This window comes from Danio aesculapii, chromosome 8 (genome assembly GCF_903798145.1).
Source record: "Danio aesculapii chromosome 8, fDanAes4.1, whole genome shotgun sequence".
NCBI classification, from domain to species: Eukaryota; Metazoa; Chordata; class Actinopteri; order Cypriniformes; family Danionidae; genus Danio; species Danio aesculapii.
In genome coordinates this window covers 39,897,112-39,969,200 of record NC_079442.1, presented here as the reverse complement: position 1 = coordinate 39,969,200, position 72,089 = coordinate 39,897,112, and the positions used below count along the sequence as shown (strand labels likewise).

The following is a 72,089-nucleotide window of genomic DNA, read 5'->3' as shown; positions in this document are numbered from 1 at the left end:
AGAGTGCGGAGATGTTACGGAGGACCAATTTTTATTTTTTTGTTCCAACTTCTAAGTGGCCTATACGTTTCTTATGAATAAATTATGTTAAAACATGTATAAACGACTCATTCTTGAAAAAAGGCATAAGAGCGGTGTGCATCTGGACATTTAAATAATGTCTGGCTGTAAACGGGTTTAGGCTTTTAAAAATCAGTCAATCAAAATGTACTTGTCAGGCTCGGGCCAAATTCAGTCAGGCCTAACCTTTAAGGCCCAATTACAGCTATACCCCCCGCTGCTGGAATCAGCTTTCAGAAATGATGAGATGTGCTCCAACGTAAGGCACGTTCAAATCAATGCTTAAAATCCATCTGTTTAACTGAGCATTTACCGAATGAGCAATGTGCTACGTCCCACAGATCGCACTATTATATCTTTCTTTTCTTTCTCATTCTTTTAAAACCTGTTTAATACATTTTAATCTGTTTTTAATCATTTTTATTTCTTGTTTTTATTTTCTTGTACGTGTGTCTTTTATTCCTGTTTATGTAGAGCACATTACCACTGTGCATGAAATGTGCTATATAAATAAACTTGAAATTTAAAATAAAATAAAATTTTTAGCCAAAAAAACAGCTTATGCTGTTTGACGTTGCAAAATAGTATTTTCTCATTATATTACTTTTTAATGTCACAGACACTTAACTGTAGAGCAAACAGTTTCAGCATTTACTGCCGTTTGTTATTCATACTCATTACCCCCACAGGAGAACGAATCGAAGATCCAGAATTGACGAATAAGGTGAATAGGAATGGATTTCATACAGGACTGTTATATGAACTAGATACCAGACCTGATAACCACGATCTAATTGTTCCCCTACACCATTTTCCAGGTTGCACTTGCACCATCTCTAGGAACTGTGAAGTGACCTATGCTGACAGTACCATTAAGGATGAGTTCCTGTGTTTTTACATCCAATGCTTTGCCCTTTTTTATAGGGCAAATTCTCTACATTTACAAACCATCAGCGTCATCAACGAATGACGTATGTGAGCTATAAACACTTATTTTAGGTGTACCATAGTGTTTCAGGCAATGCTAAAATGATGAAGTTTGGAAGCGAGAGTTATGAAATAATTGCTTGGTATATAAATTGTTCATTTTTGAAAAAATAGAGCCTTTGGGAACTGAGATTTTCAAATTTTTAAGGCCCAATCCCAATTCTACCCCTTCCCCCTCGTTTTGCACGTTCACGTGAAGGGATAGGGTGTCCCAATTCTCTTTAGCTTGAAGGCGTAGGGCTGAGGGGAAGGGCTAGATAGGCCTTGAAACTGAGATTTTTCAGGACCACACTCCAAACCTAGGGGTACGAAAATTTCCCAGAATACACCATCTACAACAGCAGCATGGCTGCACACAGAAAGAGATGCACAAATTAGTATTTTTTCGTCATTATTAAGAATTTTTACAACATACAAGCATATGTTTAATATATTCATAACCGCGTTCGTGTTTGACCGTCATGCTTTAAAAAAATATATATATATTTTTAAAAACCTGCTAAATTTCGCTATCGATAATACATAATAATAACTCCTGTATAGTAGTCCCACAACATACTTTCACATGTCACTCGATGACACTTGAATACCACGTCAGAAAAACCTAGTGGCTGTGAATGAGTTTTTTTTTTACAGTGTCTGCTATAAAGTTAATGTTGTTTTCGTGTGTTCACATAGATGAATGGCCATGGTGTAAATACACTTTTACGATCTTATTGCCACATTATATTGTTATGATAACAATATGATATCGTTACCTTCAGTGATTTCCTGAAGATAAATACCAAAAAATAAAGCAATTGAAATAACTACAGCAGTCTCGATTAATCTCATATAAAGTAAGAGATAGTGATGACATTTGATGACGTGTGCAGGTGCAGTAGTCCTGTCCCATTTTCTAGAGGTAAAAATTTGAAGCCCTTCCCCTTCACACTCTGTTTGAAGGGCCAAGGGGAAGGGGTAAAAAAAAAAAAATAGAGTTGGGATTGGGCCTAAGTGTACAGTGTTTAAAGAGTCTCTTAATCTCCTCAAATCTGTATTTAAGACAGCAAGATACCTGAGGACAGCAATGGCATCTTCAATGGTTCGGGCCTCCACCGAGCCTTCCTCTGGAACTATCCGATTGACATTCTCCTCAAGCGGCACATCCAAGTGGCTTTTCTCTGTAGATTCGAAGGGATACATAAGAGCAGTGAGAACAATCAACGGAGAGAACCAAGTGCCTGATCTACTTATCAACTGATACATTTTTAAATAAAATCTGATCGATTCGGATGGACATCACAATATATAAAAAAGGATCTATTGCCACTTCCATTTCTCAATGATGTTAAAGAGTTTATCACTTGTTTCAAACCAGTTTGCATATCTTTCTTCTAGTAAACACGCACAAAAAAGATATTTGGATCCCATTTTAACTTCAAAATATCATTTTTTTTTTGAAGCAAGTTGGACACCTGTATCCTTTGACTTCCATAGTATTGTTTTCCTACTACAGATGTCAACGGTTTTCAGCTTTTCTCAAAATATTTTTTTTACTGTTTAACAGAAAAAAGAAACCACTTGGGGGTGAGTAAAACGCGAGTTAATGTTTATTTTAGGGTGAAATATTGCTTTAACTTGACAGGCTCTTTTTTCATTAATTGAAATGATAAAGTGCAGCAGACAAACATTGGTAACAAACATGTCAAATTATAATATTCATCTAATATGTAGTTATTTTTGCATGTACACAGCTTTAATAAAGCAATATTCTAATGTAAATTTCCACTTAAAGGTGCTCTATAATGAAAATCTGGGTATACCCAGGCATATTAGAATAATATGAGATCAGTATATGGAAATGGGCATACTGTGAGCCTTTCTCGTTCTCATGTAAATTCCACAAGTGTAAAACCTCGGTGGACAACAGGCCAATCAAAACATATCCATTTGCATGTATGCCTAATTTGGGTCGTTCATCCGGACCTGACGAGCAGGTCATCAAGCTCTAAGATCATAAAAAAGCTCTAAAATCATTAATATGCATGCTTCATGCTGCGTTTAGATAAGCAACAACGGTTTCTAGTGAGACAACAGTGATAACTTTCTTCACTTAGTTATTTTAAGCACATAATTCACTTAATATGTATGTGGGACTTTTATTTTGAAAATGCTAATGGCAATTATTTTTACTGTATGTTACTGTGCTCCACTCTGAAGGTATAAGGTATGTTTAGTTGCATATATTTTGTTAATTTATCGTGTTTATTGTGAAATTTGATGCGATGGTTTCAACAAACACATGTAGATGCTGAATTGTGTCAAATCACATGGCTCATATGTCATCTGTTCATGCAGAGGTTAATATTTATTCCTGTTTTCTTTGATTATATTGTCATGTTTAATTATAATTTAGCCTTTATCTACAACAAATCTGCTCAGCAAAATAGGTTAACGTTACTCTGATTGGGTTTATATTTGTCTGTGTTGAACATATATAGTGCGTGTGCTCATTAATATTCACAACACGAACTAAATATGGTCAATCATGGACCGTCTGATTCTATGGGTAATTTATGGAGTAATAAAGTAACTTATAAAACCATTTCTGGAGACTTTTTGAACCGAATCCATGAACCTACTATGTAGATATCAGGGGGAGAATTAAAATATTAAACCAATGCAGTGTATTACACCTTTAAGTAAATGTGAATAAACTCTCCTAAACAGTATTGAGGGCTTTTTTGTGTGAAACACATGGAAATCAGTGACTAAAGATGTTTTGTGGAGGCAGCGCTCTACATTGGAGTTATTGGATTGGCCCTTACCTTTTTCCTTGATTTCCTTAACATTTTGCTTGCTTTGTAGAGTCTCCTCAATCTGTGCTCGAGTCACTTTACTGGGCCCTTCTTTTGTCTGTTTACCCTTTATCTTGGAATCTTCTTCCTCAAAAAGCCTTTGGTTTTCTCTCTTCCTCTCCAGAGCCTCCAAACGCTTCCTCTCCTTATCATCCTGTACACACACGTACGCACACACACACTCTTTTAAATTACAACTGGACCGATGTTATCGAGGCAGCCTGACGGTCATTAAGCAAATGTAAGTGTAAACTGCAGTGCAGAGTAAAGAAATTAGAGATGCCTCCTGCCCGCTCAGAGCACGGAGCGTAAGTAATGGTTACTAGGATCGGACATGGTCTTAACTGTCCGCATCCTAACCGCCGGCCACCTTCCTGTTGATAACATCCGCAGGAATGGTGACACAACAGTAAGAAGATACGCATAATGAGATGACACCTTCAGATGTCAAGCAGAGGCTGAAATGTCATTCGTGTGACACAGATAAGCCACACGGCAGGCCACGCTCAAGAGCAAACCAAGATACGTTCCTCTCTCTTGACATTCTCACATATCTGCAGGTGATAAATTATATTCACCAAACCCGACTCCCAGACGGTGGTTGATCTTTAGGAGATGTAAAGGATAAATCAGTGTTTCCAGTGCAGGTGAGTTTGCATGAACACACACAGTGGCCTCTGTGACACGGGGTATAATTAGCAGAATGGCTGCAGTAGGATAACAGCAGTGCGGGTCTGATCGGCTGATGGGGATCAGATGGCAGCGATGGGAGGAAACTGGAGGAAAGGAATAGGGTGTGAGGAGCTCCTTACCAAAGCGCCTTACCATGTAGACTGGCACATCATGCCAGTATTGCTAACGCTCACTATATATGCCAACACAGACTCAATAATGTATGAAACAAAGGCAGGAGAAAGCTGGGAAAGTAGGGGTAAAAAAGCCACCAATGAGCATCATTGAGGGACAGACGGCCTTTCAAATATTTAGACTGCTAAAATATGTTCCAAGTAAATACTAAAATGTTAAATCTAAATCAGCCAAAATTTGTTTTTAAACATAGGTTTGATTTAAAGGGATAGTTCACCCAAAACTGAATATTCGGTCATTATTTACTCGCGCTTTAATTGTAAATAATCTGGTGAAAACCTGTAAACGTTGACTTTCATAGTATTTGTTATTCCAACTATGGAAGTCAACATTTTACAAATATCTTCTTTTGTTTTCAACATAAAAGGGAAACTCATAAAGGTTTGAAACCACTTGAGAGTGAGTAAACGTAAATTATGTTGTCATTTATGGGTGAACTATCCCTTTAAGACAATTGGGCAAATTATTACAAAAAAATTATTGCAAAAAAAGTGTCCCCAAATAAGCTAAATTTGACTTGAAACTATTTTCAGGTTGAAATGATGCTTGTTTAAAAATAAAAAAATAAAAAAATAGATAAAAAAAAAATATATTCAAAAAATATATTTCAAAAACTAATAATAAAAATATTTCAAAAACTGTCATTATGATGCAAGCAGTTAGCAAATGGGTTTTAAAAATAGGCAACCCAAAAACAAATGTTGTCATCGTCGCTAATTCATTTCATCCTTTACTTTTTGCAGAGCATAACAGAAGATATTTTGAAAACTGTCAATAGATTTAAAGCAAATGAGGTCCACACCAACATTAAAGGGCACCTATTTTACTGCTTTATCAAGATAAGTCTTTTGTGTGTCCAGAATCTGTCTGTTTTAGCTCAAAATACCCATCAGATTATTTATTAAACCTTTCAGAATATTGGATTTTCTGCTCGGAACACAATGTAGCTGTTTTTGTTTTCTGTGCCTTTAATGCTAGTTCTCCCTCCCACTGTTCCCACGTGCCTGTCAGAGTGTGTCTCAATCTCCGCCTGGGCTGCGTCAGATAAACGGCACAATGACAGACATGAAGGAAGCAGATCTGACGTGACGAAATACTACAGTAAGAACTTTCCCAATGATTATTTGATTTATTTGTTGTGGAGTTGCAACGATGAGTCACACAATGTCGTTACAAAGTTCATGCACGCACACACAGACAGCGCACGCGTTTAACTTTGCATGGAAAATGTGGCAGGATACATGTTAATATCCACTGCTGTATGGATATCCGTCATGTTAATATACAAAACACACCTGATTTAACGTCCACAACCCGGGATTGAAGCGTCGTCTTTTATAATTGTACTACTCAGATGCAGCTGTGGTGATAAAGTAAATACAGTAAAATTGATGCAACTCATTTTTAAATATGAAATGATTTAAAAACATTTTAAACTTTTAAAACTCATTTTTGGTCACACTTGATGATGACTGATGATCACAGAGAGCTGAACAGATCTTTTAATCCAAGTTGCTTTCGCACGTCCTGTCTCCTTGATATGATTACACAGGTTCCTACGGAGACATGTTAATATGCAGCTGTCAATCAATTTGGTGGACCGGAAATCCGCACTCCTACGTCACATTGTGGTCGGTTTAAAAAAAAAAAAAGACTTTATATCACCCAATATGACTGTGGACACACTATACCTACACACAGTTCTGTCTGATTTTCATCATAGGTGCCTTTAAACTTAGCGGATTGTTATTGCATGAAAAACAAAAGAGACATGACAAAATATCTTCTTTTGTATAAAATCAACACAGAAAAAAATGCTAAAAGTCATGTAGGTTTGGAAAAACATGAAAGCGAGTGAATGACTTGAATGAATGAATGTTTTTACACTTTTTGAGAATGTGTGGCATTAGATGAATACAGAATAATGCTGGAATTGCAGAATTCATACAAATTAATAGCTGTTTAATGCGGAATATAATGGGATGCGTTGAATTAAGTATTAATAATTATTTTTTTTTAAATGCTGAAAACCTCAAATGAAATTGTAATGCATACTTGTGGTTGCTAATATTATTAAACTGCAAAAAGACTTTGTGTGTTTTTGCGGGTAAATGGGAGTTTCGTTTATTGGACTTTAGAATTACACACGTTCTAAACAATTTATAATTAAACAATTAAATTTAACAAGAATAAAACAGAAGAAATTAGAAAAAAAACTATTAAACTTTTAGCTTTTTAGCTCTTGCACTGAATAGATGACACGATTTTAATTGACTGGCCATGCTCATTTTACTGAAATGAAAAAAAAAAAAAAAAAAATCCAGAAAAATAATTTGTGAAAAAAAAAATCCAGAAAAATAATTTGTAAAAAAAATAAAAATAAAAAATTAACCAAACACAATGTTGCTTTAGTAATGCATGTATTAAAACATGACAAATAATGCATTAAAAAAAACCATGCGGACCAAATCATCTTTGCTAACACACAAATGCTAAGGACGGCGTACATCCAGAGGGGCGCCTAACGTTAATTGCATTTGCGTATATATCTGACGTTTTCCTAGCTTGTACTAGACAATCAAAATCTATTTAGTTTCTTATGACTATATGTACACTAGCAGTGGAATTTACTGCATTGTGACGGGGCACCACTTGAAATCTTGCCTAGGGCGCCTAGGGCCTGAGCTTACTAGACATAATAACCAACCAGTCACTTCATATCAGTCAGAACATCAGTCCACGAACCTCATCCAGGCCCAATTTCAAAATCAAGTTCCATTACAGACAACGAACGCTCATCAATATCTGACATTATTGATCGAGGACATCAGAACTTGCGTGATGGTGTTACTTTAACCCAGACGGCTTCGGCTTTCATTTTGTTTGTGGAGACCTCATTTCCTGAGCAACTCTAAACCTGACTTGCAATGTATTAATCTATTGTGTGCTACTCAGACTCGCATGTCTAGAGCTTCAGTGAAGAAGACAGCTGTGTCATTTAGATACAAGATTAGCAGACAACGGGTAGCAATGTTAGACAACATTACATGGAAAACATGGGCACGATGGGAATCAAATTTCTGTACACTCAAAACACAACTTGTAAATATTTCCCTATCATAAAGTCAATTATGAACCAGGGATGGTTAGTGAGCCCATATATGCATAAATGAGTACTTTTCTGTATTTTATGATTCGTGTTTTTATTTTTCCCTATTTATTTATGTTTTTGAATAGCATTATAAGACCTTGATCTTTCTTCAAACAACTTTTAACATCGGAAAGTTTGAAAAAGTGACTTTTATTAAAATTGTAACTAGTTTAAAGTAGTAAATTTTTTTTGCTATTTTACAGACTTAATTCTCTCTATATTATTTCTGATACATTATATTATTTCAAACTAGAGCTGCACAATATATCGTTTTAGCATCAATATTACAATGTGAGCATCCGAAATAGTCACATCACAAAGATATTCAATGTTGAATGTAAATTTTAGTTGACCAGGAACCACAGAATTGTTTTTAATCACTGTATTTATATGAAATTTTGTGCAATTCATGCAAAAAAAACATTTATTTATGTTCTGTTTCTAGTCAAAATATCAACTCTAAGAACTCTCATCTCTTCTGGCAGTAAAACCTAACAATATTTTTATATTTGTCTTTTTATTTTTAGAATTTGTTTGATATTTGCACTAGAAACAAGACAAAAAGTAAAAAAGCAGCGATCAACATCCCATTTTACAATTCACAATTATAAATAAACAAAAAAACACTGTGAATCACAAAATACAGATTGAAAAAATATATTTTACAGTGTACTTTATCATTATACTAGCAAAACATCTTGTCATTTTCACACTGTATAGTATTTTCCACTTTTTAAATGCTAAATTAATAAGAAATACATTTTTATACTCAAGTATGCATTATACTGCCCAACGTAAAAATCTATTATGTTTTACTTTCTATTCATCAGGTAATCCTGACTAAAGTTGTATTGCAGTTTGAACAGTTTGACCGGTTTACTAAATTGATAATAAGAACTTTCTATTTTATTATTTCTTAACCTGTTTTGTGATCTATTATTTTGAAGAACTGAAAATAATCATTATTTTAATATGTAAAGGAACTGTTCACCCCAAAATTATAATGCCTCATCAGCTGCCTGTCACTCTGGAACTGTCGTTTGTCGCTTTGCCAATGCGAGTAGCTCGTAGTGTGAATGAGGCTTAATTATGTACTTTACTCACCCTTCACTTTATCCAAACCTAAGTGAACACAAAAGAAATTATTTTGAAGAAAGCTGTTGACCTGTAAACGTTGACCATAGCATTTATTTTTCCTACTATGGATGTCAATGGTTACAGGTTTTTTCAAAATGTCTTCCATTGTGTTCATCAGAATAAAGAAACTCATAGGCTCATAAATATTTTCGATTTTTGGTGAACTACCTTTAAATTTCACAACTTAGGATAGTTTCATTTGAGTGGGCTTTGAAAACATACTGATCTGCCAACTAGCTCTGTGATGACAATATTCCTGTGGCTTCTACTCTTTTCTCTCTCCAGGTACTACTGCCTTACTAAGCAGAAACTGTTTCACTGTCAAACAATTCAAATACACTGGAGGAACTGTCAGTGTAGTAGACTGTTACTGCCACCTTGTGTTTATACTACACTCTACACCTCAAAGATGATGCTGACAGTTAGAGGTGGTTGTTCTGCACATACAGTATCTTACAGTGGTGCATTTTATAATAATATACTTGGTACAATGTGACATAAAGCAGTCTTATGAGAATTCACTTAATTTTTCCTGTATGCTTTTTTTTTTAAAACTCTCAAAGTGCCAGTAAATAGATACCACATAAAATGTTTGAGCTAATTTTTTTTTTACTGATCTCTTGGATGCCCAGAGGGTGGGTAAAGTACATAATTGTAGTAATTTTAGAGTGAATAATAACTATTAACTATATATATATATATATAAAAATCTTGGTAAAGAACGAGCTGAGCCGAAAGGCAAAGCTCTCAATTTACCGGTCAATCTACGTTCCTACTCTCACCTATGGTCATGAGCTTTGTGTCATGACCCGAAAGGACAAGATCTTGAATACAATTGGCCGAAATTAGTTTCCTTCGCAGGGTGGCAGAGCGCACCCTTATAGATTCTCTCCACATCGAGAGAAGTCAGCTGAGGTGGCTTGGGCATCTGTTTCGGATGAGTCCTGGACACCAACCTAGTGATGTGTTCGAGGCATGTCCCACCAGGAGGAGACCCAGGATACGCTGGAGGGACTATGTCTCTCAGCTGGCCTGAAAACGCCTTGGGATCCCCCCGGAGGAGCTGGGGAAAGTGTCTAGGGCAAGGGTCCTAAACTGCTCATTTATGGCTCTTCAGTCTCTGAAATGGCCCCCCACCAAACTGAGTTTGAGACCCCTGGTCTAGAGAAAGGGAAGTCTGGGGTTCTCTCCTCAGACTACTGCCCCCGCGACCCGGCCCCAGAAAAGCAGACGAAAATGAATAAAAATCATACCTTCCGCTGTTCTTTCTTCACAACATGTTTGTCGTTATCTTCCCAGAGCGCATCCTCCAGCTCCTTCTGTTTGCGGGCATCAGCGACTGCTTTGGCTTCGGCCTTCCGGGCCCTGGCAGTGGCCGATTTGGAATTCTCCCCCTGGAATTTCTTCGGCATTCCTGGGAATTTCCTGTGGAACAAAGACAGAAATAAGAACCGACAGATTATGTTTTCTTTTCTTCTTATTATCATTTTTTATTAAGCAGGTGCTTGAATGAGAGTAAGTACATAACATACGAACTGCATAATATAATCTGAGTTTTAACCTGAGTTCTTAGCAGGTTTAGAAAATATGATCATATCACCCCAATTTTATCCTCCTTACACTGCTGCCTGTTAAGTTTCGTATTGATTTTAAAATATTGCTTCTTACATATAAAGCTTTAAATAATCTAGCTCCTGTTTATCTAACAAACCTTCTGTCTCGCTAGAATCCAACCCTCTCCTTAAGATCTCAAAACTCAGGGCTCCTCATAGTACCTCAAACAACAGTTCAAGTCGAGTAAAGGGGGTCGAGTCTTCTCATTTATGGCTCCTAAACAACTTGAAAAGCATTCTTGAAAATGTCCGAGGTGCAGACACACTCTTGCAGTTCAAAACTAGATTAAAGACCTATCTGTTCAGTAAAGCATACACTCAGTAAAGTGCATCACATAACGGTATGATGCATGATTGTACTCCACACAGGTTTTTGCATCTCGTTTATATATACTATGAACAGCAGCTATGCTAACTATTCTCTATTTCCACCTGGGGATACTCATCCCGAGGCCCTTAGAGACTATGCAGCGCCACTGATTCGATTCAAGACCAGCGGCGAGATGATCCCAAGGTTTCCATATCCTGGACCAGGCCGTATCCTGAGCAGCTGCTGTGGTGGTCATGAAGGAGTGGAGATCATGAGTCTGATTCCTGTGACGCTCCGGGGACAGACGAGTCTCACTGACGTCCAGCTTCTCCAGCGCCTAGACTGCAGCTCTGCACAAGACGTTTGGCCATAGGAGAAATGGTTGTGCCCAACCGAGTCTGGTTTCTCTTGAGGTTTTTTTTTCATTCTTCACTTTCGCCAATTGGTGAAGTTTCTTCCTCGCCGCTGTCGACACTGGCTTGCATGGTTCGGGATCTGTAGAGCTGCGCATCGATGGATTTGCTCTTCAGTGTTTGGACTCTCAGTAGTGAATATTAAACCACACTGAACTGAACTTGAACCACACTGTTTCAATTTACTATAATCTTCTATGTGAAGCTGCTTTGACACAATCTACATTGTAAAAGCACTATACAAATAAAGATAAATGCTATTTTTAAATGTTATCGTTATCAGATCGATGTCAAAATTAGGCCGATATCTTTAAGCCGATAGATTAAGTATTTGTACAGAACTGCCTGCTTCACACATACGCGAGTCGAACTTGTTGAGACTTGTCCAGTGCACTATACACTCACATTGTTTATTCCTTTAAAGTCCGTCTTTTCTTTATGTGGTATTGCTGTCATTGTGTATTTTGGTTTAAATCGGCTCAGGAAAAAATACTACATGTGTAAACATAATAGCAGTGATGCACATGTGCTAAAACAACTGGTTGGGTTGATCGTAATCTAATATGGTTATTTGTTATTATCAACACGTTGTTTGCCATGTGTTGTTGTTGTAAGATTGTATTCAGTTTGGCATAATTATAACAAGCGCATGTGATGGCTATCAGCACGCACACACATAGTGAGCCGACAGAGCCTTCATAGCACCCCAAACAGCTGTTTACTGTATGAAAATATTACATTTTGAAATATTTATCGGCTATAGTATATCGGTAATCGGTTATCAGTTATCAATATCGGCGCATCGCTATTTAAGTACTAAAAGAAGAAGAAAAAACGAGACAGTGAGTTGCATCTACAAAGAAGATAAGGTCTTGACAAAAGAAATCATGGACAAGATTTTCTGTTGAGATGATCCAAAAGTAAACAGATTCTAAAGGCATACAAATAAATAATTAAACATGTAAATCATTATGTAGGCATGGGCCAGTATAAGATTCTGACGATATGATAACCTTGGATAAAAATATAACGGTTTCACGATATCACGGTATTGTGCTCACTGCTCTAACATATATTCTTTTTAAATATTTGGGTGAACTAAAACTAAAACTTTTTTCCCCTTTGAACACAAAATATTTTATTTTTTAAATATTATATATATTTATATATATTTAATTATATTTATTATAATATATAATATATATTTAAAAATATTATATTTATTTTTATTTTGTAACTCTAAACGTCAGGCTAAATAATTAAAATCAATCATTGACTTCTGCTGTCTTCATTAATTTCAAAAACACAGATTTCTTTTGCAATTTAAAATGGCCTCTTTGGATATCTTTTCAGCTAGACATAATGTTGTCCTAAAAACTAAAAAAAACAAACGTAAATATACCTTAGGAACTTTTGGTGGTTTAAAAATCTTGACTTTTCCAAACTGCGGTATACCTTGAAAACGGTTATCGTCCCATGCCTATCATTACGTAAAGTTTATTCATTACATTTATTTAGGAGTAGAGGCTGCTGGGCTCTTCATGAAGTGATTCACACAGTGACTAAAAATTAATGTGCTTGAGTTGCACATTTCACAGCAAAGCACGGGCCGCAGTAAAACAAAAAATTACAGGATTTAGAAAGGCCTTGTTCTCACTGTATAAAGATAATCTGGTATTAGTGGAGAGGGATAAACCACAAATATTTTTCACCCAGCACTTACAAAAGAGAAACATTTAGCCTTGGTAAACAGTTGCTGCCACTGCTTTTCTCTCTAACGTTAGCTATAAAGAAGTGTCATATCAATGAAAGGGGTGAACTATTCAAAATTAATTATATTTAAGCACATTTATAAACAATCATTACTAAAAAGTCGATATTTTAGTTCATTTTACAGGGTAGTTGTACACATAACTACAAATATGTATTATCTACATGTACTTGGTATACGTAATTGTGCTCAATTTACTGTTATTACTACATTGAGTAGTACTCGTAATGTGTGTAACGATGACACACTAACATGTTTGTTTACCGTAAACACGTATAAACACAAATGAATTCACACCTGCTTTTGTGTCATATACACCTGCTCCTAATTTTGTGTTTAGACAGAACGCGAATCATCAAACACGTTTCGTGACTGAAGTAGTTAATTCTGGAAATTTCATAAAATAAACTACCGTCAAGTGAAAATTCTGGAACTTTAGTGACATTTTAATTGCACTTTTCAGAAACCTTCTCGTTAGCATCTTTGCTAACACCTCTGGTTTCGGAGAGTAACAATTTGTTTGTTGAAGCTTGAATCGGATACCTGAATTTGAACAATGAAAGCACATATAGAGGGATCATTTTACCATATTTTATTAATAGAAATAATTTTCAAGGCGGACTCTAAGATAAAACGTAATAACACCAACCTTTTCCTGAGCCAGCCTGCTGGGTGTTGTTCGCCCTTCTTCTGAAGCCGCTGCGGAACAGTCGACTCAGTTTTTTTAGCGCCCCCTGAAGGCTCGACGGTTGCTCTGTCTCCAAGGGTGTCTCCCCCATAGACTGTAAAATATATGGACGGAGTATCCGTGACGTCACCCATAGGTTTCTGAAGAGCGCAAAAGAAGCCACAAGTAGGCGCGGCCAACCGTCGCCATTTTGTTCGCGCGTCATCGCACCCACGGCGGGATACCAAACAAGGGCAAAGAGGCGGAGAGTGGGCGGAGCTACAGACACCTGCTGGCACTTTGCTTAGACCTGGCAGACAGACTTTACTTTGGGAGAAACGCTTAATACTTTATTACCTGCGACTCGTTTGTGTTCTGACCACATGTGCTTGGCTGTACACTATATCAGTAAAGTGATTAAACTTTCAAAAACACTGTAGTCATACATTGAGCCACTAAGCATTGTTCTTATGACGTTTTTCTACAGGAGGAAAACGCGAATTACTTCCAAACACTTCAGATATAGTGTGTGTTAGTAAATGCAAGACTATTGATGAAATCCAGCACAACACTGTATGACAACGCTTCAGATGACTGTTCTAGAGCCTACAACTAATCAATCTGACAGATTCTGGAGTGCTTTACGGGTCTAAAGAAAAATATTAATGATAAATGATCTTAAATAAAACAAATACATTTATAGAGATGGTATACAAGTATATAACTTTACTCACATGGGAAACGGAGGCCACGTGAACGGTTTGTGAGCACAATTAAATGCACACAGCATCCCACATCATCTGATAATTGTAAGAAATAAGTCTAAAAGGCAGCTGACTGTGTAAAGCCACATAAAACAACACAAAAATACGATGAATATGCCGAGATCAGTGGCTAATCTGCCGGATTCAGCTGAGGTGAAATGACGCGACCAGCGAGACCTAGCTGTCACTCAAGTGGCCACGCCCTTAATTATGCAAACTTAATATAACCTAAAATAAAGGAAATGGATGAGTTATAAAAAAATTCACCCCCCTCACAGTTGTCATGGAGGGTAATAATAGCTATATGAACCAAAGTCGTTCTTTGTACCAGGCTGTAAACACCTTTTTTTCTGCTGTAAAGTTGGCCATTCTAACAGAGGGCTCAATTGCACTTTGCTCTATTATGGAGCCAGGACTAGCGGAATTTTGATGAATTGCAGTTTCAGTTACTTCCGTATTGGCCTCCCGAGGGAGAGCGGGAGGTTGCCGCTTGGTCTCCCCACACTACCACACTATATTTTACAGTCTATGTACCACACGCATGGTGAAAGAAGAACGCCATGCGGTACAGATTTTACACGCTTTGTCAAAAGGTACAAAAATCCGAATATGTGTGTGATCCTACACGATATCTACCACCCAGATTAATACTCGATTAATAGACTCATTAACCAGCAAACACTGGGGGAATGTCTAAGGAATTTACTAAATATAAAACTGAATTCCTGTTGTGTGCAAGCTTATGGTCCCATTTTACTTTGCAACCAAAATGTAAAAAATACTACAGTATACAATACAAGTACAATAGTACAATACTATAATGTCTTTTTGAACCATGCTGTAGTTTTACATTACACTGTGTTTACAACTCTTTAATGAATGCTAAAGCATACTGTGAACTGATTAGTACCTGTAAATAAAAACTGTAGTGTGCTTTAGTTTTTACTACAGTAAACTGTGGTGTATTGTAATATAATATAGCCTATTATTGTAGAACCTACAGTATGGGTAATTTGTTTTTAATACTATAGTACTGTGTTAAATAGCATGCAAAACTTCCACAGAAATTAATTATTTAATTAATTAATTAATTCAGGTACTTTACTAATGTTCACATACTTTACTGTATATTAAAACACTAGTATTTATTTAAATTCATTAGCATTTTTCATGTTGTATTTTTTAATTGAATGTTTAGGCCACTTGTTTTAATTTAATTAGCAACTGCACCGGCATCGGCATTTTTATATACATAATTTAAAATCTTATTTCTATATTTTTATTTAAGTATTTTGTATCACCAGAACATTTCAAAGACAATCTTTATTGGAAATTTTAAGGAAAATTGGTCTTTTTTAAAAAGAAGCTCAAATGATAGATATAGCATACCCAAGATTTCAATAATCTGTGAATTTACTCAAACTTGAGCCATCCATGACCTTGGTGCTAATTTCATATATATACACCTTACTAGTACCGGGTTGGACCCCCTTTCACCTTTCAAACTGCCTTAATCCTTCGTGCCATATAGGGTACTATAAATATTCCTCAGAAATTTTGGCCCATATTGACATCATAGCATCACGCAGTTGTTGCAGATTTGTTGGCTGCACATCCATGATGCGAATCTCCTGTTCCACCACATCACAAAAGCCCAAAGGTGCTCTATTGGTTTGAGCTCTGGTGACTGTGGATGCCATTTGAGTACAGTGAACTCATTGTCATGTTCAAGAAACCAGTCTGAGATGATTAGCGCTCTATGACATGGCACGTTATCCTGCTGCAAGTAGCCATCAGAAGATGGGTACACTGTGGTCATAAAGGGATGGACATGGTCAGTAACAATATTCAGGTAGGCTGTGGCGTTGACACGATGCTCAATTGGTACTAATGGGCCCAAAGTGGGCCAAGAAAATATCCCCCACACCATTACATCACCACTACCAGCCTGAACCGTTGATACAAGGCGGTCAATTTTTGACCCTACCATCCTGAATGACACAGCAGAAATCGAGACTCATCAGACCAGGCAATGTTTTTCCAGTCTTCTATTGTCCAAATTTGGTGAGCCTGTGTGAATTGTAGCCTCAGTTTTCTATTCTTCACCCAGTGTGATCTTCTGCTGCTGTAGCCCATCTGCCTCAAGGTTTGACGTGCTGTGTGTTCAGAGATGCTTTTCTGCATACCTCGGTTGAAACGAGTGGTTATTTAAGTTAACTGTTGCCTTTCTATCAGCTCGGACCAGTCTGGCCATTCTCCTCTGACCTCTGGCATCAACAAGGCATTTGCGCACACAGAAATGCCGCTCACTGGATATTTTCTCTTTTTTGGACCATTCTCTGTAAACCCTAGAGATGGTTGTGCGTGAAGATTCCAGTAGATTAGCAGTTTATGAAATACTCAGACCAGCCCATCTAGCACCAATGATTTATGTATATATATATATATATATATATATATATATATATATATATATATATATATATACATATATATATATATATATATATATATATATACATATATATATATATACATATATATATATATACATATATATATATATACATATATATATATATATATATATATATATATATATATATATATATATATACATATATATATATATATATACATATATATATATATATATACATATATATATATATATATATATATATATATATATATATATATATATATATATATATATATATATATATATATAAATATATATATATAAATAAATATATTTATATATGGATCAACTATTTTTTTCACGTCACCACATACTTTGTCATGAAATCTTGACCAAAAGTCTTGAACCCCAGTCAAATGACTCCACCTCTTTAATGTCAATTGTAGCATTCTCCACCCTACAACATCACATTAATTCCTAAATCCCTCCCACAAGACTGCCTCAGATTATCCAAATGATCAGCCCAGGAAAATCAATCCACCTCCACCTGAGCAAATACTCACTCGCACAATTTCCAAAGTGGTCCGTGACAGTGACCATTTTTTTAAAACCAACACCACTCATCATCAGTGACAATGGAATTTGGTCTTCTCAAACACTCATGAACAAGAAAAACTAGAGATTTTTGATTTGGTCTCAAAACAAAGGTAAGGATTTAAGTATTTAGGTAACACTGGCATATTTTATTGTGCACTTAATCATTTAATCAGCTCTTACCTCAAATGACATGGTGCACACTGCGTGATCCCTAATGTTTTAAAGTCAGGAGAACATACTGTAACAGGGGGTCGATTGAGAATGTGTGTTAATTTGTTTGTTGTTACAGCTGAAAGTCTCTTGAAGAGAAGGAGCACACTCTTTTAGGCTCTGGCTGGGTCTAAACAACAGACAGCACAATGGCTATGGAGTCTGACAGACCACCGGGCTTCTGTTTGGTGGATTATGCTGTATTTGCTGCAATGCTGGGAGTGTCGGTGGGCATCGGTCTGTTCCAGTCTTTGAGAAGGAACCCGGGTCGCTCTAATGTGGACAGCTTCTTCACAGGCGGCAGGGGATTCTCTGCTGTGCCGGTTGGACTGTCGCTCTGTGCCAGCTTTATGTCAGCTGTACAGGTGCTTGGTGTGCCTTCAGAGGCATATTTGTATGGCTTCAAGTTCCTGTATATGTGCCTGGGACAAGGGCTCAACTCCCTCATGACGGCCGTTCTGTTCGTTCCTGTGTTTTATCGTCTCAAAATCACCAGCTCAAGCCAGGTTTGAACTCGTCTGTTTTTATTTTAGTAGATTTGCAATGTATAGGTCTACAATCAAAATTATAAAATCGTAATTGAGATTTTATTATTATTTTCCATGCGTTAGAATTTATGATTAAAATCATATTTTAGTCACCAAAAAATTGAAAAGAATACAATTAAATTCAAGCTAAATATTGAAAAAAAATACAACCTACAAAATTTCAACTCAAGTTTCTCTTGATTTTTCCTCTTTTTTAAATTTAATATTTTTCTATAAAATAAATCTGTACTAGTTTTTGGACCGTTACCGTAAGTTATTTTGTTAGATAAGCTCCAAATTTGGCTTCAGTACTGACTTATCTAATGTACATGCACAAATATAATATTGTATAGCTATAGGAAATTTAGAAGATAGATTTGTGAGGGATGTACTTATATATGCTGAGCACTGTATATGTATATATATATGTATATATGTATATATATATGTATATATATGTATATATATGTATATATATATATATATATATATATATATATATATATATATATATATATATATAGTATCATCATATCATCAAAATCATGTTCATAAATATATATATATATATATATATATATATATATATATATATATATATATATATATATATATATATATATATATATGTGTGCATATATATGCAGTTTATGTGAAGTATATATGAAATTTTATATAAAAATAATTAGAATTTTGTATACTGCAAATAAATTTCATTTTTGAGTGATCATTTCAAAATTGCAATTAAATTATATGTGTGTTAAATTATATGTGTGTGTATGCATGTATGTATGTATGTATGTATGTATATGTATATATATATATATATATATATATATATATATATATATATATATAGATATTTTAATTGCAATTTTGAAATGATCACTCAAAAATGAAATTTATTTGCAGTATACAAAATTCTAATTATTTTTATATAAAATTTCATATATACTTCACATAAACTGCATACCATTATTATTAAATTTCTTGCATTTCTTAGTCAGATGCACCTGCACAAAGAATCTCAGTAATGTGATGATAAGCGATGAAATGTACTGGTCCAAAACTGAAAGACTACTATTACACTTCAGCTGCTGTATATCACTATTGCAAAAAAATTTTTTAAAGCATTTGATTTTTCTGTATATTTAATGTTCCTTCAATGAGCATGTGCACACTTTTGGTCACTACTGCACCGTGTGTGTGCCTTGCAGGGGCGTAGCTAGTGGGGGGAAAAGGGGGACAGAGTGCATAAGGCCCTGGCAATTAAGGAGCCCTGTGACGGTAAGCTCCCCAGCCACTAATGACTAGGGGGGCCCACTAAAATTTTACAAACAAGAACAAACATCCCCTCAAGTAGCAATACTATTAAATTGTGAATTTGTGAGGACTTTTTTTGTCCCAATGAGGAAAACAGCTCATAATCACACAGAATCAAGTATTTTAAAAGTGTAAAAATGCATATTGTTTCCTGTGAGCATTGAGTTTAGGGGTAGGCGGATAGAATATCCAGTCTGTACAGTATAAAAATCATAATGCCTAGAAAGTCCCCTAAAGATAGCTGTACAAGTCTGTGTGTGTCTAAAAGCCAGGATTTAATAAATGTATTTGTGTATCAGTATTTAGGAATGAGGTTTGGCAGAGGGATGCAGCTCTTGGGAAGTTTGCAGTTCATTGTAGCAACTGTAAGTATCATCATATCATCAAAATCATGTTCATAAATGAAATCTAATAACATTTTGCATGAGATTAAAATAATATATGTAAAACGCTGATCAATAAAGCATAGTTTATCATACTTTAATACCAATATTTGTGTTTCTATTAGTGTTAGATTTGTTTCTGATGTATATGTGTGTATGTTTGCTTGTTGTTGCAGCTCCTCTACACTGGAATAGTGATCTTTGCTCCTGCAGTCATCTTGAATCAAGGCAAATGAAATAAATTGATGTTCTTTCAATTGAATTACGCTGATAGCTTCATGTGTCCATTTTATCTCAGTCAAGTTGGATGGCAAATAAGTAGGTCAAAGTTATGTGTTTGCTTTAGGCCTTTTATTCTAATCACTCTTTTCTCCTTTCCTGAATAAAGCCACAGGCCTAAATATGTGGGCGTCTCTTTTCTCAACTGGGCTCATCTGCACATTTTACACCACAGTGGTAAGGCCAGTTTTTGAAATCTTGCCAGATATGATGGTTAAAAATATTATGAGACAAAATATAAAATAAAAAAAAATACATTTTTGGTCTGCAAATATATGTATATTTCAGTTTGGCACAGTAAAAAGACATCATTAATCAGAAAACATCTGCATGACCCTGTGGATGTTTGCTTGTAAACATACTATTGCATTTCTGTTTTCCCCCAGGGTGGCATGAAGGCTGTAATCTGGACTGATGTGTTTCAGATTGTAGTCATGCTCTCTGGGTTCATTGCAGTCTTCATTCAGGGCACCATATTGGCAGGAGGGCCTGCCAGAGTTTTAGAGATTGCCAACAATGGATCCCGCATCAATTTTAATGAGTATGAACAATATACAGTAAAAGCAGAAATTATTAGCCCTCCTCTGAAAATTTTAATTCATCCAATCATTCATTTTCCTTCGGCTTAGTCCCTTACACTGTAAAAAAAAAAAAAAAGTCAACAACTTAAAATTTTAAGGCAACAAACTTCAGGACATTTTTGAGTTTACTCAATGTAAATTGAGTAATTGGGTTGAAAGTTGAGTCAACTCAATAACGTCCTGAAGTTTGTTGTCTTAAAAAAGTTGAGTCAACTTTGTTTTTTTTTACAGTGTATTTATCAGGGGGTCGCTACAGTGGAATGAACCACCAACTATTTAATTCAATTTCAATTCACCTTTATTTGTATAGCGCTTATACAATGTAGATTGTGTCAAAGCAGCTTCACATAAAAGGTCACAGTAAATAGGAACAGTGTAGTTCAGTTTGTAGTGTTTAAGTTCAGTTCAGTTTAGCTCAGTTCAGTGTGGTTTAATAATCACTACTGAGAGTCCAAATACTGAAGAGCAAATCCAACGATGCGCAGCTCTATAGATCCCGAACCATGCAAGCCAGTGGCGACAGCGGAGAGGGAAAAAGAAAACTTCACTAAATGGCGAAAGTGAAGAAAAAAAAACCTTGAGAGAAACCAGGCTCAGTTGGGCACGATCATTTTAATTTCTCCGCTTTAAAACGTCTTGTGCAGAGCTGCAGTCTCAGTGGCGGAGGCTGGAAGCTGGCCTCAGCAAAGACTCGTCTGTCCCTGGAGCGTCACAGGAATCAGACTCATGCTCTCCACTCCTCTATGACCACCACAGTAGCTGCTCAGGATACGGCCTGGTCCAGGATATGGAAACCTTGGGATCATCTTGTCGTTGGTCTTGGATCGAATCAGTGACTCTGCATAGTCTGAGGGCCTCGGGAAGAGAATCCCCAGGTGGTAATGGAGAATAAAGAGAATAATTAGCATAGCTGCTGTTCATAGTGTATATAAACAAGATGCAGAACCTGTGTGGAAGCCCACTAAGTGGTGCACTGAGTGTATGCTTTACTAAACTATTCCGGCATATGTTTTATGCAGTGGATGCCCTTCCAGCTGCAACCCAGTACTGGGAAATCTGAAACTGTAATAGTTTTTCAAATATTTTCCAAGATTTTTTAACAGATTTTTAAACATAATAGTTTTAATAGCTTTTAATACTAAACTAAATAATTTCTAGTAACTCATTTTTAATATAGATTTTTTAATAACCTCTGCCTTTGCCATGATGACAGTAGATCATATTTTACTAGTTATTTTGCAACAATTTAAAGGCTTTACTATGTAAATTAGGTTAACTTGGCAGGTCATTTTGTTTTGTTTGACCTTAATTTTTTACAATTATTTTGCTCCAGTCAAACTTAAATAAATACTTTCTCGAGAAGCAAAAAATATATATATTAGTAAATACTGTGAAAATTTTCTTGCTCTGTTAAACAGCACTTGGGAAATATTTCACAGGAGGGCTAATACTTTTGTCTTCAGTTGTAAATATCTGCGAAATCTGTTAAATTCACAGATTAACTGATCTATATTAAAAATATTTGATTGCTTGTTCTCTTTGTGTGTCACAGTTTTGCAATAGACCCTCAAAGGCGGTATTCATTTTGGAGCTTCACAGTGGGCGGCACTATGGTCTGGTTATCCATGTATGGAGCCAATCAGGCCCAAGTACAGCGATACATATCATGCAGAACTGAGAAACAAGCCCAACTGTGAGAGAATAAATCAGTGAAGCATCTGAACATCTAAATTTAGTTTCATTTCACGAGTTCACACTCACAGATATTTGACTGAATAGAATATGCGTATTTGCCATGCTGTCCGGGGAGAGGGCTCTGAGCTCGGGAAGACACCCTAACTCGTGTTATTCCCCTTATCAGGATAAAGAGAGATAGGGTCCGAGCGCAGTGTTTAGCCCGGCTCCAGAACGCTCCCCCCTCAAATTTAAATAGGTATCTGGTTTAATAGTGTGGAGTTGGGGTGGTGGAGGGACGCTGAAGTCAAGAGAAAATGGAGGTATGACCTGTTTGATTATTTATAGGGGTTTGCTCTTGAGCTGATTGGATAATAGAATGATTGTGTGTGTGATGAATTAGCCTAGTCAAAGACTGATCGTGCTCCTCCAGAAATTTGTTTATAAAACATCACACATTCATTTTCCCTTGGCTTAGTCCCTTATTTATCAAAGGTCGCCACAGTGGTCACCACCAACTATTCCAGCATCTGTTTTACGCAGTGGATGCCCTTCCAGCTGCAACCTAGCACCGGGAAACACCCATACACACTCACAATCACACTCATACACTACGGCCAATTTAGTTCATCCAGTTTACCTATAGTGCAAGTCTTTGGACTGTGGGGGACACTGGAGCACCCGGAGGAAACACACACAAACACAGGAAGAACATGCAAACTCCACACAAAAATGCCAACTGGCCTAGCCAGCACTCGAATCAGCGACCTTCTTGCTGTGAGGCGACAGTGCTAACCACTGAGCCACCATGCCACCAATTTAGCTTCATTTAACATTCAATTTCTGCTAAATATGCTAAAAGCAATAGTCAATATTGTCATGTATATTGCCATTTTTCTGAGATACAGATGCACTGAGTCTCACTATTTTGCTGCAGGGCGCTGCTGGTGAATCAGGTGGGTCTGTGTCTGATTGTGAGCAGTGCCGCCACCTGTGGAATTGTGATGTTTGCTTTATACTCCAACTGTGACCCACTGAAGACCGGCAGAATATCAGCACCTGATCAGGTAAATTAATACCTGCAGAATTACACTCTTTTGTAGGAGACTCTGAATTTGAAATCACCCCTTATATCCTTAAGTAGTGCACTGTTTGAGGGAGCCGCCATTTGTAGTGGTGTCAGAAAACTTTGGCTGCACTCCAGTACTCCAAGTTTTGATGCCCTTCGCTCGCTAACTTCCCTACTTCTCCTTCTTTCGAATGCACGTCATTGATAATGTTACGCAAGTGTCCACTACTGGCAGAACATCTGAATGGGAATGCCCTAAAGACTTGAGCTTTTGGGAACTAAACTGTTGTGACTTCACAATCACATTCTGGGACGTATAGAAACTGGACTGAACATATGAAGCAGACTCGTTCCCTTGATTTTGATGGATCGAGGGTATATCCATGTAAGCTTCTCTCGTTCACTTGATGAAGTGGAACTCACTTAAAAGTGGTGTTTGGGGATTCTCCCAAAGTCCCTTTAAGGCAAGTCATTTCACTCGGTGGCCATCTTTGAAACGCCTCTCTGGCATTCTGTCTGAATGGGGAAACATTAAATTCTCCAAAATTTCTTACCAAAGGTTACGATTGAATTTCATATTAGGAATCACCAATAGAAATAAACAACAACTATCGCTTTAATTTCATTTCTAAACGTCCAAATCAAGCAAAATCTGCCGAAACTCACGTCTGGTCCAAGCCCCTCCCCCAGAGTATCGTCAGTCTATAGCGATCGATGATTGGCTCCTGTACTAGAAGGCAGGCTTTTTACACTATATAGTGATTGATGATTGGCTCCTGTATTAGTAGGCGGAGCTTTATTCACCATATTGACAGCTACACGTTTCCCCATTCAAAAAGATACGAGTGACATGTCTTGTGTATTCTATAGTCTTTGGATTCTCCAGAGGGAACAAGGGAAGCTTGCATGGATTGCAACGCGGTCATAGTAGACGCTCTGCAGTGCACTTAATTAATCCCACAATGCACTGCAATAATGAGTGTACAACAGATGTATGCTCAGTAGCTACACTGTAAAAATTACTGTAATATATACAGTATTACTTGCTATTTTGGTTGCCAGTAATATTGTCAAATTTACAAGCGCACTGTAAATTAACATTTACAATTGTGCTGTAAAACTACAGCAGAATTCTAATTGTTAATTTACATTGCACAACCAAAATTGCCAGTAATACTGTAAATATTACAGTAATTTTTTTACAGTCTAGAAAATACCCATAATGCACTGTGAGAGTTTGCATGCCCAATGACCTTCCACATCTTACTATGAGATGATTCCACAGTGGATTCCTATTAGTGTACGTTTTAAAATAAATTATTTAATTTTACTGTAATTTAAGTGGTCTATATTAGTGGACTAATGTAGGGAATAGTGAATGACGGTATAGGGTGCAATTTCAGATATGTCAAAATGGAAAGTCTACTCACTGCGAACACATTTGATTTCATATTTTTCAGAATTCATATTTAAATATTCATATTTATTGACCTTATTCTTAACATATGAGCAGGCGCAATCATTAGAATCTTTTTGGTTTAAGACTCACAGTCTCTTTCACTTCCACTGATTTTTAGAAGTTAAAAACAGCACGTTATGCTGCTTGATGTTGCAAACTAACATTTCCTTAATATATTATTCTACTTTTTATGTATAGTCATGAACACACTTGTTTGGAGAGCAAGGAGTTTGACTGTTTTCTGCCGTTTATTATTCCTAGTCATTTGTCCCATAGGCAGCTAAATGGGAAGTTCTAAAACAATTGCAAAAACGAGCGCACTTCTGCATTGTATAAAAAGGTCAATACAGGGATAACATGAAAATTCAAATACTGCTTGACATACTGATTAGTATTTTACCTGATTAAATAACATATTTCAAATCAATAATACACTCTTACTAATGTTATTCCTTATATAATAAATGCTACAAAATAGAGCTGCGCAATATATCAGTTCAGCATCAATATTGCAGTGTGATCATTCACAATAGTCACATCGCAGGATATGCAATGTTGAGTTTGTATTATAACTTATCATTTGCATGTGTTTTTGATGCCTGTGATTGTATAATTATTTTAAAAACATTCCGGTATAAGAAATTGAACCATTTGAGACTTTAACTACTATTAATTTTATTGAATTATTTTTATTTTTATCATTCAGTTGATGTACAGTACTGTTAGACTTTATTTCAGTTGTATCTTTTTCTTGACTTATAATTGTATTTATAGATTGTTATGCATGAAAATACTCACAACACATGCAAATACAGAAACGCACTGCAAGTAGCATAGACAACAGCGAAAATGTGTCTGCGGACCCCAAAAAGTTTATAGTTTATTAGATTTGATGGAGATCCAAATAGTAAACATTAATTCATCAATCTCTGACTAAACAAGTGCATGGAAATATTTACAACACATGCAAATAAAGAAACATACTGCAAATAGCACAGATCACAATGAAAATGTATTGGGGGACCCTAAAAGTTTATAGATTGTTTATTACCCAATCGATTTACCATTATAAATTCTTTCCAAATAGAGATATTTAGTCATCTGGTGAAATTGCAATGTATATCACAAAATAATGTTTTTCCAATATCGTGCAGCCCTACTAAAAAAAATCTAAAACTCTGAATGCATTTGTTGAATGTATAATTGTTCAACCCAACTTTTCACAGTACATGCCGTACCTGGTTTTGGACATTTTCCGGAATCATCCAGGCTTCCCGGGTCTTTTTCTAGCTTGTGCCTACAGTGGGACTTTAAGGTGCCTGAACCAGTCAGAATATTCAGTGAGGCGTTGACTACTGGTTACGAAACCTCTCTCTTCTGTTTCCACAGTACCGTCTCCACCAGCATCAATGCCATGGCTGCTGTCACTATGGAGGACGTGATGAAGCCATGGTTAATCACCATTTCACAGAGAAAACAACTCATGCTGTCCAGATCTTTATGTAAGGCCAAATGCAACTTACACCTCTTTTCTGTGTTACATATAAACATGTAAAGTTGAAGTCACAATTATTAGCCCACTTGTCAATATCTTTTTTTGAATATTTCCCAAATGATGTTTAACAGAGTAAGGAATTTTTCACAGTATTGTGAATCCTACAATATGTTTTCTTCTGGAGAACGTCTTATTTGTTTTATTTTAGCTAGAATAAAAGCAGCACATTTTAGCTCTTAAGTGGCTATTTAATATGTTTTATATTTTGTTACAGACATACAGTGTCATCCAGTAACTGTTTTGCAGCATATGAAATCTCCCAAACACTATTTTTAACTATCCAAAATGGGGGGAAAAAATGTTTTTAATCTCTGATAGTCAAAGCAAGTTCAAAAGAAAATTTATGTTAAATATGCATTAAAAAAATTCAGGAAAAAAGTGTTTATGTAAATTCGGACCACGAGTCCACATATATGGACATAATTTTTCTCTAAAAGTACATCGTATTAAAAGATGATACTTAGGTTTTTATTCTAATTAGGTTCTAATAAGCCCAAATAGCAAAGAGAAATAAAAAATGCATGTAAAAAAACCTCTTGAGCCTTAAGAGGTTAAAGTCAAAATTATTAGCACCCTTAAGCAATACTTTTTTCAATTGTCTACAAAACAAACCATTATACAATGACTTGCCCAATTACCTTAACTTACCTCGTTATATCTAATTAATTAGATACCTAGTTAAACCTTTAAATTCCACTTTAAGCTGAATACAAACATCTTTAAAAGTATCTAGTAAAATATTATGTACTGTGTTCATGGCAAAGATACAGTAAAAGAAATCAGTTATTACAGGCGGGCCAACAATTCAGGAGGGCTAATAATTCTGACTTTAACAGTACAGTATGTTTTTAGGGCCTGTTTACACAATAATGATGTACTAAAAGTGGTTTAAAATGTATTAATTGTGCAGCTTAAAGATTTTGGATATAGGTGATAATGTCTTATGTATGCCATGCCAGTAGGAGAAAATGTTACTTTGTAAAGAAAGACTATACATCTGTGCACATACAGTACATACAACAACATTGTTTTTCTTATTTACACTTAGACAAAAATATTTCTTTTTTATTACAAAACTGATATTATCAATACTGATGTTATTATAACTATTCTATTGGGTTATATTTATAACTACACTGTAAAACCCAAGAGTCAACTTTATCAAATGAAATGAGTGTAGTCAACACAAAATTTACTGAAAGTTAATTCTACTCATTTGAAGTTTTTGAACTCAGTGGTGAAGATAATTAGTTAATTAAACACCTCATTACTTCAACTTAAATGGAGTAAGTTCACAAAACTTATTAGGATTAGTTTTTGAACTTAAATGGTTTGCTGCAATCAGTTTTCTCAAACAGTTTGAGTTACCTTAACTCTTGGGGTTTTACAGTGTATATTTTTATAAATTAATGAAAATACAAAAGCTTATTTATTATGTTAGGTTTTTATTGTGTTTTTTGATGTTTTTTATGTTCTTTCTGGGTTCAATGTAACGTAATTTTGATCTGCATTACTATCTATTGTGATGTTTTGAATGACAAAAATAACCTTATACCCTTAAGAGGATTAAAAAACCCAAATTGCATACAATGAAATAGTTTACTAGTTTATATGTTGTGCTTTACCATCAATTTATTGTTTTTAAGTTACTTGTAAATGATAATCTGGAATCTGATATAATTATGCAATGCTAGTATTTGTTGTGGTACTTTTAATAAAACAACAACAACAACAGCATCCCTAAAATGGATATAAATGATAACCAAAACTGTTTGGCTACCAGCATTCCTCAAAATATTTAGTTTTACAAAAGAAAAAAGTCATAGTGGTTAGAATGAATCTGATGAGGGTCAGAAATGATAATAAAATTTTTATTTTTTTGTGAATTCCTTCAATTATTTGTCATGAAGATTGTATGTTACTGTCCAAAAGGGTATCCATCTTAAAATCTTCTTTTAAAAATCTTCTTTTATACTAAAATTACATTTATGCATTAAAAAGAGATTATTATATTATTGATTTATTTAAAGTAAGTCAATCATATGATTCTGCAAGTCTCTAATAATATCTGCTTTGATATACATGTACGAGTACAATAAAAAATCCTTTCACTCTTGCTTGTTTTCATGTGTAAACCAGCGCTGTTCTATGGGCTTGGCTGCATTACAATGGCTGCACTCTCCTCTCTGCTGGACTGGGGAGTCCTTCAGGTATAAACTGTAATGTTTAAGCAGGAAGTAGCTATGTTTCCATCCACCTATTTTTATGCGCATTTTGGAATATTGCATAAAAACGCCAAGAGTAGGTATCCAACTGAGTAGGATAAACATATTATTTGATTAGAAAAAATGAGCATAACTACAATGGAAGTTGTTTTCGTCCAAAGGTGCAAATTAGACTTATGAGCAAAAACTGCAATATTGCATCAAATATTTGTTGTTTCAGTCCAATGAGTCAAAGAGAACAAAATCTTCACTTTCTTATGAACTGGCGCCAAATATCAAAAAGGAAAAACTTATTTGCTGCAGGAGGAGAAATCACTGTAAGCCTTTTTCTTATATAATACATTACTTGCACCTTTACTTAAAAACAATGAATGTGCGGTGGCTTATACAGGAATCAGAGAGTGAAATACAATACCTTTTTTAAAAACTTTTTTAAGACTCTTTGCATACATTTTAAGACCTTAAAACCACTTTAGGTTTCAACTGGAAACACTGGCGAGATTTTAAAGAGCCCCTATTATCGGTTTTTGAAAGTGACCTTCCATGCAATGTGTAACACAGCTCTAAGTAAAGTGAAACATCCAGCTAAGGCTTAAATTCGAAAGTGCACCGTGTTTAAAACTATTGATTCATCTATGAAAGAGTCGACTCATAGTGGTTCGAATAATTCACCACTGTATCGAGTCTTTAGCCGTGCCGGTGTGACATTGATACGGAACTCAAGCCCCGCCCATTTGTTGCGCATGCAGACCCGGGAAAATTGAAACCCCCGGGGAAGAGGAAAAAGAGGAAGACCAACACTGTGGCAGATCTCGGTTGAATCAAGTCGCATAGACACTGTGCTCTGAAGTGTGAGGGAAAGTTAGTGTTATTTTCGCTACCCAAAGATGAGGCTGTGAAGAGTCAGTGATTGAAGTTTATTTTTGCAAAAATACCTCAGCATTATAGCCCCAGCCTTGTGCTGTGTTCCCATCATTTTTCTGACGAGTGTTTTAGCAATCTACATGCTTACATTGGGGGATTCATCAGCCGTTTGTTAGAGGAAGGATCAGAGGAGACTATATGGGACTTTGTCAAAGCTTGACAGGAACTTTACAGTACACAGTTCATGGATCAGTTCCTTCCTCCATTTCACAACTGTAAGTAACTTAAGTGCGATTAAAATGGTGGCCTCCTTGTTTTCTCTAGCTTGCAAATTATGTATTTAATTATGTTTAGTTACCTGTAACCGCTTGTACTGTATCTGGTTAACTCTTTATATTCTCATATCGCATCTAAAGCCACATTGAAAACGCGGCGCGTGCCACTTTGTTAACGTATTTAAATATATTTGTGAACTCGCGATCCACTGTCGTTTGTCGTTGCTATGGCCACTGTCAGCTGTTCCTACACACGTGCTGTGGTCAAGTTTCAAAATAGTATGGCTTTTGCCGCTGTGTAGCTTAATACTGATTGTTTGTCACTGTTTTTACTTATTTTTAATGGAGCAATATGCTGGTGTTACTCTGCATTGCTTTAATGCACTCCTGCATTGGACTCGCACATACACTTTGCACTCTGGCTACTTTAACAATGTTGATAATGTTGGTGGACATTTCTCTCTGTCTCACGCTGAACGCAGTCGATGAATCGCAACAGACTGGGTCATCGACACGATTTTGTTTCCTTTTGGCTCTTTGGACTGAAATGGTGCTTTATTCACAAATGATTTCTGCAATATTCCAGTTTTTGAATTCACATCTTTGGATGGAAACATGTTTTGCGTTTCAATTTACAGTGTGCGTCTGCTTTCTAACCAGCTTTATTTTTCTCGGTCAACCCCAGGGTTCGTTCACAGTGATGGGTGTAGTGAACGGTCCACTCCTGGGAGCGTTTGTCCTCGGCATGTTTGTTCCTGCCACAAATAAACCAGTATGACTTCACGAGCATCACCATCCAGTATATATTGTCCAATCCAATGAACGGCTGTGTAATATTTTTCACACTTTTCAGGGGGTCTTCTCAGGTGTGGCAGTGGGTTTCTGTCTGTCTTTATGGCTTGCTGTTGGAAGCACGATTTATCCTCCTTCACCACAAATTATGGGTGTTTTGCCCACTAGTGCTGGTCAGTGTCTGACAACCAATGCAACGCTCAACACCACAGCATCTGTCCTAGCTTCATCAATCCCTCAGGATTACCGGTGAGATACTGTATATTACACTTTATAATGATCACAGCAAGTATTTCACTGCTCTCAACACAGGAACTGAGTTTTCTTTTTCCAACTAAATTCATGCAGCTTTCAAAACATCTATTCAATATCCTACCTGTATTTTGGAGCTCTTTCAACTAGTGCTGTCGTGCTGGTCGGTGTGGTGGTCAGTTATATTACAGGTGGGAGACCGCTGCTTAAAGTAGTGTTTACATGGACATCCATAATAATATAAAACAAATGAAATCTTACTTTAGCCTCAGATCAATATGTTGGATTATTACAGGACCAACTAAGAAGGATTCTATCAGCCCAGGTTTGTTACGGTGGAACTTGGAACAAAAGACCTGCGATGCATCTTGCCATATTTTGGTAAGTTTAATAGTTAACTTACAGTACTTCAAACCTTACCACCTGAATTCGGTTGTTATTTTAGTATTATTTAAATACAATTAGGGTGGCTCAGTGGTTAGCACTGTTGCCACACAGAAAGAAGGTCGCTGGTTCGAGTCCCGGCTGGGTCAGTTAGTATATTTTCCCCATGTTGGCGAGGGTTTCCCATGGGTGCTCCGGTTTTCCCCACAACTCAAAGACATGTGGTACAGGTGAATTGAATAAGCTAAATTGGCCGCAGTGTATGTGTGTGAATGTGAGAGTGTATGGATGTTTCCCAGTACTGGGTTGCAGCTGAAAGGCCATTAGCTGTGTAAAACATATGGTGGATAAGTTGGTGGTTAATTCCGCTGTGGCGACCCCTGATGAATAAAGGGACTAAGCCAGAGGAAAATGAATGAATGAAAAAATACAATTACAAAGGTTAAGATCTACAATAAGGTTGTATTAGTTACTTTGTTTACTGACAAGAACAAACAATGACCTGTTCATTTATTACAGTATTTATTCATCTTTGTTAACTTTGGTTAATGAAAATAGATTTGTTCATTGTTAGTTCTTATTCAGTGTTGTAATGCCCTGGTTTCTGTTTTTGTATATTTCAGTTCAGTGTTTTCATGTCACTTCCTGTCACCTTACTTTACACTTAATATCTTGTTAATCTTTGATATAATTGTCTCCATCCCCTCGTCAGATTGTTTAGTTAAAGGTGCAGTAGGTGACTGTCTTCAGAATCACTTTTTGTTGTGCTGGTTGAAAGTCTTTTCACATTCCAATAGTAATGATTAAAGTAAATGATCTAAATGAGAGATTTTTATGTAAACTTTATAAATGCTTTGGCAATACATTTGTAACATTTGTCACGCCAGTAAAGCAACTTTGAATTCGAATTTGCCATCTAGATGATTATAATTGGATCATTGTAAATATACAGATCATTATTTTTTTTTTTTTTACAGTTTTATCCTAAAATGTTGATTGTTAAATATACAGTTTATTATGATCTATTATTATTTTTATTGTTATAAATGAATAATATGAATGATTTGATATATTGAATAATAATATAACATATTGAATTAAAATGTGATATATTGAATAATAATATGATATATTGGATAATTTGATATATTATTTCTAATTTTATTTAATTATTATATTTATATATCTCTTTTTTTAACTACTACAACTGTTTACTGTGTTTTTATTATATATGCATGTTTTTTTTATTTTTATCTAAACTTTATAACTGCTTTGGCAATACATTTGTAACATTTGTCATGCCAATAAAGCAATTATTGAATTGAATTGAGAGAGAGAGAGAGAGAGAGAGAGAGAGAGAGAGAGAGAGAGAGAGAGAGAGAGAGAGAGAGAGAGAAACAGAAACAGCAGTAAAAACAAATGCTGAATCAAAACTTGTTAAAATTCTGAATCAATATTGGAGTTACTTTGCATGCTGAAGGAAGGATGACACCATGGCTGAAGTATTTCTTTTAGACAGGTAATGTTATGTTTTAAAACTATTTTAGTCACGCAAAGATAATGCAGATTTTATTGTGTTGTGAATGGGTTATATGCACAGAAGTGTTGTTCAGCCACTGAAATCTTCCGGCGAAACATTGATGTGACTATTTTCAGTTTCATAAGGGCCCTTTAACAGCATCGATAATGTAGATTTTTAGTTAGTTTAACAACTAACTAAGCATATGTTTTACACAGCGGATGCCCTTCCAGCTGCAACCCAGTATTGGGAAACACCCATACACGCTCACATTCACACACATACACTACAGAAAATTTAGTTTACCCAATTCACCTGTACCACATGTCTTTGGACTGTGGGGGAAACCAGAGTACCTGGAGGAAACAACCGCCAACACAGGGAGAACATGCAAACTCTATACAGAAATGCCAACTGACCCAGCCGGGGCTCAAACCAGCGACCTGTGAGGGGATAGTGCTAACCACTGAGTTATTTTAATTTGAAATATAATACGTCACAATATTATTGTATTGTATTGTATTGTATTGTATTGTATTTATTTATTTATTTATTTATTTATTTATTTATTTATTTATTTATTTATTTATTGTGTATGAATAAATATAAGAGCTAAAGAGACTTTTTTCAGGTTTTATTATTGTATTATTTCGTTATTTAAATTTTTAGGTTAACAAAATAAATTTTCTGAAGTCATATTCTTGTCTCCACAGAATGAAACTATAACACCAAATCCCACAGAAATCCTTCTGACTCCGAAGAAACTTTCCCCCATTGCTGCTGATAAACAAGATGTTTTACTGACCAAAGGTGGAATTTAGACATGTGCAGGATTTGTTTTGTCTGATTTTAAACTAATATCCAAATGCAGATTAATTCAAATAAAATGACTTCTTGTGGAAAAGCAAATGAGGCTGTACTAAATGAAATGAAAGACAGCTTTTCTATATAACAACATGCAGGACATTCTGTACAGTCTCTCATATCAAATATGTCACATGAATTGGTTATCTTCATTTTTGGTTGACATTACTGAATACCTCACCATCACCACCTGATTCAATGGATGATTCTTTGACCTATTAAACAATAGAGTTTCTTTCATGGTACAATTTCATGCACAAGGTGATTCTGTTCATCACACACCTGCATCACACCCGTAGATTCACTTTCATTCATAGCCAGCACAGAAGAGAAGATAGACACGTACACAAAAGTGATTTAATTAACACAATGCATTTTATTGAGTAAAGCTTTTCTAAATTAACCAGAAACTATTTGATACTGAAACTGTTTATAATTAATAATAAGTCTTATTTATATGCAGATTCAAACGATTTTAAACTGAACTTGACCATGGTAAAGATTTGAATTTGTTTATGACTGAGTCTAATACTATTTCTGTGTCTAAACTTATAAAACAAGAGTTCATTAAAGATAAATCCTCAGCTTTTCTGTGACCTACACAGTAAAATAGTGACTTGTAAAAATAGTAATACGCTACAGAAAGAAAAAAAATGTCCTTGCTAAATATTGTGAATAAATGTAGTTTATCTAACCTCATATTTAATGACATTTTATAGTACTGTACACTTAAAAAATGCACAATTCATTCAGGTTGTCCCAACAAAAAATTATTAAGTTAACTTTACAAGTTGAAGTAGATTAAACATAAAACAGTTAATTTGTCCCCAAAAATCACAAGAATTGTGTTGTTTAAGCTCATTTTTCATATGTAGTTTGGACAAGCAGTAAAATAATTGTATGTGTACAATACTATTACATTTAGATTTTAGAAAGTGACAAATCAAGTCCTTATATAGTTTACATTGTCATTTTTATCAGTTATGCACAAAAGGTTTTTGTTACATCTGATCTTGTCAAGTTAATGTTAATTTTATGTGTTCTCATGATAGTGTTTAGTAGTTGTCAATTACAATGTACAACTGTTTTTAAGTTCATTCATTATTTACTTTTCTTATCACCACAAGTTTTTAGATGACAAAGGTACAAAACAGAGTATATTGTCAATAGGTTGTTATAAACATTAAAACAGACTTTTTACTGTAAATATTATTTTAAATATTAATATTATGTTTATACATGTTATAGAAGAAGTTCAAGGTGACAAGAACTAGAGCAAACAAAGTTTAACAAAGTCGCTTTAGTTTTTTTAAAGTGTCACAGGGGTACAGGTCATCCGACATGAGAAAAATACTGTAGTAATTTATAGTAAATACTACAGAGTTTTTGAACCATAATAGCAACTTTGTTGAATGTGTGACTTTATATTTACAACATTATACAATTTTATACGATACAATTACAACAATATACATTGTACAACATACAGTTGAAGGCAAACAAAGCAAATTTGTTGAGAAAACTGAGAAGTTTTGATATTGAGAAGAACACTTTGATTGTCGTATATACAAATCAGTTGAATCTGTCCTTACTTTTATTATCATAGCCTGGTTTAACTCCCTCTCTGTTAAAAGCAATAATAAACTTTTAAGATTAGTAAATGTAGCGAGTAAAATGATAGGTGAAAGACAAACACTTCTCACTGATTTATTTATGGCAGCGACAAAAAGAAAAACCTCCACTATTGTGGAGGACTATTGCCATCCTTTACATGGTTCCTTTACGTTTCTTGCATCTGGCAGATAGTATATCCCTTTAGCAAAAAAAAGGCTAAATACAAGAAGACATATATTCCAACTGCCAATGGATTTTTAAATTGGATCTTAAAATAATTCCATAAGCGTATTTCTGTTTTGCTGTGGTGTGTGAACCTCTGTCTAAAGAAAATCTTCTATTGAATTGAAAATGCTTTAATTGAAATTAATCCTCCTGTGAAATTTTCATTCTTTTTCAAATAATTGCCAAGTGATGTTTAATGAAGAAAGGACATTTTCTATAATAAAGTTTTTCATATTTTTTCTTCTGACGAAAGTCTTATTTTGTTCAGATTGGTTGTAATGAAAGCAGTTTTAAAATAATTTTAACCCATTTTTATGGTCAATATTATTAGTCCCCTTAAGATTTGTTTTCTGATTGGCTACAGAATAAACTACACTACCTGACAAAAGTTGTTTTAGGAACAACAAATAATAACTTGACTTCTATTAATCATTTGGTATCAGAAGTGGTTTACATGAAAGTCAAAGGCCTCTAGATTACGCTTATTTTACCAAAAGAAAAATATGATCATGCCTTGATTTTTCAATTATGTAATTGGGACAGTAAGGCCTGACTTTCACTTGTCACTTAACAGAAAAAATGTACAGAAAAAAATTTTAAGTCATGGTGCAGTGGAAAAAGAATTAATAATGGTATGACTGCCATGAGCATGGAGGACTGCATCTATTCATCTCTGCAATGACTCAAATCAATTATTAATAAAGTCATCTGGAATGGCAAAGAAAGCATTCTTGCAGGACTCCCAGAGTTCATCAAGATTCCTTGGATTCATCTTCAATGCCTCCTCCTTCATCTTACCCCAGACATGCTCAATAATGTTCTGGTAACTGGGCTGGCCAGTCCTGGAGCACCTTGACCTTTTTTGCTTTCAGGAGCTTTGATGTGGAGGCTGAAGTATGAGCAGGAGCGTTATCCTGCTGAACAATTTGCCCTCTCCTGTGGTTTGTAATGTAATGGGCAGCACAAATGTCTTTATACCTCAGGATGTTGATGTTGCCATCTTCTCTGCAGATCTCTCACACACCCCCATACTGAATGTAACCCCAAACCATGATTTTTTCCTTCACCAAACTTGACTGATTTCTGTGAGAATCTTGGATCCATGCAGGTTCCAATAGGTCTTCTGCAGTATTTGTGGGATTCAACAGATAATTCATCTGAAAAATCTACCATCTGCCACTTTTCTAAACAATCAACTAGAAGTCAAGTTATTATTTGTTGCTCTTACAATTGGGATCAAGGACAAGACTTTTGTCAGGTTGTGTACTGTTGTCTAATCACTTGCCTATTTAACCAAACTTAGCTAGTTAACCCAGTTAAGCCTTAAATTGAACTTTAAGCTGATTACAAGCATCTTGCTAAATAACTAGTAAACTATTATGTACTGTCTTCATGGCAAAGACAAAATAAATTAGTTATTAAAACGATTATGTTCATAAAATGTGTTAAAAGATTGAACATTTCACAGGAAAACTAATAATTTTGACTTCAACTGTATGTAGATATACTGTACATTCCAGTTTCACAGAGATAAGCTGTCAGAGTGGACTTGTCACATTCACACCAAACTGAAATGTCAATCAAGGGCACATATTACTTTCTGATTAAATTAGTGCAAATGAAAGTTTCATACGAATGATATCAGGCCAAATGGAAGAAAACCTACTCAGTTTTTTCTCTCTGCAGGCGGAAATAACAAAACCACCGCTCACTAGCACAGAAAGAGGAAACCACAGTTTCAGACTTCTCATATAAAGAAAGCAACAACACCCCAGCAAACACCCTGTCTGTTTTTCTCTCTCTCTCACTCTTATAAATACACCCTGCTTGCACTCCACAGTATGCAGGGGTGGTCATGTCAATTAACAGCCTGGTTACAAGTCTAGAAACCGAGATGTCACATAAGACCGACTAGTAGAGATACATCAGCTAGTGTTGATCTTACTAAAACAGTCTGGAAATGTGGTGCTTTTGCGGTTTGCTCTTTCCGGAAATCATTTGTTCCCTCCCACCAGCAGCTCACAACAGCGAAGCCTGAGCCGTATTTCTGACGCTTTTAACATCAATATGAACAAACCATCAATGTTTCGTCTTAAATAAATTCAGGTAACACCTCTTAGTTGTCTTTATCTTTGTTGTTAATCTTAATAATCTGACAAATATCTGGTAGCTTGACCATCTCAGAGCATATGTTGATGGAAATTATGTGGCCGACAGGAAAATTTAGCATTTTGTGAGTGTGACGTTGTGTATTTCATGTATATTTGTTTGTGTTACTGTTGTTGTGGCCTATTAATGGATCATTATTCATGACCGTGTTTCCGTAATACAATGTTTCAGTACAATATCTAACAGCCGATAGAATCAGAAACCAAGCTAACTTATAAACCCTTGAGATATATATATATATATATATATATATATATATATATATATATATATATATATATATATATATATATATATATATATATATATATATATATATATATATACTTTGCTTTTGATGGCTTATTGTTTTGAATCTTTTGGAAAACACCCATAAATGTGTTTGTTAGGGAAAGTACAACTCATGACATGAGAACGGTGAGCTCATTTCTATGAAGGGTTTGACCACCATGGTTCAAAGAACTGCTGTTAATGTAAATGAATTTCTTAGAATGTTTATTACTTACAGTAGCTCTCAAGTTCTGATTGACCTACTGTATTTGTAATTATATACTGTAATAATAATAATAATAATAATAATAATAATAATAATAACTAAATTGGCCTTTTAGTGTACTCGTTTGATTTGATAAATGTGGCTTGTGAGATAGCCAGCAGTAACATTCTTCATTTAGGATGTGAGACGAAGTGGAAATGTCATTTAAACAGTGTTCAGTATGTTTTTGTAAATGCTGAAAGAGCTTTAAAAAGAATAATAGAACAGATAATAATGTAGTAATAATTATATATTAGTAGCCAAATAGAAGATTACAATTTATTTAATTGAATTTGAATCACTTTGGGATCAATATTGTTATTTAATCAGACATTCTCACTAGCCTTATTTTATTAATGACCTACTTTGATACTAACTCTAGTAGTAATAGTACATTTTGCTCACCAAGACTGTTTTATTATCAAAAATACTATCCAAACATAAAAAATCTGCATTAATTTTCAATTTAAAATAACCATTTTCTCTGTGAATGCATTTTAATATGTAATTTATTCTTGTGATTCTTAACTGAATTTTTATTATCATTACTCCAGTCTTCAGCGTCACATGAATCTTCAGAAATGTTCTAACATATCGGCGCCAATAGCTTAGTAGTTAAGTGCTGACACATGGCACTAAGGTGCTCATGGCGACCCGAGTTCAATTCTCAGCTTGAGGTGCTTTGCCGATCCTTTCATGCCAAATCTTTCCTGTCTGTAATCTCCTCTATCCAAATAAAGGTGAAAAGCCCCTAAAAATTATGAATATATATACAGTTGAAGTCAGAATTATTATTATTTTTTCCCCCAATTTCTGTTTAACAGAGAGAAGATTTTTTCAACACGATTCTAAGCATAATAGTTTTAATAACTCATTTCTAATAACTGATTTATTTGATCTTTGCCATGATGACAGTAAAATAATGTTTTACAAGCTATTTTTCAAGACACTTCTATACAGCTTAAAGTGACATTTAAAGGCCTAACTATGTTAATTAGGTTAACTAGGCAGGTTAGGGTAATTAGGCAAGTTTAATATATATATATTAAAGGGGCTAATAATTTTGACCTTAAAATTAGTTTAAAAAAATTAAAAACTGCTTTTATTCTAGCCGAAATAAAACAAATAAGAATTTTCCCAGATGAAAAAATATTATCAGACATACTGTGAAAATGTCCTTCCTTAGTTAAACATCGTTTGGGAAATATCAAAAAAAGAAAAAAAATCAAAAGGGGGCTAATAATTCTGACTTCAACTGTATATATATATATATATATATATATATATATATATATATATATATATATATATATATATATATATATATATATATATATATATATATATAAATAAATTAATGTTGACATGCAATTGCAAAGTTTCTTCAAAATTAAATGTCTGTTAAAGGAGCAGTATCAACAGATATGAAGCAGACAGTCTACTAATACTCAAGTGGACCAAATAAAGTGTTACCTTTTTAACTATTATCTACACTCTTTTTATTCTTTGGGACATTCTACCAGAAACGTTCATTTTCACTTATAAAAAATGTGACCTGACTTGACCGGGCCTGACTTGTCGTCCACAAAAAAAATTATACAAAAACAAACACAATTATACAATTCTATGACTGAACACATCCTTGATCAGTCAGCTTCTCCATCAAATGATGTCACTTCATAGCCTTAAATGTGTATTGCAAGCATTTTATGCTAAATTTAATGCAAATGTGACAGGACTGACAGAAACATGGGGACAATCATAAATTTATTATTATTATTATATATTTTATTTATTTGTAATTTATTTATAATTTAACGAATTGATGTGAATGATAACAACTTAAACTTGCTATTTCTGAAGTTTTTTTTCTAAATGTGTTTTTAGCATAACAAAACTATTAAAGCCGTAGGTTCAGTTAGGCTGAAGTGACAATGACAGGGTTTGTAAAAACAAGTGTTTTTAATAAAGAACAAAAAATCTGAGAACCAAATGAAGGACATACTCCCTTAACAACTCACAGAAATCAACCATTAGTCCATTTTAGACATTTTTGTGATGAAATATATTTATTCACTGTATTTGTGTTTTTATTTCATGGACAGATAATGTACATTTCTGGTAGAATGCCCCCTTATCAAAGACTGTCTCCTTAATATCTGTTGATACTGCTGCTAAACAGACATTTAACTGACTGTAAGAAACTTTGCAAGTACATGTCAACTTACCTCAAATCTTACCCCAACCTAACAGTCTACTTATAATCTAATGAGAATTAGTTGGCATGTAGATGCAATGTAACTTAAATTCAACAAACAGACCATCAAAATAAAGTGTGACCAAGTTCTGCTGTTATTTTGAATTTATTATTAACCAATTCATCCTAAAAAGTCAAATGTTTCCACAAAAATGTAAAGTTGAGAAAATAAGTTTGATGCTTGTATAAAAATAACAACCATTATTAATGATTGAGCACTAACGATAACTGATTGTAGCACAGCAGCAAATCTATATATTAGAATGTTATCTGAAGAATCATATGGCACTGGAAGAATGGAGTAATGAAGCTGCTAATTCAGCATTGAATCACTATAATAAATTACATTTAAAAAGATTCCCATAGACAACAGTTGATTTGAACTGAAATAATATTTCAAAAAAGATTTGTTTATTATTGTAATTATAATCAAATAAATTCACCCTTGGAGAGCAGAAAAGAAACAACAGAATCAATAGGAAACCTAATGTTTCCACTCTTTTGATTGGTTGCTGCACTATATTAGAGATAATTCACCCAAAACTGACAATTTACTCATTGTTTACTCTCTAAAAAGTGTTTCCAAACCTTTATGGGTTTCTTTATTCTGCTGAACACAAATTAAGAAAATTTGATGAAAGCTAAAAATCTGTAACCATTGACTTTCATAGTAGTAAAAACAAATGCAATGAAAGTCAATGGTTACAGGCTTCCAACTTTCTTCAAAATAACGTCCTTTGTGTTTAACAGGAGAAAAAACCCATAAAGGTTTGAAACAAGTAAAAGAATTTTTATTTTTGGGTGAACTATCCCTTTAAGAAAAATGAATGGCAAAATATTGCTTCTTTTCATTCAATCAGAGATTTTGAGAAAAGACCATGAGTGAAGAGGAAGAGGTGCCATTGATGAAGAGTGAACGGGCCTGCAGTCAGCAGTCCAGCTGTGAGTCTGCCCTGCATGTGCATCTGTACTACAGTCCCAGCTTAAACTCAGAGACCTCCTTCAGCATCCCCACTGGACATGTGACAGCTGAGAGTGTGTGTGTGCTCGCTGCTAAAGCCAGCGGTAAGACACTAACAGACTTAACATAAAGTCATCAATAATCAGATATGAGTGTAAAGGTCTTCTGCTTTTAATTATACTCTATAACAGGGATGGGCAAACTCGATCCTGGAGGGCCGGTGTCCCTGCATAGTTTTGCACCAACCCTAATCAAACACACCTGCTTGTAGCTTTCTAGTGATCTTGAAGACACTAATTAGGGTGTTCAGGTGTGTTTGATTAGTGTTGGAGCAAAACCCTGCAGGGACACCGGCCCTCGAGGATTGAGTTTGCCCATGCCTGCTCTATAACCTTCTCATCCATTTTCCCTGATGATATCTGATGAAGCTTTAAAAAACCCAGACATTAATGATAACATTTATGTGGCCAAGGACTAGTGTTGGGTGTAATTTGTTACAAAGTCACTAGTTGCTGTATTTAGATTACTTTTTCACTTTATTACTTTTAATTCATTAATTTTCTTTTCGGCTCAGTCCCTTTATTAATCTGGGAATGCCACAGCGGAATGAACCGCAAACTTATCCAGCATATGTTTTACGCAACAGATGCCCTTCCAGCTGCAACCCATTGCTATAATGACAATTCACCTAAAGCGCATGTCTTTGGACTGTGGGGGAAACCGGAGCACCCGGAGGAAACCCAGGCAAACACAGGGAGAACATGCAATCTCCACACAGAAATGCTAACTGACCCAGCCAAGGCTTGAACCAGAGAACTTCTTGCTGTGAGGTGACAGCGTTACACACTGCGCCACCACGCCACCCCTTTATTACTTTTCATTTTTAGGTATTTTAAATGACAGCTACTTACAAAGTAACAAAAAATAAATGTATTCTGCAGAATAGTTCAATTTTTTCAGCTAAATGAGGTTACTAGAGTAAAAAAAAAAAAAAAAGATTTTAAACTATGGTCGATATGATGTCGAATCTCAAAAGCCGTTCTTTTATTTCAATCACCATTTGAAAGCTAATATTTTTAGACATATAATTTGTATTCATTTATATTCATCAAGAATCTAATTAAAAATTGCAACACAGGCTCATTGTGGAAACCCAAAGCTACGTATGCAGTGTTTCCTCTAGGATTTTTTTCCAGCTGTGGCGGCAGACTCTGTTGGGCCTTTTACACAGATCTACCAACTACCTGTGGCGTTATTTCATTAGATAAAGGCATTGTATGCAGAAACATAGACCTATAAATAAAGTATAATTAAGGAAACTGTGCCATAACTGAAAGCTACGTTGTGTTTGCTGGCCTCATGCACCTTTTCAGTCAGTCAGTCAGTCAGTCAGTCAGCATGTCATCTTAAAGGGTTAAACAAATAACAAAGCACTGTTAATAGCACAGCACTACTACGATTACAAAAAAGTTTGCTCTGATATAATTCACTTACCTTTTATTACGTTTTGGTGCGATTATAACTCGCTGTTAAAAAAACGGCTGAATGTTTTGAATGAGAAGCTGTAATGTAGCCCAGGCGGGATGAATTTTGGTGTGGCGCCCCGCCATGGAAGAATGATTGTAGCGGAAACCATGCGTATGGCAGCATTTCGCCTTTTAAACGAATGCTACGGGGTGGTATGACACCGCAGCAGCTTCTCTTTCTTTTCGTGCAACCAGTCGACTGCTTACCTCTATACGGACGGCCTTTCCGTTGTTACCAGTTTGCCCAGTAGCTCGCTGCATACGTCGGCAGACTTGAGACCCAGAATGGAGTTGACCGCAACAGAATGGTTCAGCAAAGTCCAGCAAAGAAAGGTTCGAGAAAGAAGGTAAAACAAAAGTAAATAGGTAGGTGTAAATAACAGGGTGAGAACGTGGTAAAATCTAAAAAACGTAGTAAAAATCAGGCAAGGCCTTTTTTTCTGAATTGCTTTTAAAAACACTGTCGGTTTGGTTTAGGGAAGGGGGTGACTGGGTCAATCGGTGCTGCAGCTTCTACACGATCGACGTCCAGCTTCTCCAGCCTCCGGCGCCTAGACTGCAGCTCCACACAACAAGTTTGACCAGAAGAATAAAGGCCGTGCCCAACAGAGCCTAGTTTCTCTCAAGGTTTTTTTTCCCTTCACTTCATCAATTGGAGAAGTTTTTTTTTCCTCATCACTGTCGCCAAGGCTTGCTTGGATTGGGACTTTTGGAGCTGCGCTTCGTTGCATTCACTCTACAGTGTTTGACCTTTCAGCAGTGAAATTTAAACCACACTGAACTGAACTAAACTGAACTTGGAAATCTAGACTTTACTAGAACTATGTTCAGCTGCTTTGACACAAACTACATTGTGAAAAGTGCTATATAAATAAACATGAATTGAATTGCTTTTGAAAACACTATACGTTGGGTTTAGGGAAAGGGGTGGGTGGGTGATCAGTCTGTCAGTCGGTCAGTCAGTTAGTTAGCCGATAGCGGCCTCTGGTAGATTTAAGTGAGATCAGCACACGCGAATGGCACTTGTGCAAGAAATCTGAGACTTTAAAAAACATTTACAGTGGCCTCTTGTGGATTTGTGAAAACAAAACCTGCAAAAAATTTAGCTCCTGGAAGGGTATTTCGTGTCTTCCAGAAATGTATATAGGGGTACGTATCAATAATGAGCCTGGGTTGCAACATTGAATGGAATCGAATTGAATCAAAAGCTTGTGAATCGAAATCATATTAATCAAACACCCAGCCATAGAGGTTACATTTATCAAGACAGTTGCACATGCTTAAAAAAATGAATGAAAATGTATGCCAATACATGGTATGTATGAAATATTGCTTTGAAATGTTTTGTTTTGATGCATATAATGTTAATTATTCTTTAAGTGTTATATATTTTTAATAAAGCTAAAAAAGCCATGTTTGGTTGAAATGTAAATGGTTAAAAGAGTTTATTTTTAATTGTCTATATGTTTAGATTTATAGGGATTTTTGAGTGAAATAATTACATTACTTATTGAGTGATTGAGTTACCTTTCATACATAGTAATACAAATTAATGATGTCAATAGTAATTAATAACTTTTTAAAAGTAATTTACTCAACACTGCTGAGAACTAGCTTGTAGATGATTAACTATGACCAATGCATAGAAGTTACACTTTTCAGCCATAATCTGCTCGTATATTTTGTGTTTCTAAAGTTAAAATGTCATTATTGTGCACCAACTGTGTTAAGATTAATTGAATGTTTGTGTTTTCAGGAATTCTTCCTGTGTACCACAACCTGTTTGCTTTGGCATCAGAGGATCTTTCATACTGGTATCCACCAACTCATGTGTTTAAGAGTGAGGAGCCCGTCAAAGTTTACTATAGAGTGAGGTAAAATAAATAAATAAATAAATAAATAATTACAAACAGATTACCAGTACTGATTATTTTGGGTGTTTCCTCATTGTAATCATTATAATTATATCTTAAACTTGATCATAATTAAAAATTTCATAAAACTACATGATAAAACTACTATTATGTTTTTGTAATTATACTGAAAGAGATAAATAATCATAAACTTTATGTTTTAAAGGCAATATGCAATGGAAATAAGTTTTAAGTGTTTATTAACTGTTTAGTTTACAAAACTGTAAAAAAAAAAAAATATATATATATATATATATATATATATATATATATATATATATATATATATATATATATATATATATATATATATATATATATATTTGGAAATTGCTTGCTGTGCTGTTATTGTTAACAAACTATTAATATCATTTTATAACTGATAATAATTAATAGTACAAATTCACATTGAGTTTTAGTGGGCAAAACAAGTTAGAAAGAAAAATGTGTGTTTGAATTATCCAATGAAAACAGATTATTGTAAAGCTTTTGTGTGTATCTTTTGTGTGTATCTTTAAGGTTTTTCTTCTCAAGCTGGTTTGGACAAGGGTCGAGAGCATCTTACCGTGTCAGCCTCAGCAGGGGTCGAATCTTTGCTGTGCTGGACTATGCTGTCATTGACTATGTTTTTGCTCAGGTATTAACTATTATATATAACTATGACTATTAGATTTGAATAATTATAAAAAGGTAGCATGAACTGCTGATTTAAGATCTTTTACCTGACAAAGAAGTTTTCCTGTTTCAGTCCCGCAGTGACTTTGTGTCTGGATGTGGTGGGATTTCTCCTGCTTTGAGTTTGCAGCAGGAATGTTTAGGTTTGGCAGTGCTGGATCTGTGGCGTTTGGCCAAAGAGAGAAACCAGAGCCTTGCAGAGATCAGCAATACAACAAGGTATGTTACAACAACAAAAATATATAAAACATCTCATGTACACTCACCGGCCACTTTATTAGGTACACCTGTCCCAATGCTTGAAAAATTTCTAATCAGCCAATCACATGGCAGCAACTCAATGCATTTAGGCATGTAGACATGGTCAAGACGATCTGCAGCAGTTCAAACGGAGCATCAGAATGGGATGAAAGGTGATTTAAGTGACTTTGAACATGGCATGGTTGTTGGTGCCAGACGGGCTGGTCTGAGTATTTCAGAAACTGCTGATCTACTGGGATTTTTACGCACAACCATCTCTAGGGTTTGCAGAGAATGGTCAGAAAAAGAGAAAATATCCAGTGAGTTCTGTGGGTGCAAATGCGCCATGTCATAAAGCGCAAATCTTCTCAGACTGTTTTTTTGAACATGACAATGAGTTTACTGTACTCAAATGGCCTCCACAGTCACCAGACTCAATCCAATAGAGCACATTTGGGATGTGGTGGAACGGGAGATTCACATCATGGATGTGCAGCCGACAAATCTGCAGCAATTGCGTGATGCTATCATGTCAATATGGACCAAAATCTCTGAGGAACATTTTCAGTACCTTGTTGAAGCTATGCCACGAAGGATTAAGGCAGTTCTGATAAAAAAGGGGGGTTCCAACCCGATACTAGTAAGGTGTACCTAATAAAGTGGCCGGTGAGTGTATGTATGTTATTTTGACATATAGCCTACATATTAAAGTATTTTAAGCTATAATAAATTTAATTACATTTAAAATGATTAATTCATCTTGACAGGTGGGTAAAACCTAGTGATTGTATGCAAAGAATAGTAGAAAAGTATAAACATTTAAAATCACAACTATAGTATTTTTGGTTTCCACCACAGTCCAAAGACATGAGGTACAGGTGAATTGGGTATGCTAGATTGTCCGTAGTGTATGAGTGTGAATGAGTGTGTATGGATGTTTCCCAGAGATGGGTAGCAGCTGGAAGGGCATCCGCTGCGTAAAACATGTGCTGGATAAATTGGCGGTTCATTCTGCTATGGCGACCCTGAATTAATAAAGGGACTAAGCCGAAAAGAAAATGAATTAATGAATGAATGAATGAATAATAATAATAGGCCTAATATAATTCATTACCACTTTTTACCTATAGTATTTTGAGCCATTTTCGTCTTTGATTCAGTGATTCCATGTACGTTCAACCTACAACTGAAATTTTAAAGTTGCAATTTATTAACCACTGCATAAACACAATTCCAGCTACAAGTCCTGCCTCCCAGAGACTCACCGACAGGACATCCAGCGCATGAACCGCCTGGCGCGGTATCAGATCCGCAAAACACTGAAGCGCTTTCTGAAGAAGCTGGGCAAGTGCCCGGCAGGAGAGCGAAGCCTGAAGCTCAAGTACCTCATGAAGCTGAGTGAACTGGAGCCGGATTATGGTTCAGAGAGCTTCACCCTCCACCACTCCGGATGGTTGGAGCAGAGCGAGCAGCAGAGGGTTCAAGCCGTCAAAGTGTCCGGAGAGGGAGGCATTCAGATACAGAAAACAGACAGACAGGTAAAGGCTGAAGGGCCAACGCCGTGATAATATTTGGACAGCAGGCCTACAAATGTTAATAAAATAGATTAGATTTAAAATACTTACATTTTAGACACGTTATCGACAGTTGTTTTGTTGGTTTTTGATCCGCCAAAATAAAAAAAGTTAATAAAAACGTCGTGCAAAAAACTGCAACAACACACTACAGTAGCGCTATTCAAAGTATTGAGGGATTCATTTGAGTCATGATTCAGTAAAGGAATCTTTCGGTTCATTGAATGATTCAATGACTCTCACTCATAAATGCACTCACTTGTTTTAACCTACTGGGATTAACTGAAACTTGTATTATTGTATTATAACTGAAGCTTGTATTAATTAATTCACTGAATAGTGTTTAAAATTACAATCAACTTCTCTGTGATGAATCTACACCTGTGTCTATAAAACTACATTTACTACCATTCAATAGTTTTAGTAAGTATGATTTATAAATTCTTAACCAGGGGTGTTCAAATTCGGTCCTAGAGGGCCGGTGTACTGGAGAATTAAGCTCCAACGTGCTTCAACACAACTGCCAGGACGTTTCTAGTATATCTTGAGCTTGATTAGCTGGTTCAGGTCTGTTGGAGCTAAACTCTCCAGGACACTGGTCCTCCATGACCGAGTTTGGACACCCCTGTTGTGAACAAATACCTGTATTCATCGTCAAATTGAATAAGATTCACAGTATATTTAGTTTTATTGTTGCAAAAGATTTGTTTTTTAAATAAATGCATCAAATTATCATGAAGAAAATGCGTCTTCCTCAAATTATTAATATACTATTGTTTTCAACATTGATTATATATGCTGCCTGACTACCACATTAACAAAGCATACCACATTAAAATAGCATGTTTTCTGAAATATCATGTGAAGCTAAACAATTAAGAGAACTCGTTCAAAAATACACTAGCATCTCTTTGTTCCTAAAACTTTATACAATTTTATGAAGCATTATAGCGTTCAGCACTCTTTTCTCTCTATTCACAGGAATGGCAGACGTTCTGTGACTTCCCCCAGATCATAGACATTAGCATTAAGCGTCTCTGTCAAGAACAGATGCCTCTAGAAGGAAGGGTGGTCACTCTCACACGCCAGGATGACCAGTGCATGGAAGTGACATTTATATTCATACATTCAAGAATGAACACATAAACTAAACTCATTGTTGCAACGTATGCTTTGGTTCTAATACTAACAACAAAGAGTACTTTCTATGCTAATGAGTTTATATCTAAACCTTTTTTAATTTTATTTCATGAGGTTTGAAAGTATATTAAATTGAAGCATGTTGTTTTTTACTCTTAATTCTACATTGCATAGCAATTTGTTTTACTTTGCCCCTCTTTTGACTCTTTCCATTAACAGGAGGCTGAGTTTCAAACCCTGACGGATGCCCTTTCCTTTGTATCTCTGGTTGATGGATATTTTAGACTGACCACAGATTCAACTCACTATTTCTGCGCAGAGGTGGCCCCACCAAGCCTGTTGGAGGACATACAGAATAACTGCCATGGCCCGATCACGTATTATACAATTTCATATTTAACCATATGGTAAAATTAGGAAATGATTAAGGACATGTTCCAGTTCATCCCTGGTTCAGTAGGAAGTAATAGTAGGCAATAATCAGGAAGTTGGCCATTTTAAGGCTGTGTCATCCACAAAATTCTCAAGGCACTCCCTACAGTGTATATGTTCCCTATTATGCTCTCATATGCAAATACAATGTATGTACACAACCTGACAAAAGTCTTGTTGTAGATCCCAAGATTGATGTTGTAGGAGCAACTAATAATAACTTGACTTCTAGTTGATCATTTGGAAAAGTGGCAGAAGGTAGATTTTTCCGATGAATCATCTGTTGAATTGCATCCCGGTCATTACAATTAATGCAGAAGACCTATTGGAACCTGCATGGACCAAAGATTCTCATAGATGTCAGTCAAGTTTGTTGAAGGAAAAATCATGGTTTGGGATTACAGTCAGTATGGGGGCATGCGAGAGATCTGCAGAGTGGATGGCAACATCAACAGCCTGAGGTATTAAGACATTTGTGTTGCCCATTACATTACAAACCACAGGAGAGGGCAAATTCTTCAGCAGGATAGTGCTCCTTCTCATATGTTAGCCTCCATATATCTTACTGTCCTAATTAAATAATCAGAAATCAAGGCATGATCATATTTTATTTTGGTAAAATAAGCGTAATCTAGAGGCCTTTGACTTTTATATAAGCCACTTCTGATACCAAATGATCAACTAGAAGTCAAGTTATTATTTGTTGTTCCTAAAACTTGGATATGCAACAAGACTTTTGTCAGGTAGTGTACATATATTACATTTCCATTCATGGAAGCCATTAGAAATTAGAAAAAAAAAAATCAACATATAGGCTAATATATGTCATATATTGCAATTCTGTATGAGCTGTATGATGTTTTTGAATAAATTAAATATGATTTACATGTGACCCTGCACCACAAAACCAGTTTTAGGTACACTCTCAGAAATAAAGTTACGCGTGCTGTCCCTGGGTTGGTACCTTTTCAAAAGGTACACATTTGTACTTAAAGGGTCCATATTGGTCATTCAAAAGTATAAATTAGTACCAAAAAATTTTAAGAGGATCACTTTTGTCTTTTAATGTACTAATAATTACCCTTTAGGTATTAATATGGACCTTAAGGTACAAATTTGTACATTTTGAAAAGGTACCACCCCAGTGACAGCACATGTACCTTTATTTCTGAGAGTGTATACTTTTGGTAATTATATGGGTCAAAATGAAAGATTTTTCTTTAATGGAACAGACCATTTGAATACTACTGTATGTAAAAATCATGTTCCATGTAGATTATTTACTAATTTGAACAACTATAAGGGTGATTTTTACAATATTTCGATTTTTTTAATACTCAGATTGCAGATTTCTAAATAGTTGTATCTCAGCCAAGTATCGTTCTAACAAACTGTATGTTAATAGAAAATGTATTTATTATTATTATTCAATTCAGTTTATTTCTATAGCGCTTTTACAATGTAGATTGTGTTAAAGCAGCTTCACATAGAAGTTCTAGTAAATTGAAACTGTGTCAGTCCAGTTTTCAGAGTTGAAGTTCAATTCAGTGTGGTTTAAATTTCACTGCTGAAAGTCCAAACACTGAAGAGCAAATCCATCAATGTGCAGCTCCACAAGTTCCAAGGTTTTAACAAGTTCTGCGGTGCAGAGTCACATATGTAATCATAATCATCACTAGACATTTACTGAAAATATTGCAACAATCAAAGTGTTAATAATTACACAACTGACCATCCCTACAGTTTCCTGAATTTGTTTATACAATGTACTAATTTATGACTTATAGGGTACTAGGAGCTCCTTGAGACTCCTTGAAATCATCAAAATGTTCTTTATGCTTAGCAATAATTGGTTCTTTTAACCAAAGGCTTCTTTGGGGAATCAAAAATGATCTGCTTTGCCTTAACTATCAATACACTATTTTGTTGTGTTTCCAAAAGGTCAGATATTGCGGTGCACAAGCTTAAGAAAGCTGGAGGCAAGAATGGGATGTTTCTTTTACGCCACAGTCCTAAGGAATTTGACAAGTACTTCCTGACAGTTTGTATACAGGTATCAGTCTTGCTGGATTTGTACAGAACCAGCCTTTCGGTTTCCACTAACAGGGCATTAAAAATTAGCAGGTGAAAGCAGTAAGCATGAAATCCCTTTCAATCTGATTCATGTACAACTCCTTCCCATAAATCACTCCCTAGTATCATTATGATGTGAATTTTGAAACAGCTCCAGCAAAATCTTAATTTAGTTCCTCAGACTGATAATGAAAGCTCCGGAGTTGTATATCTTAACTTCTGGATGTTCCAACAGACTCCTTTGGGGATGGATTACAAGGACTGCCTGATAGAGAAAAATGAGAAGTTCAGTCTGGCTGGGATCCACAACTCATTCGTCTACCTGAAACAGCTCATCAACTTCTATCAGCTCAGTACGCTTCTCGTTTCAGACATCCCCGTCACCCTGGGCAAGTGTTGCCCACCCAGACCAAAAGGTAGAACATTTGCCTTTTATATCTTTACATTTGTGTTTTTATCTAAAGCAATTAACAATGAAATTACATTTAATGCATTCTCTGGGCATCGAACCCACAACCTAGAGTTGCTGTTTAGTGTCTCAGATTTTTAAATGCTGTTCCCTTACAGTATATATTTATAAATGTAGAACCTTTACCTACAGTATACAGTATACCCAGTGTAAGACCTGACAAAAGTCTTGTTGCCTATCCAAGTTTTAGGAACAACAAATAATAACTTGACTTCTGGTTGATTATTTGGTATCAAAAGGGGCTTATATGCAGGACAAACCCCTCTAGATTATGCTTATTTTACCTAAACAAAATATGATCATGTCTTGATTTTTAATTATTTAATTAGGACAGTAAGGTCTGACTTTGCTTAGACAAAAGTCTTGTCACTTAACAGAAATAAAGTACAGTAAAGAAAATAAAGTCATGGTGCAGTGGAAAAAGAATTTATACTGTGTATTAATGAGTGTATTAATGTATCCCATGAGCTTGGACGACTGCATCCATACATCTCTGCAATGACTCAAATAACTTATTAATAAAGTCATCTGGGATGGCAAAGAAAGTGTTCTTACAGGACTCCCAGAGTTAATCAAGATTCTTTGGATTCATCTTCAATGCTTCCTCCTTAATCTTACATCAGACATGCTCAATAATGTTCATGTCTGGTGACTGGGCTGGCCAATCCTGGAGCACCTTGACCTTCGTTGCTTTCAGGAAGGAGTGAGAAGTATGAGATGGAGCGCTATCCTGCTGAAGAAATTGCCCCCTCCTGTAGTTTGTAATGTAATGGGCATCACAAAAGTCCTGATACCTCAGGCTGTTGATGTTGCCATCCATCCTGCAGATCTCTCGCACGCCCCCATACTGAATGCAACCCCAAACCATGATTTTTCCTTCACCAAACTTGACTGATTTCTATGAGAATCTTGGGTCCATTTGGGTTCCAGTAAGTCTTGTGCAGTATTTGTGATGATTGGAATGCAGTTCAACAGATGACTCATCGGAAAAATCGAGCTTTTTCTACCTTTTAAAACTACTTTTTCAAATGATCAACTAGAAGTCAAGTTATTATTTGTTGCTCTTACAACTGGAATCAACGACAAGACTTTTGTCAGGGAGTGTACATTATAAGGGGTTGTATAAATACAGTTGAAGACAAAATTATTAGCCTCCCGTCATATATTAAAATATATTAAGAGTGATGTTTAATGGAGCAAGGATTTCTTTCTTCTGGAAAAAGTCTTATATTTTTAAGATGTTAAGCCTTTAAATTGCACTTTAAGCTGAATACTGTAGTTTCTTGCAAACTAAAATTATCTATTAAAACTATCGTTTAAAAATGCATCAAAGAATATTTTCTCTGTTAAACAGCACTTGGGAAATATTTTTTAAATTATTCAAATTTCACAGGAGGAATTTTGACTTCACTTGTATATGTTTAATTAAATGTATTTGCTTAATTAATCTAAGCTTAACTAAGCTTTGTTGTCTTCATTGCAGAGCTCACAAACATGATCATCATCCGTAACAGCAGTATGACTGAGATACCCAGTTCCCCCACGTTACAGAGACACAAACCAAGCCACATGCAGTTCCACATGATTAAACACGAGGACCTCACCTGGGTACATTTATGTATTTTTAAATGATTAAAATATATTTTCATTAATGTTATTCATAGGCATCACCACTAGCTTGAGAGCATAGAACACTATTTATTTATTTATTCATTTATTTATTTGTTTGTTTATTAATTCATTTAATTTTGCAGCCATTTGCAGTACTAAAAGCTGAAAAGCACCTGCCTTTAAAGAGATAGTTCACTCAAAAATGGAAAATATCTCATCATTTATTCTGCCTCATGTGGTATTAAACCTTTCTAAGTTTCTTTCTTCTGTTGAACTCAAAAGAAAATTTTATTTAAAGAAAGAACTCTAATAGACTTTGAATAAGTGAAGGGTGAGTAAATGATGGCATAAGTTTCTGTTGTGGGTGAACTAACCCTTTAAGGAGCTTTTAAGGAGCTGCTTTTAACTCTTTATGGAGCTGTTTACTGTAACTCCTTCATTTACGTCTTTTAACAGAGTGAAAGTTTAGGTCAAGGTTCCTTCACGCACATCTTTAGAGGCAGTAAAACAGACCAGAGGGATGGAGTAACACACTCCACCGAGGTCCTTTTGAAAGTCCTGGATGCAAATCATAAAAACTGCTGGGAGGTGCGTTTTCAGAACCAGAACATATACTGGACACACTTCCTTTTAATAATACTTGCCTATGTTCTGTTTAGTTTTAAGTACCATAATGCTGGGTTGCTGTAGCTTATCGTTGGACAAACGATGGGTAATTTTTTTAATTAAATTTCCCAAATCAATTGGGTTTGTCCATATTTTACCCATGCAACTAGAAAATGCTGGGTTCCACACAAATCCTTCATGTTGTCCCACCACAAATTGATTAATTTAATTTAATCGTTTCTACAAATTTAAGTGGACATAAAAACAATTAAGTTCTCCACAAATTTAAGAATTGGGTTGTTTTCATCTCATTTTAAATAAGTAGTTTTGAACAAACAGCAAAAGTCGTTTTTCTAGTGAATGTTGTGTTCTGTCAACCCAGCGTTTTGAGTGTAGTTTTATTAAACTACATATTTAAGAAATTGCCTCTAAATGTAAGTCAAAATGTTGAATATTGATGAGTGTAATTAACAGTTTGTATTCTTAAACTTATATATTATTTTATTCATGTGAATAAATGTTTAATCTTCTGTTTTCCAGTCTCTTTTCGAGGCAGCCAGTTTGATGAGTCAAATCTCCCACAGGCACCTTCTTTTGGTGTATGGCATAAGCGTGCACAAATCCAAAAGTAAGTAACTTTAAAAGTCACAGAAAAGCATCCTAAAGAGGAACTCCTTCATAAACGTCTAAACACACAAGGATAAACCCTAAAAAAGGGATTAAAAGTCTGTGTGACCTCAGCTCTTTGAATCTTCTTGAACTCAAAGTGGGTCTGAAGTGTCGTTGGTGAAGCTGGTTGCCTGTCAAAGTGCCTGTGAATACAATCATGTGACTAAAGTGTGTTCTTCATAACCCCCTGCAGACATCATGGTGCAGGAGTTTGTGAAGCACGGCGCACTGGACCTGTACCTGAAGAGGAGCACGTGTGTCTCAGTCAGCTGGAAACTAGACGTGGCCAAACAACTGGCCTGTGCTCTCAACTTCCTGGTGAGAAACACTAACGCATGAGGAATTGAGGCAAAATATTAAACATTATTGGGACCATAGTAGCCAGTATTAATGATGCTTTACTTACTCTTTTTGATGAATTCAGAGTAAAATTGGAGATATATATCCAGATAGGTATCTCCAGGAGATATATATATATTTATTTATGTTTTAGCTTACTACATATGTTGAATTTAAAGGCATAGGCAGAGCGTGTGTAAGGCTGGGGAAGGCTTAGCCTCCCCCTGGCCAGGGACCACGCAGCAAAGAAAAAAAATGCATTGAAAACATGTAACGGGTGTAAGGTGTAATATGAATGTAATTTATTGTTGATGATTAACACAATACTTTAGCTATTGTAAGTTTGTCAATCTAATTTAAAGTCCCTCTGCTCAAAAATGATACTGTCCAACCCCGCACGTTGCACTGATGAGCGCTGTTTATTACTGGAGTTAGTAGCTACTCTGAAAACCAAGTACTGGCCAGCGGACTATTCTGATTTGCTGGTCAAGGACATAAGTAATAAAACAACAAATGAGTATTACGAGAGAGGTATAATAAAATATTATTCTGGTTTAATTTGTTTTCAGCATTAAATGAAATTGGTAGTTTCATTGTAATGTAGTCTAGCCTATAGTGTAGTAATCTTGTTTAGGCAATCGTTTTACATTTTAAAGGTCAAATATTTATTGCTGAATTACAAGTTAAGTGAACAAGAGAATGAATTCGTATTCTCAGGGTCGGCGCATCCAGAGGCGACCTAGGCGGCCGCCTAGGGCAGCAGAATAGTGAGCATTTTATACAGTCATTGATATTGAGGGCTGCGTCCGCGATGATGAATTTTCAGCTTTATTACTTCTGTCTTTAGAGTCACACTATCCTTCAGAAATCACTCTATTATTATTATTATTATTATTATTATTATTATTATTATTATTATTATTATTATTATTATCATTTTATTATTATGATTATTGGTATCAGCAATAAAAGCAACAAGGAGTACTAATTTCATTTTAAACTGCATACAGTAATTAATAAATATTTAATAAATAAGTATTTGACCATTTTTTTCATTTTTAATAAATGCCGCCTTGATGAACAGAATAATTTTAATTCGATTTTTAAATAAAAGTAATAATAATAAAAAATAAATAAACTGACCCCAAACTTTTGAGCGGGAGTGTAGATCAGTGGGAGAGTTTAATAAAATAATTTAATGTACGTGCTGAATATAATAGATGTTTGTTGATAGGCGGTGCTTTTGTTAAAACCTCTTCTTGGTCGGTCGCAAATCTTTTTAAATGCATTAAAGGGCAGCGCATATATTAGCCTTACCCTGGAGTTTGTTTACCCTCCGCCTATGTTTAAAGGCATCATATTATACTTTTTATAAGATGTAATATAAGTCTCAGGTGTCCCCAAAACGTTTTACCTCAAAATACTTAATGGAACACATATTTCCCGTTGCTGTAGATTACCCTTGTTGAGTGGAACTAAAACAACCTGTTTTGGTTTGTCTCTTTAATTACAAATGAGTTGTTTCCAGTTGTTTCTCATGCCTTCTTTCCAGAAGAGGGTGGAGCCTTTACAGATTGTGCCTAGGTTACGCCAACTACACATTTGCATGCATTTAACTATAAAGTCAGGATAAAATGGAGGTTAAGATGGTCCCTTTTCGCATATCGTGATGCACAACCTATTGAAATGGTTCTGGAATGAGGAAAAAATGTAGGACAGTGCATAATTTCATAATCTGAGAACTGATCATAATTCGCATTTCATAATTTGGATCACTGGAAGATGTGTGTTGCCTTCACAAAAATGTATTTAGTATATTATTGATAAAAAACATCACATTGTAATAACTAATACATTTCACTGTGTGAATCAACAATTTGAAAGTCTTTACAGTTTTAATACCTTTGAATTTTAATGCATTCCTGCTGAATAATTCTAAAAAGGATGTAATCAAATAATCCAGCTGGAGAGGAACCAACTGTTAAAAATGCAGAATACCTAATTCAATTGATCATTCTGATTGACTTCCATATTGAATATCTGATGCCTCCCAGCCTTCATTTCAAGACTTCAGCAGTGGCTAAAAATAATTTATCTTTTGTCCACCATTCACAGGAGGAGAAAAATATTGCACATGGGAATATTTGTGCAAAGAATCTGCTGTTGGTCAGAGAGGGCGACTCACCCTTCATTAAACTGAGTGACCCTGGCATCAGCATGTCCTTGCTGGGCAAAGATGGTAATTATATAAAGCATCTATTTGAATATAAAACTCTTTTAATGTATATATATATATATATAAACATAACTTGCACTTTTAAATGCATAGTAGTTTATCGATTTAGCTCTCATTAGAGATTATCTTACACCATAACATGATTATACTGCGTTAAGAAACACATTTCTGTGAATGCAGTGGTGTTGGACCGAATCCCATGGGTGGCCCCAGAGGTTCTGGATACACTTGAGATTGAACTGGAGTGTGACAAGTGGAGCTTTGGGACAACACTGTGGGAGATTTTCAACGGTGGAGAATCTCCATTACAGGGCCTGGACCTCATGCAGGTACAAACACCACACAAAACACTTAATACACTTGAACATGAACATGTATTTTACACATAACAAAAGGTGCAGGTTAACAATGTTTTATACAGCACACTCAACAGTATACAAGTGCTTAACTTTTGTGATTTTGACAGTATTGCAGTAATAATGTGCATCTTTTGTGCTTTGGAACAATAATTATAGTAAAAAATGCTTTACAAAAAAACTTGAGTTCAATTGAACATGAATACAGAATACATCATGTATCAGAATCATCATTAGCTAAACATTTTATGCCTTCATTCTAGATAAAGATCACCACATCCTTTAAAGGGTTAGTTCACCATAAAATGAAAATTGTGTTATTAATTACTTACCCTCATATAATTAAATTTCCCTGAAACCTTCGTTCATCTTCTGAACACAAATTATGATGTTTTAGATGAAATCCTAGAGCTCCCTCATCCTCTATTCAACAGATTTATACATTTTTTGCTGCACAAAAATGTTCTTGGAGCTTCGTGTAATTACAGATGAACCATTTAAAGTCTCATTGAATGTTTTGACTATGCTTTTGGATTTTTTTCTGATCGTTGCTGTCTGTGGAGTTTGAGACAGCTCTTAGATTTAATATAAAACATCTTAATTTGTGTTCTGAAGGTGCTTGAGTAATTAAAACCATAATTAGCATTTTTGGTTGAACTAATCCTTTAAAAATGAAAGAGTTATGCATACTGAAATCACTTTCCCGAACTCTCGCATTCAATCTGCCCAGTTGGTGGAATGAACTCCCTAACTACATCAGAACGGCAGAGTCACTTGCTGTCTTCAAAAAACAACTAAAAACTCAACTATTTAGTCTCCACTTTCCTTCCTAATCTGTAACTGCCTCTCTGGCTATACCACTAACTGTACTCTCTCTCTCTCAAAAAAAAAAACATTACTATTGCTTTGCTTCTTAGACTTTACACACCTGAAACTTGTCTATAGCACTTATTCACTGCTGCTCTTATAGTTGTGTAAATTGCTTCCTTGTCCTCATTTGTAAGTCGCTTTGGATAAAAGCGTCTGGTAATTGACTAAATGTAAATGTAAATGTACTGTATATTCATATTTGCAATGTGCCTCCAACATGGTATTGTGTCTCCAGAAGCTGCAGTTTTATGAGAACTTCTCAAACCTTCCCACGCTGGAGTGGACTGAACTTGCTGAGCTGATCTCTCAGTGTATGCAGTACCAGCCTGAGCTCAGACCATCCTGCAGGAGCATCATCCGACAGCTCAACAGCCTCATCACTTCAGGTAACACATACTTATTATGTCTACCAGCTCAGTTTCTCCATTCCCATTCTGTAAGTTCTGGAATTCTGAGCGTTATGGTCGGTTAGCGCCCCCTTGTGGAAGATCATGAAAAGATCACTTCTTTCATAAACAGTTTAGCCTTTTACTACTGGTAAATCTAAGTGTTGATTTTTTATAACATAGCAAATATCAATTATACATTATTATTATTATTATTATTATTATTATTATTATTATTATTATTAATAATAATATAAGTTAGGTTAATTAATGTTTGTTATTAATGTTTGGCATGTAAGTAATATTTAATATTTCAATAAGATTCAATAATATATGCAATAAGATTATAGAATGAAGTAAATTTTTTAAAACTAATGTGAGTCTCATGGTCGTTGTCATATTTAAAATGTTTTCGTTCTGTAGACTATGAGATCCTTCATGCGACTGACACACTGCCCGAGAGCGATGGCTTCTGGAAGAAACTGAACATATTCAAAAAGCAACAGGAGGATGTTTTTGAGGAGAGATACCTGCGATTCATCTCTGTTCTGGGGAAAGTACGCCAAAATCAAAACAAAACACATCAGCTTTCGACCCCTAGAGGGCACTGTTGTACATTTAATAACACCGTAGCCTGTTGCAAGCAACAAAGCCCCCATGTTTATATTGTTTTTAACGGATTTGGTAGGCTACTACATGATTTAAAATATGATGTACTGTGGTAATTTAATTAGAACAATAAAAAATAAAGACTGACAAGGTTTAACTTTGTTTAAATGTGTGTTTAGGGTAACTTTGGCAGTGTTGAGCTTTGTCGTTACGATCCGTGGGGTGATAACACCGGTGAACTGGTCGCTGTTAAGGAACTTCAGTCTAACAAACAAGCCACCATGGCAGATTTCCAGAGAGAAATCCAGACCATCAGCTCCCTGCACTGTGACTACATTGTCAAATACAAGGGCATTTGCTACAGTACAGGTTGGACTATCTTCATTGATTTCAAATAGTTTCCAAGCCTTACCATCTGCCCATCTACCTTTATTTTTTTTTATCTCCTCGCAGGTCGGCTGAGCACAAAACTGGTGATGGAGTATCTTCCATACGGCAGTCTGATTGGATATATGGAGAAACACAGACAGAATGTGGGCAACCGTAAACTATTGCTATTTGCCTCGCAGATATGTAAGGTATAAGCAGGACATACCAATGGGTTCACATAACCTGTTTTTGAAAGGATAATTTGACACATTCAAGTCTTTTGTATTTGCATACATAACTTTACAGATAATTGTCATAATTGTCCATAATTGTCTTTTACAGGGAATGGAGTACTTGCAAAGCATGCGTTATGTCCACCGTGATCTAGCTGCACGCAATATCCTAGTCGCCAGCGACACTTTGGTGAAAATTGCAGATTTTGGGCTGACCAAGATCATACCGGTGGATAAAGAGTACTATCGTGTCACACAGCCAGGAGAAAGTCCTGTTTTCTGGTGATTCTTACATCAAATCTTTGGGAGTTTAAACAGACAACACTGTAACTGATTAGTATGCATTTCATCAAACTACTGAACAGGTGATAAAAGGCAGATATGAGTGTAACTTTCTGAAAATGGCCAAATAAAAGAAGACATGCAAATCTTAAAAATAATATGGACTACTACTCAATATGTTCTGATGGTGCACTCTAACATTTGAAATAATTATACGTGTGGAGAAAATTCACACCGCGCTCTGTGGTTCCTCCTCCTCCTCATCTTTGTAACACAAATTAAGGTTTCATTTTAGATGAAAACTGAGAGCTCTCTCATCCTCTATAGACAACAATGGTCACAAGACATTCAGAAAAGTTCAGAAAAGGATCCCAAAACGTTGTCAAAACAGTCAAAGTCACTTCAGTGGTTCAACTGTAATCATACAAAGCTCAATAAACAATTATGTGGACAAAAAAGCTGTAAAAACGCCTTTGCATATTTTGCAGCAAGTGGCATCATTCATTTGAATAATTAACTCTAAAAAATGTTTGCATCTTAATGTTAAACTCATGCAAATGCATATGCAATAAGGTCAGCTGCACAAAAATAACTGTCATTTGGAACTGCTTGTCTAGCAAATCCTGAAAGGAATTCCACTAACACAGGTTGTTGGTATATCTGGCCCTAAATGTGCATGCTCTAATTACACAAATACTGTATATGTCATACGTTTCTTAAACTAACAAAGTACATGTAAATATGTGCTCACATTATTAAACGTAGGCAGCATTTTTTCATGCTGTCATCGGTTTTCAATCATTAATACTGTCGAAACTAGTAAAATCTGCATGAGGAACGTTCCTGTTTGAATGGCTGACTAAATTTTCCTGAGCAATGGTAAATGTGACCACACCTTAAGACTTATAAAATGTCTTAATGTCATCACAGATTTAATGAATTAAAAAAGTATAATAATAATAAAGCAATTAACTAGGTTTAATAGCAAATGCACCAGGACTCTGTATACCCTAGGTACTGACCTTTGAGTTTTTGTTTAATGTTTTGTATTTCTCTTTAGGTATGCACCTGAATCCATTTCAGAACTGAAATTCTCCCACAAGTCAGATGTATGGAGTTTTGGCATTGTTTTACACGAGCTCTTTTCTTACTGTGACATCAGTCAAAACCCCAAAAAGGTAAGTGAATCAATTATATATCGGTGTCACTCTATACAGTAGGAGTCACATGAGAGGTGATGGATATATATTTGTGACCCTGGAACACAAAACCAGTCATAAGTGTCATGAGATTTATACGTCACATGAAAGCTGAATAACCAAGATTTTCCATTGATGTACAGTTTGTTAAGATAGAACAATACTTGAAAATCTGGAATCTGAGGGTTCAAAAAATCTAAATAAACCTTTAAAGTTGTGCAAATTAGGGTTTAGCAATGCATTTTACTTATTAAAATTGAGTTTTGATTTGCTCTAGAAAATGTCTAAGTAGTCATTATGATCTCTTCATAGCATTGTGATTTTTATTGGAGTTTCTTTTTGGGGCTATTACCAAAAATACACTCATGCAACTTCAGACTGATTTTGTGGTCCAGGGTCACAATCGTCACTGTGAACTGTAGCTGACCATTTTAGGCTTAATTTAAAAAAAATCGTTTCATGTGTTAACTTTATAAACCTTGTGTATTATAAATCCTTTCATGCAGTTGTGCATCCAGAAGATTGGAAGTTATGTCCATAGTCCATCCATGGCCATCCATCTTCTCAATCTTCTCAAGAGTAACTGGAGATTACCAGAACCAGCTCAGTGTCCACCAAAGGTGAAAATAGATTTGAATGTGTATATATACAGTGGACATAAAAATTTGAGAACCTATAAATATTGATTTCAATGCTTTTGTCCTATTTGAAGTTCTCATGATAAGAATAATACAACAACTACATGTACACTACCTGACAAAAGTCTTATCGTCAATCCCAGTTGTAAGATCAACAAATAATAACTCAACCATTTCTAGTTTGGAAAAGTGGCAGAAGGTAGATTTTTCCAATGAACCATCTGTTGAACTGCATCCCAATCATCACAAATACTGCATAAGACCTATTGGAATCCACATGGACCCAAGATTCTCATAGAAATCAGTCTAGTTTGGTGAAGGAAAAATCATGGTTTGGGGTTTCATTCAGAGTGGATGGCAACATCAACAGCCTGAGGTATCAAGACATTTGTGCTGCCTATTACATTACAAACCACAGGAGCGGGCAAATTCTTCAGCAGGATAGCTCTCCTTCTCATACTTCAGCCTCCACATCAAGTTCCAGAAAGCAAAGTTGCTCCAGGATTGGCCAGCCCAGTCACCAGACATGAACGTTATTGAGCATGTCTGCGGTAAGATGAAGGAGGAGGCATTGAAGATGAATCCAAAGAATCTTGATGAACTCTGGGAGTCCTGCAAGAATGCTTTCTTTGCTATTCCAGATTGTTAAGAGATTCCTGATGACTTGTTTGAGTCACTGCAGAGATGTATGGATGCAGTCCTCCAAGCTCATGGGAGTCATACACAATATTAATTCTTTTTCCACTGCACCATGACTTTATATTCTATACTGGACATTATTTCTGCTAAGTGACAAGACTTTTGTCTAAGCAAAGTCAGACCTTACTGTCCTAATTAAATAATTAAAAATTAGGGCATGATCATATTTTATTTTGGTAAATCAAGTATAATCTAGAGGTTTTTGCCTTTAATAAAGCCACTTCTGATACCAAATGGTCAACTAGAAGTCAAGTTATTATTTGTTGTTCCTAAAACTTGGATAGACAACAAGACTTTTGTCAGGAAGTATATATATATATATATATGTATATATATATATATATATATATATATATATATATATATATATATATATACATATATACATACACATACATACATATGTATACACATTTTTTTAAACCTAAAGGGATGAATGAAAAATAAATAATAATAAAAAAAATGTCATCATTTACTCACCCTTTACTTTGTTTCAAACTTCTATGAGTTTCTTTCTTCTGTTGAAGACAAAAGAAGATATTCGGAAGAAAGCTGGAAACTTGTAACCATTGACTTCCATAGTATTTGTTTTTCCTACGATGGAAGTCAATGGTTACAGATTTTCAGCTCTTTTCAAATATAATATTTTGTGTTCAACAGAAAAAAGAAACTCATAAAGATTTGGAATAACTTGAGTGAGACAGTAAATAGTTATCATTTTTGGGTGAACTATCCCTTTATATTAAATATTTGTACACTGATCAAGCTTACAAAATGCTTTCGGATGCCTTACAGTTATTTGATATATTCTGGCACCTAGTGGTAAATTGTAGTAATTCAAAATGGTTTAAATATTTTTAATTATGGCAAACATGAAAGGCAGTCAGTAAAAGGTGGAGGAGGAAATGTAAGGGTTTGGTGGTGCTTTCTACAACAGGAGTCTTTTATACAGATACTTGGTGGATTGAATGTAAATGTTTATCAGAAGTTCCTTCAGCAACATGTGGTTCTTTACCTGCATTCATTGCCCAGTCAGGTAACAATTTTAATTCAGAACAATGAGCCCTTTCACACAGTAAAACAGGTAATGCAGTTCTTTAAACCTGAAGGCATTGAAATAATGGAATGGCCAGCCCAGCGTCCTGTCTAAACCTGATTGAAAATCTCAAGTTGAAATACTTTAGAAGTGCTTTTCATTATAATTTCATATTAATAACTAATGTTCACAAAAACGTTTTTTTTTTTTGCAGGTGCACAGTATTATGACACAGTGCTGGGAGTTCAACAGCGAGAACAGGCCAAGCTTCTCTTCTTTAAAAGATCTGATTGAGAATAGCCTGTTAGATGAGAGAGAAGGATGTAAAGGGTAAACTCAGAGTTAACTTTTCATATATATATATATATATATATATATATATATATATATATATATATATTTGATTTTTAAACTACCAAAAGATATATCCTAACAATCCTAACAGTATTTTTCAGGGTTACTTCCATTTTAAATATGTAAAACTTGAAACGAGAAAACAATTATAGGAGTATAGTTACTAGTTGTAAATCAGCAGTTTAATTTCTTTGAATTGCACTTGGTGATGTAAGGCTTAGATGCACAGAAACCCATTCTATGAAGCTCTCTGCACACTGTACATGAGCTAAATGCATGTATTTTGAAGGTCTGTCTCTGATTTTACATGGCCTACCACTTCATAGTTGCTGTTGTTCCAACTGGCTTCAGCTTTATAGTTAACTGTGATAAATTTATATGTACTTCAATGGACTTAATGCACGCCTTGAGCTCTTGAGAGCAACGCGTTCTATCACAAATGTTTGAAGAAGCAATCTGCATTCCTACTATAGGTGCTTGATTTTATACATCTGTTGCCATGGAAGGGATTGTATATCATGTATATTATATTAAAACTATGTTAGCTGCATTCATGTTAATAAAGCACTCTGAATAGTTTGTGTGGACCATTATTTATTTATCCTCAGGTTGTGGCAAATATTTTTTTTGTTGAGCAAACCATTCTGTGCTACACCTATTAGCAAAACATTTAGGCTTAATAGGCCTATGTGACAAATGGTTTACAATACTAATCCTCTGATAAACTCACCAGCCACTTTATTAGGTACACCTGTCCAACTGATCGATAACTCAAATTTCTAATCAGCCAATCACATGGCAGCAACTCGATGCATTTAGGCATGTAGGCATGGTCAAACCGAGCAGCAGAATGGGGAAGAAAGGTGATTTAAGTGACTTTGAATGTGGCATGGTTGTTGGTGTCAGACGGGCTGGTCTGAGTATTTCAGAAACTGCTGATCTACTGACATTTGCATGCACAACCATCTCTAGGCTTTACAGAGAATGGTCACGAAAAGAGAAAATACCCAGTTCTGTGGGTGCAAATGCCTGGTTGATGCCAGTGGTCAGAGGAGAATGACCAGACTGGTTCGAGCTGATAGAAAGGCTGGTTACAACTGAGGTATGCAGAAGAGCATCTCTGAACGCACAACAACACATCCATCCTTGAGGCGGATGGTCAGCTGAAGACCACACAGCTAAAAACAGGAAACTGAGGCTACAATTCGCACAGGCTCATTAAAATTGGATGATAGAAGATTGGAAAAACGTTGCCTGGTCTGATGAGTCTCAATTTCTGCTGCGACATTCGGATGGTAGCATCAGAAATTTGGCATAAACAACATGAAAGCATGGATGCATCCTGCTTTGTATCAATGGTTCAGGCTAGTGGTGGTGGTGGTGTAATAGTGTGTGGGGGTTATTTTCTTGGCACACTTTGGCCCTATTAGTACCAATTGAGCATTGTTTCAATGCCACATGGCTACTTCCAGCGGGATAATGTGCCATGTCATAAAGTGCGAATCATCTCAGACTGGTTTCTTGAACATGACAATGAGTTCACTGTAGTCAAATGGCCTCCACAGTCACCAGAACTCAATCCAATAGAGCACCTTTGGGATGTGATGGAACGGGAGATTTGCATTATGGATGTGCACTCGACAAATCTGCAGCAACTGCGTGACGCTATCATGTCAATATGAACCAAAATCTCTCAGAAATATTTCCAGTACCTTGTTGAATCTATGCCACGAAGTATTAAGGCAGTTCTGAGAGCAAAAGAGAGTCCCATCCAGCGTAGTGTAGAGTAATGGAGACTAATCAACGTATGTGATGAGACAAAAAAAAATAACTTTTGTGATTTCAACATATCTGTAACAATTAGGCTTACAAATAGGTGTAGGCCAAATGTGATTTATTTATATTTACAAATAGGCATGGTTTAGAGTGATTTGAACTGTAATTACAGCTAAATTGTATTTCTTTTACTGTTGTAGTTTTTTACTCCATTAAACCATCATTTTTCACCAAACCCAAAAACAATTTTTCTTTGAATGAAAGACACAGTAATTTCACTTTTTTCAGCGCACACACATATTCTATTAATAGTGAGGTTATATCACTTCCCCTCTGGCTCACACACGATGTAAATTGTTATTAGGCTTAATAATATTTTATTATTTCCCTGAGGCCATCTTTCTCATTTACCTTTTTATTCTTTTTTTGTTGTCTATGTTTATTTTAAAGATCTACTTCCTCTTGTTTCACCTCTCCCTCTGCTCTCTTTTTATATTTGTTGTACTTCTTTTGCAAACCTTGTAGAATCAAATCAATCCTCAATTTCTAGCGAATTGATAAGGACCATTTGTAATGCATCAGATACAACACTAATACTAGTTTTAACTGAATAGACTCATATTTGAACTAACACTAAACAGACTAATTGAAGAATCAAAATAAAAATGGCAGGAGTTCAACGGTTATCTTGAATAACCAGTTCAGGTTTCAGGCTGATGCCAAACAGTGGATATTTGACAGTATTTGCATACTGACTTATGATTGGTCTGGAAAGCAAATTTTTGGTCCTTCAAATTGTGCAAAAAATTTTTTTAGAGCAAATACTTGCATTCATCTATCGATATAAATGCCATTCCCTTTGTGTCTGGTGCATTGGCTTTATTCATAGCAAAACTGCAAACGTTTTTCAGGGGCTCTTAAAAGAGGTGAGGAGTTGTGTTATTTACCTATTCAACTTAAAATATGATTCTGATTTACTTGAGTGAACTTAAAATGTATTCAAATTAATAAGATAAAGATGATTTTGTTTGCATTTTATCATTATAATTAATTATTTTATTTAAATATATTACATAACTTCATAATGTTCATGGAAAAACCATCGTATTACAGCTTATTTGAGTCTCAATTTGACATGTAAATTGTCTTTTACATGACTTAATTCAAATTGTTTTATTTCATTATGAAGTGGATGTGAATTGTATTCAAATCAACAAGATTAAGATTATTTTGTTGGCAGTTCATGATTTTTGTTTATTTGAATTTTATTGGATAACTTCATAATGTTAATGTCAAGAATGGAAAAAGTAAAACCATCAAATTATACCTTTTTTTGAGTCTTTAAATTGACACAGAGTAAGTTGTCTTTTACTTATGACTTTGAATTGACATTGTTCCATTGTTTAATTTTTATTATCAAGACTGAAATTATTCTTTAAATTATTATTCCACTGAGTGGTACGGTTCGGTTTGGTGCGCTTTTATGGCCGTTTCCACTGTCAAAAGGCGTACCGGACTGAACCGTACCAGACCACTTTTTCAGCACCCTTTCGAAAGGGTACCAAACTCAAGAAAGGGTACCAAATGGCGGAGCTAGACGCGCAGCTGAACGCTATTGGTTTACAGAGATACGTCATTCGAAAACAACAAAAAAAAACCCATGTTTAAAATACACAGTGAGAGATTACAGCGGAATTATATATACATAAATAACGAGCCATGGTCAACCCGGGCTCAAACAAACCTTGTCGTTGTCTTGTTGAACAGCCACAAAGCCATGGAGTAGAGCAGAATCTACCCTGTGCCTTGTAGTTTTTTATGAGGCAGTCTGAATTGCGAGCGGTTTCGCTTTCTTCCTTGCGTTGGCCACGCGTCTATATCTGAAATAACAAACTTCTTGAGCTCATGATAATAACGTGCGCTTGATTATTGACGTGCTTTTGAAACCGTATCATTCCTTGTTGTTGAGGGGATAAGAAGACAGGGTCTGCAATTCAGGTAAATAAATGTTTTTATTTTCATTTCAACAACTGATACTACTACAACAACATCTACAACATCTACTACTTTTGATACTACTACACCAACGATGACTGCTACTACTACTACTACTACAACAACATCTACTATTTCTGATACTACTACACCAATGACGTCTACTACTACAGATACTACTACAACTACTCCAATCACTACTACTACAATGACTGCTACTATTACTACTATGACAACAATGACAGCAACCTGAGTAATGAAAATGGTAGAAATACTTATAATAATGATAATGAGGAGATAACAGGAGCACAAGTCAAAACAGTTATAATAATAGTGGTAACAAATGTGGAAGTAATAATATTAATGATAATAGTGAGGAGGTGAGGGGGGTTAGGAAATTCAAATCTATATCGTACGGCATCACTGGTGGTGATGTAGCATATGGGACTGCGAGTACTTCGATGACAAATCACTGTCTAATTGTTATTCATAAGTTTTCATAAGAAGACACTGCTTCTGATTTATTCTGTCAAGTTGTGAAACCATGGAGTAGGTGCTGATAGTGTTGTCAGAAATACTAACTTCTATAGCACCAATCAGAGGCCACATTTTGCTACAAAAATACAAGACATTAAAGTATTTTGATACAGAATATTAAGCCATTTTCATCGACTTTATCAAATGCAAATTGCAAAATACTATTTTGTACTTGAAATATGCACAAGAAATATGTGTATCATAAATACTGACCCACTCTGGCTCGACTGATTACAGGTTTACAAGAGTGCCTCAACAGACCCTATAAGGTGTTTGAAAACGCCATCTATCAGCTGTCAGTGGATTAATATGGCATTCAAACACTGATATATGACTTTCAAAGGCTTTCAAGGGCCAGAGGACATTTCTGTCCCTTCAAAGTATGTGAGTGTCTAAATTTGAAAATAAGCACTCTCAGTCAGCACGGGCTTAAGGCCAGGACACACCAAGCCGATGGCCAGCCGTTGGGCTTTGTTAGGCTGTTGGTCAGCTTCGGTCCAGCTAGTTGGTTTGGTGTGTTAGATCATAACACGTTGCCTCTCATCAGGTTAATGTTAGATCAAGTTTGCCCAATTCAGCTTGTAGAATCAGCGTTGGCTGAAGAGCGCTCTGATTGGTTATTTAGCAATAAATCTGAAGGCGAAAACAAAAACTGAAGTGACGTACTCAAGTAAACTATTCAAGTCAAAAAGAAACACAAAGAAAACAGCTGTAATTTCACTACATTTGTCAAATTTTTACTGTGTGTTTCATCTTTCTGACCCCTGTAGGTGCGGAAAGACACGTCCTCTCACGTAGGCACAGAATGTAGACTCTTCTTTCAGTTGGCTGCTGTCTGGTCAGGTTTTTGGTTCAGACGAGACCAGACATGAGGCAAACCTTTTTGTTGGTGCTAGTGTCATTGGTTTGGTGTGTCCCCCCATAATATAACCCATACCTAATCCCTACCCCTAAACTGTAAATTAATCCCAAAACCAGAAGGGATTTAGTTGGATAACAATGTACAAGGGTGCAATGGTGGCTCAGTAGTTAGCACTGTCACCTTACAGTAAGAAGGTTGCTGGTTTGAGTTCCGGCTGGGTCAGTTGGCATTTCTGTGTGGAGTTTGCATGTTCTCCACGTGTTGGCGTGGGTTTCCTCCAGGTGCTCTAGTTTCCCCCACAATCAAAAGACATACGTTATAGGTGAATTGAGTAGGCTAAATTGGCTGTAGTGTATGAGTCTGTGTGTGAATGAGTGTGTACAGGTGTTTCCCAGTACCGGGTTGCAGCTGGAAGGGAATCCACTGCATAAAACATATGCTGGAATAGTTGAATAGTTTGAATAAATAATAATGTAGAAGCAAGTAACAATAACTGATCAACATAGATGTTTATCCAGGAACAATTCCTACTTGGTGAAATTAACCGTCACATCCACTCACCTACCTTCTGCTCACAATTTTCCACACAATTTATAAGAAAACAATCTGAGGTAGAACCAAAGGATGGCCCATCAAACATTTCAAAGTCCAATGACTGTTGAAAAGGCATCTCTCTGACACGTTCCGCCATTGTTGAAAACTATATCCAAAAAAGGAATTGAAATGGAATAATGGTAAAAATGTGGAGAACATTGACACTGTATCTGCAGTTCCTCCACCTTAACTTTGGAAACTAAGATATTTAGATATGCTGAGATCTCCCCTTTGCTCAATAGACAAAAGACATTCAAAGTTGAGAAAAGGAACCAAAAAACACTGTCAAAACAATCCATGCGACCTCAGTGCATTTAAAATCTGCATTAATAATTTTGTGTACCAAAAAAAAAGAAGTAAAAATGACTTTTTTTGCATATTTTGTAAAAAGTTGCATTATTCATTTTTCAAGAGTTTACACTTAGATATTGCTTGACAATAATAGCAGGTTTGGCATGCTGTCCCGGGATAGAAGCCTGAGCTTGGAAATAATTCAGCCCATGGCTCCCGTCTGCTCAATGAGCATATAAGGGGGTACGACATCAGGTAGTTCTCGAGAGCTCCTCCTGGTAAAGAAGGAAAGGGGGAGATGGGGTGGATGGGGGATTCTTCAAAAAATGAAGCTAAGGGAGTAAGGCTAGACGGGCTATTTGTAGGGAGTTTGGAATGATCCAATTGGTTTACTAATGATTACAGATGAGAGACCAGCTACGATCAATCATATCACATGCTCCTCTCAAAATTAGTTTGTGAAACTTCACAAAAAACACGTTGCATGATTTGGTTGAATCTCAACTAGAATTAGAGCTAAATTGTAAATTCATCACTGTTAAAATTTTAATTCACAGAATTAGTTTTACATAAAACAACATAAAAGTATTTCACAGAATATGAAAACATTGTTATATTGTCTCCTTATTAGCAGTCTTGCTCGTGTTCAGTTGTAAAGCTGTTTGGGTTATAAAGCCTTTGTCTTGTTCAGTTGATGTTTCTCTGTAAACTGCTGCTTTAAAGTTTTAAGTTTACTTTACATAAATAGTGAAGCTGTCTTACCTCAGGTTAACGTTGACAAGACTTGACAATATAAGTGTAATGCATATGGTCTACGTTTAGTTAACTTATATAAGTTGTTGTAATTAAGAATGATGTTGATTCATTCATTTATTTTCCTTTGGCTTAGTCCCTTTATTCATCAGGGGTCGCCACAGCGGAATGAACCGCCAACTTATCCAGCGTATGTTTTACACAGCGGATGCCCTTCCAGCTGCAACCCAGTATTGGGAAACATCCATACACACCCATTCACACACATACATTATGGCCAATTTAGTTCATTCAGTTCACCTATCCCGCATGTTTTTGGACTATGGGGGAACCCGGAGCATCTGGAGGAAACCCAGACTCCAAAAACATGCAAACTCGAAATACGATGTTGATAGGACTTTATAAATCAAGTGCAATGGATGTGGTTTAAGTTTAGTGAACTTAAATATTGACAACAAAGACTCATTGTGAAAACGTAGCCCTGTGTACATTTCTGGAGATCACGAATTATGTAGCCAGAGCTACATATGAATAAAATAAGCTACAAAAATAAAATAAACAAGTGAATAACAGGGTGAGAACATGGTAAGATCTGAAAACCTGGTAAAAATAAGGGGGCTTTTAATTTTTGCTTTTTAAAGTGCTGTGGTTGGGTTTAGGGAAGTGGGTGGGCGGGTCAGTCCAAAAAAATACTATTGGTTGGGTTTAGGGAAGGGGGAGGGCGGGGGGATTGGTTGGTTGGTCAGTCGGTGAGTGAGTCGATCTACAGCAGCCTCTGGTGGGTTTGCACGAGCAGGTGCGAATGGCACCCATGAGAGAAATTGGAGATCTGGAAAAGTGTACATAGCGGCCTCTGGCGGATTCGCAAAAACAAAAACAAAAAAAGCTCCTGGAATGTATTTGGCTCTCTCCAGAAATGTACATAGGGGTACATAATCGGAATGAGCCCGGGTTGAATATTAAAGTTGACTCTCATTCACACACACACTTATACACTACAGCCATTTTTGTTTATTCAATTCACTTATACTGCATGCCTTTGGGGGAAACCAGAGCAAAGACAGAAAGAACATGCAAACTCTACACTGAAATGCCTTCTGGCCCAACTGGGACTTAAATCAGCAACCTTCTTGCAGTCAGGCAACAGTGCTA

The 72,089-nt window shown here is 35.6% G+C and overlaps 3 protein-coding genes across 3 annotated transcripts in view; 2 read left to right on the top strand and 1 right to left on the bottom strand.

Moving 5' to 3' along the window:
* Positions 1 to 13,900, bottom strand: part of ccdc124 (coiled-coil domain containing 124) — a 15,936-nt gene extending 2,036 nt beyond the window's left edge. The window contains exons 1-4 of the mRNA XM_056463965.1: positions 13,799 to 13,900; positions 10,296 to 10,467; positions 3,858 to 4,041; positions 2,105 to 2,210 (exon numbers count right to left, since the gene is read on the bottom strand). Of these exons, the coding sequence (XP_056319940.1) occupies positions 2,105 to 2,210; positions 3,858 to 4,041; positions 10,296 to 10,454 (449 nt within the window). The 5' untranslated portion in view covers positions 10,455 to 10,467; positions 13,799 to 13,900. The remainder of the gene's footprint in view (positions 1 to 2,104; positions 2,211 to 3,857; positions 4,042 to 10,295; positions 10,468 to 13,798) is intronic.
* A 4,058-nt stretch (positions 13,901 to 17,958) lies between these two features.
* Positions 17,959 to 33,869, top strand: slc5a5 (solute carrier family 5 member 5). The gene is made up of 15 exons (XM_056463962.1): positions 17,959 to 18,315; positions 19,959 to 20,024; positions 20,219 to 20,270; positions 20,431 to 20,498; positions 20,708 to 20,862; positions 22,455 to 22,595; positions 23,514 to 23,643; positions 26,331 to 26,419; positions 26,494 to 26,606; positions 28,799 to 28,869; positions 30,709 to 30,795; positions 30,877 to 31,064; positions 31,164 to 31,258; positions 31,363 to 31,448; positions 33,684 to 33,869. Exons 1-15 carry the CDS (start codon positions 17,959 to 17,961, stop codon positions 33,789 to 33,791), a joined length of 1,806 nt encoding a protein of 601 aa, XP_056319937.1. The 3' UTR covers positions 33,792 to 33,869.
* A 3,725-nt stretch (positions 33,870 to 37,594) lies between these two features.
* Positions 37,595 to 64,121, top strand: jak3 (Janus kinase 3 (a protein tyrosine kinase, leukocyte)). The gene is made up of 24 exons (XM_056463961.1): positions 37,595 to 37,779; positions 41,495 to 41,699; positions 44,878 to 44,995; positions 45,554 to 45,671; positions 45,783 to 45,928; positions 47,187 to 47,487; positions 48,505 to 48,630; positions 48,886 to 49,040; positions 51,037 to 51,148; positions 51,404 to 51,584; positions 53,121 to 53,245; positions 53,705 to 53,836; positions 54,395 to 54,482; positions 54,717 to 54,841; positions 56,978 to 57,101; positions 57,279 to 57,427; positions 58,560 to 58,710; positions 59,134 to 59,267; positions 59,499 to 59,688; positions 59,773 to 59,897; positions 60,031 to 60,203; positions 61,264 to 61,381; positions 61,909 to 62,022; positions 63,990 to 64,121. Exons 2-24 carry the CDS (start codon positions 41,513 to 41,515, stop codon positions 64,107 to 64,109), a joined length of 3,312 nt encoding a protein of 1,103 aa, XP_056319936.1. The 5' UTR covers positions 37,595 to 37,779; positions 41,495 to 41,512; the 3' UTR covers positions 64,110 to 64,121.
* The last annotated feature ends 7,968 nt before the right edge of the window (positions 64,122 to 72,089 follow it).

Coding starts and splice junctions, on each gene's coding strand:
- jak3 (XM_056463961.1), top strand. CDS start 41,513: ATGAGTGAAGAGGAAGAGGTGCCATTGATGAAGAGTGAACGGGCCTGC. Junction 48,631..48,885: donor AGGATGACCAGTGCATGGAA/GTGACATTTATA, acceptor CATTAACAGGAG/GCTGAGTTTCAAACCCTGAC. Junction 53,837..54,394: donor ATCATAAAAACTGCTGGGAG/GTGCGTTTTCAG, acceptor TCTGTTTTCCAG/TCTCTTTTCGAGGCAGCCAG.
- slc5a5 (XM_056463962.1), top strand. CDS start 17,959: ATGGCTATGGAGTCTGACAGACCACCGGGCTTCTGTTTGGTGGATTAT. Junction 22,596..23,513: donor ACTGAGAAACAAGCCCAACT/GTGAGAGAATAA, acceptor ATTTTGCTGCAG/GGCGCTGCTGGTGAATCAGG. Junction 26,607..28,798: donor CATGCTGTCCAGATCTTTAT/GTAAGGCCAAAT, acceptor TGTGTAAACCAG/CGCTGTTCTATGGGCTTGGC.